We start from the raw sequence: 60,948 nt of genomic DNA, 5'->3' as shown, positions 1-60,948 counted from the left end.
TTCATCTGTGTGTATTACAGTGATAATTACCGTAAAAACTAACATAAACTCAAACTATTTCCATATCAAATTTCATCTACATCGGTTCAGCTGTTTACGCATTACGCGTAAAGAGGTAACAGGTAGAATTACTTTTATATTTATTATGTTACATAAGGAAATTAGTAGTAGTAGTAAACTCTTTATTGTACAAAAACACATAATAAAAGGAACTTACAATTAGGAAAAGCTAAGTACAAAGGCGAACTTATCCCTTCAAGGGATCTCTTCCAGTTAACCTTTGAGTAGATGAGAGGAGAGAGTGAGAAGAGGGTGACAAATGCAGCAACATGTACAACAAGGTACCAGAAAGTAGAGGGTACAAATACATACAAAATTTATAGGATAAATATACATTTATTACATAAAAAAGTAATAGAGAAATTACGGGATAGTTCCTGACGTTAACAACAAATATTTTAGAAACTATTTCTTTATTCTCAGATTCGGCCGCAGTCGAGCCATAATTTCGTCAGCTTGCCTCGTGGTGGTCCTCATGTTTGGTTCCAGCTTCGCACCCGACTATTGGACGTTCTGCGCCCTGCGGTTCTTCATGGGGGTGGCCACAGGCGGGCAGATGATTGTTGCCGTTGTGATCGTGCTCGAGGTGGTCGGGGCTCGACATCGAGAGCTTGCAGGTTTCATTCTTCATAATTATTCACACATACCTACGAAGAAAATACTAAAATTTTCGATTTGAAGCGTTGAACAATCTTTATTTATTTATTTATAAGTACTGATCTTTCAAATCTAAGAATGAAGTTTTTGATTGATTGTAGTTTTGAATATTTCTTGATTTTGATATTCCTAGACCAAACTTTTGGGAAAACTAAATCACTATTTTTTTAAACTTATTAGGCTGAAGTAGTAAAATGAAGTTCTGCTTTTCATTAGTCTTTTCAAACTTTAAGTAATGTAATAGTAAATTAATTAAACGAACAATTTTCTCGTCCTACAGGTGCCTGTATATCATTGCCCGACGGTATCGCCGAAGCTTCCCTGGTCGCTTTCGCCAACTTCTCTCCGACCTGGAGGATTTACCTGCTGTCCATCAGCACGGTGTCAACTCTTTTGATGCTTATCCAGATATTGTTGCCGGAATCCCCAAGATGGCTTATGTCGACGGGACAAGTTGATAAGGCAAGGATGATTATGACGAAGGCTGTTACGTGGTAATGAAATTCTCCATGTGATGGTAATATTAGTCAAACACATTGCAGAAAAAGGTCCCTTCTATGAACAAAACAACAAAGATTAACGGCACAGGCACATAAATATGTGTTTATTATTTGAGGCCAAGATAGAAAAAATGCGTAAAAATTTGCTTTATATTCTCGTAACTTTGAGATGAAAAACGCAAAAGAGTTAAGCATACAATGTGGAACATGTTGAATGTATTGTAAAACGGCTTGTATTCGATTGTATTAATTAATTAAATTATGTCTTTCAGTAACAATTTGAACACTGCTGCTGTAGAAGAAAATATTAACAGCAAAACTCCAACCGATCCAAAGGAGAAACACAATACTACGTATTTAGATCTGTTCAAGTCAAAGAAAATATCGATTAGAACACTTGCAGTAATTTTCATATGGATCACCCACGGAATGTGCTTCTTCGGTATCAACCAGTACTGTACGTTTTTGGGCTCGAATGTGTTTCTCTCTGTGATAGTTATGGGCTTGATTCAGGTAATTATATTAGCACAATGAAATAGTGGCGATGACGCCTGAGAAGATTTTATTTGGTCCTATGATAGTGTTTTTGCACATTTAAGCACATATGCCAATAATGTGTGCGTATGTCATGGATAGTCAAATAAAGTGTCAGAGATTAATTTCAAAATTTGATTTATCGGAATGTTAATCACGCAATCCTTTGTCCTTTTAGGCCCACTTGCACCATCCCACTAACCCGGGGTTAAGCTGTTAAACGTTAACTTAGTTTCAAATTGCACTGATAATCATGGTAAATCCAAGTTTAACCGGTCAACCCCGGCTTAGCGGAATGGTGCAAGTGGCCCTTATTGATGTAAATGTCTCATTGTATTCAAAATATTTTTTCTTACATGTTTTGTCAATTTTTGTTGGCATTTTTGTGGTGAAACCGCATAGAATAGCGAAATCATTTCTTTTTGTTTATATCGGTGAAATTCGATGGCTTTCAACGTTTGTTGTCAAAAAGTCTCCTTACCAGTAAATAAATTAGAACTGAAATCCGCAGTATGATGAAGGCCAATTAAAATCTTGCCAGGATATATATAACACAGTGGAGATTTTCTAGTTGTGAAAGAAGTAAAAACTTTATTTTCATTTCAGCTACCTGCATGCTTCGTCGCAACATGGCTGAACAAAGTTTATGGAAGAAAAGCAACTATGATAAGCAATTTAGGGATTACTGGTCTAACTATGTTACTGCTGATTTTTACTAAGAAAGACAACTGGGCTGCTTTGACGTTGGGAATCATTGGACTATGGGCAGTCAATATTACTTGTAACGTCGCTTACGTATGGGTCTCAGAATTGTTCCCTACTCAATTAAGGAACATGGCTTATGGTATGGGGTCTTCGGGAGCTAAGGTCGGAGCTATGATTGCGCCTTTCGTAGCAAATCTCGGGCCTCATTGGATGCCATCTTTAATATTCTCCATAATATCATTCTTAGGTATAGGCGCTAGTTATGTTTTGCCAGAGACTAAGGGGAAAAATTTAGAAGACGATATTAGTCATACAGATTAACTGAAATGTAATCAGATTCCTCAAAAGTATATTTAATGTCTCATAACTAAATTTAAATCACTAATAAAATATTCTACTATAATCAATGGAATGACAATAAAATGTAAGATCAATATTAACAAACTTCAATATAAGGGTAAAAATATAACCTACGACGGACGGACGGACGGGTGGACGACTGGTTTGGCCTAGTGGGTAGTGATCCTGCTTACGAAGCCGATGGTCTCGGGTTCAAATCCTGGTAAGGGCATTTATTCTTGAGCATGGATGTTTGTTCCTGAGTCATGGGTGTTTTCTATGTATTGAATTACTTATACATATTTATATATTATATATATCGTTATCTAAGTACCCTCAACACAAGCCTTATTGAGCTTACTGTGGGACTTAGTCAATTTGTGTAATAATGTCCTATAATATTTATTTATTTATTTATGGTGCAGTATGCGTAAATGGCCAATAAGGAAAATGAATATTAAATAAATTTTACACATATATTTCTAATCAAGATGTTCTCATAGTAGATCGTTCATTGGTCAAAAGTCTTCTAGAAATCTATTTTTTGAACTGCTCTAGATTGAATACGATTGACTGCATTATTCTTAAATACATACCATGGATTTTGAATATAATTGTATCTATATAATGTCTAAAAATAATAAACTAGAAATAAAAAAAAATAAAAGAAGTACAATAATTTGCATACTTAACAAATAAATAAAAAAACATGACATCCGCGATATTCGAGAACGGGCCAGACCCATGCGTAGTTAAATAGCCCGTGGATCCGGATACACTGGTAATGGTTAAACGGAGCCTAATTATAGGTTCCGAACGGGTCACAAATCCGGACCCGGAAAAACGGGGCCCCGGTGACGGATATACGAAACCCGGACACGACCGCGAGCCCTAGTCCCGAGCACGTACATTCATCTCGCTCATGCTTACGGTCAGTGAGAGTGAGAGAAGAACAGGAATCTACGGGGCCATAATATATTTACTTGTGTCAACTGGTTTACTTTTTGCAATCCTATTTTTGTCATCTTTCTGCTCAGTTTTGAAAACAAAAAATACCAGTTCAATAAATGACTTAATGATTTTATTTATGTTTACTTCATTATAAACTTCCTTGCCTTGGCCAAAACCGGCATTTCGATAATAGCTCCGCATAGTAATAACATGTCGAAGTGATACGAAGTCATAAGGTACAAAAGACCGAATTAGGCTCTGGCCTTGGCTTCACAAACGTTGCGTACGAAACGAATGCGAGCAGCTGTTATCTTTATTTTAACTCTAACCAACGAAGGTGAAACATCCCATTTAATCGCATCTAACCGGTATCAGATATTAAACATGGAGTTAGAAAATACGCCGAAAAAGAGCAGAGAATGTGATATTAATGAGGATTATATTGAGAAAACAATTGGTGCGTTCGGTGTGTGGCAGGCGAAAGTGTGCGTTCTTGCGTCCTTGACCAGATTCTTGGCTATGTGGAACATGTTAAATATAATGTTCCTGACCTACGACAGCAGCTTTACTTGTGTTAGATTCAACAGGTCTCAACCAGGGAATGTGACCCCTTCAACGTGCTACGAAAACTGTGTTAAGTACGAGTTCGGGGAAGGCCTGTTTCTCAAAGGTTTTGTGGAAGAGTTCGCACTGATTTGCGATAGAGCCTGGATGACTAGTTTTGCACAGACCATACTGATGTTTGGTTTGCTCTTCGGAGTTTCTTTGTTTGGATGGATCTCAGACAGGTAAATGTGAATGAACATTATTTGGTTTATAATTATAAATTATACTACCTGCTTTTCGTTCTTAGTTTATTTGTTTTTTTTTATCTATTAAAGGAAACGATCTGATCTGATGCAAAAGTATTTAATAAAAACATAAACTAATACCCTGATCAAAAATAAATTTTGATGACACCTTTTCTTTCATTTTGATATTACCATTCGGAAATTTAGACCGTTTAGTTACAAATAAAGATTGTCAAGCTCTCTATGTTTACCACCGGTCTAGAATGTAAGCGTTTGCGTATTCTAAAAGCAGGATTCCGCCAGTGTGCAGCATTGTGCGGCACAAGCATTTTTGTACTGAACATGCTTGTGCCGCATAGTGCTGCACACTGGTTGAATCCCGCCATAAATCTGTGATATAGTTAAGTAAAACAGATTTTTTATTACTCAGATTTGGCCGCAGCAAAGCGATGTTTTATTCCGCTTTCCTGGTGGTGGTTTTCATGTTAGGTTCCTGTTTCGCGCCGGACTATTGGACGTTCTGCGGTCTACGGTTCCTTATTGGAGTCGCCACTGGTGGGCAGATGATCGTAGCCGTTGTTCTCGTATTGGAGGTGGTTGGATCCCGACATCGAGAGATTACTGGTAAGTAGTTCACTTTTATCTTTCGCTGCTTGCCATTATGACCTCCATTGATGAACAGCTGATGCCCAGATTTATTAATATGGAGACTTTTCAAATTTGTATACCTTATATCTTGTTCTTCTCTGTCTATTTGCTCTACATATGGGATTAATAATGGAAGTTTTTCTTCACTCCATTGGACTTGGTTCACCTAATATTTGTTTGTAACAAAATGTATATTTAAATCATTTTCCTTTTACGTATACTTTAACCTTTCATGTTATCATTTTCATCCTATGTTATTGGCAAGTAGCTCCACTACTTATTATAAATGATAAATAATGGACATTTGTAGTAATTTTTACACAAATTGACTAAGCCCAGTAAGCTCAAGAAGGCTTGTGTTGTGTGTACTCAGACAATGTTAAAAATAATATATAAATACTTAAATACATAGAAAAACACCCATGACTCGGGAACAAATATCGGTGCTCATCCATCACACAAATAAATGCCCTTACCGGGATTCGAACCCAGGACCATCGGCTTCACAGGCAGAGTCACTACCCACTAGGCCAGACCGGTCAATTTTTTTTCTTTCTCTCAACAGGTGCCTGTATATCCTTGCCCGATGGTATCGCCGAGGCAACCTTAGTTGCCTTCGCTCATTTTGCCCCTACCTGGAGGGTATACTTGCTGTCAATGTGCACTGTGTCAGCTCTGTTGATGGTCTTCCAAATATTGCTGCCCGAATCCCCGCGGTGGTTGATGTCTAGGGGACAAGAGGAAAAAGCAAGGAAGATTTTGACAAAGGCTATTATTTGGTAAGGACTGTTTCATATTAAATAATGGGGACTATGTTTACAGAATTATAAGTTTTCGGTGGGTTATTTAATAAAGGTCTCTCTAACTAGGTATATATTTACTTGTAGTTCGCCCCGAACTGAGAACTCGCGCTTCGCCAAAAATTCTACAGAGTAGATTCATAGAAATCTATTTAAGGGCACTTCACAACAAAAGTCGAAATCATCTAAAATTGATAATATTCCTCGATGAAATTCAGGACTTTACGCTCATTATTAGAAACAAAGAGTACTTGTTCCAGTAAGAGCGTCTACAATCTTAATATAGGTTTAAATATTCGAAAAATAACTTATTTAATTAGTGATGATTTATTTTCCTATGGTTGTTTACGAAAAACTGCATAAACCATTCCGTATTTGGGCTCGTTTGATTCGTCTCAACAAGATCTTTGACACAAGATAGTTCACCAGTACCAATCAATCATGTAACTTAACCACGTCGATAACGTCATTTAAAGCGCCCAGTTTTGGACATAAGGCAGATAAAACTCCACTCCATTCATTTACACCTATCAATCTGCTAAGTTGTTTTTTATCTTGTTTACAGATTTAATAAAGATTTAACAAATTCTAAAAACAATTAACGCACAGTAATATAAATGAAACTTCTGAAACTCTTATAGTATTTATAGTAAAGTAAAAAGAAAATGTTCATTTTACAGTAACAATTTGAGTACAACTGCTGTGGATGAACATTTCAAAAGCCCAATTCCAACTGAATCCAAGAAGAAAAACAAAGCGACGTATTTCAATCTGTTCAATTCAAGGAAGTTAGCTGTCAGGAGTTTGGCCACTGTCTCCGTTTGGATCGTGAACGGAGTCTGCTTCTTTGGCATCAACCAATATTGCACGTTTTTGGGCACGAATGTTTATCTTTCTGTTGTTGTCATGGGACTCATGCAGGTCTGTATAATAGATAATCAAACGAACTTACCTGTAAGTGATGTTCGATGACTATTAAACGATGTGATTCGCCCGAGTGATTACATTATACTTTACTCGTACTTTTTCTTTGTTAGTGAAATAATTGTGTTTTAGCAAGTTTGTAATAGTGTTTAGTGTTTTGGTAAAAATGGGAAAACGCAAACATCGTGAGGAAGATGAGGAAGATTACTTGGAAAGGAAAATCCGAAGCCTAGAGAGGAAAAAATCGAAGATTCGGCGTAGGACGACGAACTTATTACAAACTTGCTAAAACACAATTATTTCAGTATAATGTAATCACGAAGGGCGAATCACAGAAGTTTAATAAGAGAAATCGGTTTAGTTTGTAGCTCACTTGATTTGAAAATATCACACTTTATAGGGTTCCGTGCCAAAAAGGTACAAAAGGAACCCTTATGGTGCGACTCTGTCCGTCCGGCCGTCCGTCTGTCACATTACTAAATATCTCGAGAAGTACTTAAGCTATCGGTTTGAAATTTGGAACAGTAATGAACAGCGTTAACCCAGACATATTGGAAGTGTATTTTTTATTTTTATTTATATTAATTATGGAAATGCCCAATATAAAGAGGGGGCAAAATTTCAAAGTCTAGTTACTAGGTCAAGTGGGATATCATTTGAAAGAGCTCAAATTGAACATTACAAAATCAGACCTCTATCTTGATAACTTTTTTTTAATTAACAAAAAACATTTTTATTTTGCAATTTAATACCGTTTATTAAAGTTCAAATATAACATTTCAAAAATGATTAAAATCGGTTCACATGATAAAGAATAATCCCTGAAAAACCAACATACATACAGATCGTACAAATTAGTTAGCCAATTTGCCCATAGCGCTGCACACAATTATGCTAATAGTATACTTCTGGTCAAAAGTCTTTCGTGATTATAGGTACATGAGAAAATTCAAAGTTTGTATGGTATGGAACCCTTGGTGCGCGAGGTAAACGAACTCGCACTTGACCGTTTTTTTTTTATTTCAGATACCAGCTTGCTTCGTCGCAACATGGCTGAACAAAGTATTTGGTAGAAAAGCAACTATGATAAGCAATTTCGGCATTATTGGCCTGACCATGTTACTACTGATATTTACTCCAAAAGATCATTGGAGTGCTTTAACTTTGGGAATCATCGGATTGTGGGCAGTTAATATTACTTGCAACGTTCTCTACGTTTGGGTCGCAGAATTGTTCCCTACTCCATTAAGGAACATGGCTTACGGTATGGGTTCTTCGGGAGCTAAGGTCGGAGCTATGGTTGCCCCTTTCATTGCGAATCTCGGTCCTCATTGGATGCCGTCGTTAATATTCTCAACAATATCATTCTTAGGTGTTATCACTTGTTACATTTTGCCAGAAACAAAAGGGAAGAAATTAGAAGACGACTTAGATCATGCAAATCAACCAAATTAGAATATTAAAGCTTTTTTGAATTAACTAAAAGCTTAATCTGACGATTTAAATTGCTAAAGAAGTTGTTATGTAAAGAAACGAACTGGCTCAAATATTCACAAAGATCACATTGACATTTCAAGATGGAAAACCAGGCTCTTATCTATGGAGTGTGGAATTAAGAGGAGTGACATCTCATTGTTGGTTGGCAGAGCCTTTATCAGACATAGCAATCAGCGTATACCACTTTATTGATCTCTCCCTTACGTAGGGAGCTATGAAAGCACCCATGAGGCGGACATGTGCACCTAGAGTGTCCAAAGCCTCAATAAAAATCAGATTAAAAAAAAAATCTCTTATGGTAGAACTGTTGCAAAAGTGTCCAGCTGTTAGCTATAAATCTCTCCAGAGTAGCGCTAGAGTAGCTAAGAACCTAGGCGCTATAGACGGAGTGAAGTGCGCTGTCTATGATTTGATTTTTTTGTTCAAGTATTCTAGGTATTGTAGCGCCACCTATTTAAGGTTTTTTGATGACACTTTTTGGCACATGGAGATTTATTTTCTTACCTCCACCTTCCGTACTCTTATCTTTGGTCTGGTAGCATAGTCGAACAGTTATCGATCAGCCTGTGATGATGCCATATCTCTCAAGAAAATTAAAAGGACATGACATCTAGCCTGCTACTACGCCGCCAAATATTTTCACCGCGATACGTTAAATCTTCATCAGCGATGAGAGTATTTCCAGAACTTATGTTAAACAACACAATACATACTTCCTTAAATATATAATAAAGATTATTTTATCCGTATTGATCTTTTCCATTTTTTTTCTTTCTAATTTCGTGACTTGTTTAATAAACTATAGTTATTTACTGTGAGCGTCAGGATGGCGGATGGACCGTAGCGAATTTCAACTATATATTTTTAAATATATTGTACCTTCTGTGTGCCTTTAATTATAAAATACAATTAACTGAAAATATCAATGCAAACTAAAGTACAGTCACGTCTGAAAACATCGACCAGATCGAAGTGCCAAAAATATGTATACACGACTTTATGGCCCATATATTAGGGTAGTGTATACATATTTTTGACACTTTATCAGTGTCGATATTATCAGACGTGACCGTACTATTATTACTTAGAGATGTATAAAGTCTGTTAATGTCGAAAAACTATTACTTATACATATATACAATCTTTACCTGCGTTAGGGGTAGCCCATTAAGTAAGAAATATTTTTTAAATAATAATACAGCGTTTAAGCTTTAAGTACCTGGGCGACCGAGCTTTGCTCGGTTATAACTATTTATTGTAATATGGTGGTGTATAGGTGATAATCTTAACTAAATTTTTTTACTAAAGTAAACTTGTCTAAAACAATAAAAACTAAAAAATTATATATAAACTTGAACATATTAAAAAAAACAAAAGTTAGTCACCGGGCGAGATTCGAACCCGTAACACTCGTTTCTAGCCGTCCACGTCTTAATCCGCTGGACCAGACGGACAGTGGCTGGCAACACGAAATTAGCGACCATATTCTGCTTCGAAAGAAAAACGCATGAAAACTCGAAAACACGGGTTTTCCCAAACATAAGACTAATCTAGATCGATTGTATAACCCCAAAAACCCCCATATACCAAATTTCAGCGAAATCGTTAGAGCCGTTTCCGAGATCACAGAAATATATATACAAGAATTGCTCGTTTAAAGGTATAAGATTTAAGGCCAGGCCACACCGGTTGCGTGTGCGTAGACGTGCACGTGCGCGTGCGCGTCCCGTTGCGTTGTAAACTAAGAATTCTCATAAGATATGACACACCGCTTGCGTGACGTGCGCGTGACGTACGCGTGCGCGTGAGCTGCACGCATTGCAGCTCCGACGAGACAAACCGGCTGCGTGCTGCGTGCACGCATGCACGCAGCGGAGCGGCAACGTCGCTTCGTTGCGTGCAGTGATGACGTTGTATTTACCGGCGTTCCCTATGAGAGGGCGAACCGAGCAGGTTCGGACACGCACAGCTCAGTGCTGCATCGGTCCCTTGTATTTATTTACAAGTCGGCCGGTGCCTGTGGTGGATTTTATAATGGATTAAGAAAGAATGGTCGCATTAAGAATGTTTGCAGTGCAAAACCTTCGTCGCCGATCAAAATATCTTTTTCCATTGATTTCGTGAACTCGCACCCTTTTAGATTTCGCAGTAGTATTTTGTGATAAAAAGTAAGAGGAGTGCTTCCTCTTCATCCGACTAACTACTATCGAACATTGTTAGTTGTCTAGAGGCTAGGGCATCATAGTACGCAAATGGCGGCGGATCTGCACGCAGAGCTGCAGCGTGCGCTTGCGTGACGTGTACAGCACCCTGCGTGGCGTGCGCTGCGTGACGTGCGCGTTACCCGGTGTGACAGGGGTGCTGTGCACGTCTACGCTTACGTCGACGCACACGTGCTGCGCACGCAAGCGGTGTGGCTCGGCCTTTAAAGGTATAAGATAACATTAAATAAATGTAATTTGGGTCGTGCGATTCGTTTTCAAATTGTCGAGAAAATTTCACCCGAAGAAAAACAAAAGACGAGCGAAAAGGGCATATTTTTTCATTACCGGCCAGTGCGCGCGGTGACTGCACCATGCAGGTTTGCCATGTTACGGCTTATCGCAAGTTCTACAGATCACAGAGCCAGAAGTGTATCTTATCTTTTGGGTAACCTACATAGATTGAACTAGTCCTACCTAAGCAAAGTTTATAGTATAGGTCCTAGGCGACGATAATCGTAATTATTTATATGGTACTTACTTAAATATATACATACATAAAAAACATGAGTTGCTTAAAGGTTAGCTGGAAGTGATCCCTTAAAGAGATAAGTTCGCCTTTGTACACATTTATTGTATTCGCTATTTGGTATGTACTTGTTTTGTGCAATAAAGTGTTTTACTACTACTACTACATCAGATCACTTACTCGTTGTTCGAAAAGAAATGTTCGTACTCATCACATCACACACAAATTCTCCTACCAGAATTCGAACCCAGGACTACTAGCGTTCTAGTTAATGTATACTGATCTGCAGCTACGGACCACGCTAAGGAAGGGTCCTTATGAGCAATTCCTAGATAAGCGACTTTTCAAATCTTGAATTTTTCTGTTTCGCGGCGGGAGTGCGTGCGTGTGATAAGGACAGCTGCAGCTCGGACTAAAATTCCCACGCAAAAAACTCAAAAATCGAGGTTTCGCTCTCGACTGATTCCTCTTCCAAAACTAAATTTTGGAAACTGCAAGAGGAAGAAATAATCTATGCCGCCATTTTTTGATTTTTTGGATATTTGTTGTTGTATTTGTATACTGCACCTTTTTTTGCAGCCCATTCAATTGAGCCGTTTTGCGATTTTCGAGGCGCTGTAAGTTTCTTCAAAATAAAATAATCCAAAAAAAACAAAACATAGCGGCACAGATATTGATGATATTGATCTTATTTAAAAATAATTGCTTTAGGTTAAAAATCCAGGGAGGAAACAGTCGAGAGCGTTTGTATGGAAAAATCGCAAATAAGAATTCCTCTTATGCGTGGTCTGAAGTCCGACGCACTTGGCCAATTTTTTTTATAGATAAGTACACTTCGGTCCATCAACCCGTATTGTTTGTGTGAAGATATCGATTAAGTATAAACATTCATTAATTTTATGACACAGTTGAGTTTTTACTTATGCGGGTCCAGCCGCATCTAGTTATTTTATACTAGACATTGACACGACTATAAAATATTTCAGTCGATTTGAAATGCTAAGTTCATTATCAAGTGAAAGATAAATTGAAACAAATGACTATGCAAATTACGCATCGGCGGTAAAACAAAAGTGTTAATTTGTGTTTCAATGCTGTGAATCGCGCTTTCCTGATCGATATTGTTTATAATTATAATAAATATCTGCAAGTACGTACGTAATTTCAAGGGTGCATTCCAGAGCTGAAATTAAGTTGATTTCTCAAAGACTCCACAGTATTCTAATTAACTCCATCTTGAAGATAATTAATAATTTTATTTTATTTCGAGTTCATACGTTTGTTGCTACACGAAAGTACTTGGAATGTTTGAAATGACGTCATAGTTTTCAATTATTTAGTCGTATTTGCTTGTTTGTTTCCCAAAGGTTTCAATAAATAAATAAAATGTAATGCCTTTGTTACAACAACGCTATATGCATCATATATTTTTTTGTTTGAAAGTAAAAAAAAACAAGGCGACGAAAATTACGAGTACCAATGTCATTTAGTTTCGTTAAGCGTATTTAAAGCCCAACCAGAAATATATGATCATTGTCAAGGGGGCGCTGTTATTCTCTTGTATAGGGTGACAGTTCAGTTTAGTATGAAAAATTTAGTTCCAGTGAAATTACGCAATATGGCGCGTGATCATATATTACTGGTCAGGCTTTAGCTGAATATACGCCGAAGTTAACGGAACTTAATAAAAACACCGTGTATACATATAGGTGAGACAGTGAATAAAGCTTATTCCGTATCAGGATAAGCGTAAACCATGGAGGTTGACAAGCTATGTAATGAAGAACGTGAAACTATAGCCACTGAAGACGATGAAGACTACCTAGTGAAAACAATAGGTGCTTTTGGCGCGTGGCAAGCCAAAGTATGCATTCTCGCCACAATGACAAGATTTCTGGCTATGTGGAACATGTTGAACATCATGTTCCTGACCTATGACAACAAGTTCATTTGTGTGAAATTCAACGGGACACGTCTTAACGTATCAACATCAACATGTTACGATAACTGCGTCGAGTACGCATTTGATGAAGGTATTTTTGTCAAAAGTTTTGTGGCGGATTTTGAACTGATCTGTGAAAAGGCCTGGATGGCTAGTTTTACGCAATCGATATTGATGTTCGGTTTGCTGTTTGGAGTTTATTTATTTGGATGGCTTTCTGACAGGTAAATTATTCAAATGTTGATAAAATATGTGCAATAGATAGAGCATGAAAAAATTGACCTGTGCAACAGTTTCGCATTGCGATTGTTTCTTGTGTAACATTTTTTGTTCGTTTCTCATATATATCTTTTTACCTTCGTTTTTAAGTTTATTTTAGTACGTTAAAACTTTATTTTATGTTAATCGTTGGCTATCTACTTACTTACATCATTTTTATCTTTACATGATTAACTTTTTTACCACATTTCAGATTTGGACGTCGCAAAGCGATCTTTTCCTCTGCGTTTCTCGTGGTGGTTCTGATGGTGGCTTCCAGCTTCGCCCCCGATTACTGGACATTCTGTACTCTTCGGTTCTTTACCGGTGTTTCTACGGGCGGAGTGCTCATCGTAAGCATCGTCATGGTACTTGAGGTGGTGGGCCCACAACATAGGGAGGCCGCAGGTTTGTGTTTTGACAAAGCAAATAAAAACGGGTATATCTTGTTTTAAATTCTCAAGTGCCATGAAAGCAATCAAGGTTCTTACAAATATTTAAACATGTTTTTTTGGCAAGGCATAGATTTAAAATTTTTGTGAATATTTTATTTTCATTGCTCATGTTTTTATTATAGGACATCATTGCACAATTGACTACCTCCCACAGTAAGCTGTTTTCATTCTTCTCTTTAAATTCTTAAATTCAAAGAAAACACCCATGATTCAGGAATAAATATCCGTGCTCATGACTCAAATAATGCCCTTACCAGGAGTTGAACCCGGGACCATCGGCTTCACAGGCAGGGTCACTACCCACTAGGCCAGGCAGGTCTTGTTTTGCTATACAAGAATGTTTCGATAAAAAACTATCTATTTCTATTCCCGAGTATTCCGATATAATTGACGTCATTATTCTATAGGACAATAAAATTAGCTTATCCAAATCTCGCTTGGTTTTATCACTCAGTGACTTAGAATAAGCGTGGAGCTGTTAGCAGATGAAGTTGGCCTACGCTTTGCTGGACGTTTGATAAATTTTTACAACGTGGTATAAATTGAAACGGATTCAAGTTATCATGATTGGCTTATCTGGGTCATACCTACAAAGCAATTAGGTTCATATATCTTGTGAACATACCCAAAGTTTAGGACTACTAAACCTTATTTTCTGATTTAACCCTTAGTGTTGTCTTTTTGCCGGTGAGTAAGGTTGCCAGAGCTCAACGAGGGTGCGGAGTGTTAGGGTCGGCTACGCGCATGTAACTCCTCTGGAGGAGTGCTTACCATCAGGCGGGCCGTATGCGTGTTGGTGGTGTTGCCACGTAGTATAAAAAATCCTGCATGAAGGGGTACTCCGGTTCTTTGAACTTTTGTGATCATTTTGACAAAAAAAAATACTGTTACCTATAGGAGAATCTATACTTAATCATAGTATTGCATCTTTATATTCTATTCTTTTTATCTTTAGGTTGCGGAATCAACTTACCAGATGGTCTCGCAGAAGCCTCTCTGGTCTCCTTCGTCCAGTTCTCGCCGACCTGGAGAATATACCTCCTCACCATGAGCGGTGCGTCTGCCCTCATCGTGGCGTTTCTGGTCTTGCTGCCTGAATCTCCGCGGTGGCTGATAGCTAGAGGACGATTGGATGAGGCGAAGGCATTGATGACGAAGGCGGCTAAATGGTGAGGTTTGTGAGGAAAGTGATGGAAATTTCCTTAAATGTTGTACAAACATTGATCTAAAGATTGAGATAGGATAGGGCTCCAATCTAATAAGAGTAATAAATCAGGCTAATTAATAATATATCAAAATGAAAGCGATAATACCTTAGCTACTAATTACAAATTTACAATGGAATTTATAACTAAATTGAGATAACGAATATGACCAGTGTTGATAACGGGTTTCTGGATTTTTATATTCAAAAATATTTTTGAGAGGTAAAATTGTAGGTAAAAAATTAGTCATTTTCTTTATTAAATTGTTTTGTTCTAGTAATAACCTGGATCTTACGACCACAGAAGACAACATAAACAGCATTTATTCAAGAGAATCCAAAGAAATTAAAACCACAACATACTGCGACCTGTTCAAAACGAAGAAGCTGTTCACTAGAACATTGTGTTCTACGCTGGTGTGGATGATATCTGGAATGGAGTACTTCGGCATCACGCAATACTGCACGTTCTTGGGGACGAATGTGTTCGTCTCAGTCGTCATTATGGGGTTGATGCAGGTCAGAGTGTGAAATATTAATTTTCACCACACCAACTGGTATAGGCTCTCTTGATTGTCCAAAAACTAATGAGAAAATTGCATTTTATCCACATGTGGGGCAAAGTAATCAGATGCAAATGTTGAGTTGTTTCCTTATGTATCTTGAATGATACATTTTTTATTACGTTCATTTTTGATTTGGTTTGATTTGTTAGTTATTTCATACCTAGTTAGTAATTTCCCTCGCGTTAGTGTGGTGAATTTTTTTTAGTTTCCCTCTTGTGAAACAAATAGCTATTATTAAACTTTATTGCATGATACAATATTGTACAAAATGGGATTTAATGTTCAAATATAAAAGTTTTTGACGACCGATCTGGCCTAGTGGGTAGTGACCCTGCCTATGAAGCTGATGATACTAGGTTCGAATCCCGGTAAGAGCATTTATTCGTATGATGAGCACGAATATTTGCTCCTGAGTCATGGGTATTTTCTATGTATTTAAGTATTTATATATTATATTTATCGTTATCTGAGTACCCGCAACACAAGCCCTATTGAGCTTACTGTGGGGCTTAGTCAATTTGTGTAAGTATAGTATGTCCAATATTTATTCATTTTTTTTATTTTACTGACTTTATTGGGTACACTTAACAGAAATCGTACAATATCATGTAACATACAATTGCATATCATGACTTGGAATCTGGCACGAGATCCAAAACATGAGTACACAGCATACTAGTAGGCGCAAATGTTACAGATTAATTTAACACTATATCAACAAAAAAAATAACTATCTAAACATTACACTATAACAGAGTATTTATATTGGTGGCATATTCTCGTAATTGGATTATAGATTTATTATTATACTTATAAAACTATGTACGCAGTTCTATGATGGAGGTCTAAGAAGGAAAAAAAAAAGAATTTAAATGCATTTGCTTAGCATTATTATCATTGATGATCGAGAGGATGCTTAGCATAGTTGGTACTTGGTGGTGGTGACTATCACAAATTCGGATTTCTGTAAAGATGTCGTTTGTTCCTGACTTATGAATGTTTTCTAAGCATCTAAGTATTCTAATAAGATCGTCGTTAAGTGCCCACAACATTGCTAAATGCTTTGTCCATTATATTTATTTCAGATACCTGCTGCTTTCATAGCAACCTGGCTGAACAAAGTTTACGGCAGAAAAGCAACTATTATAAGCAATCTATCCATCACAGGCCTCACCATGTTACTTCTCATCTTCACATCTCCTGACCACTGGGCCGCTCTGACGTTAGGAATCGTCGGCCTCTGGGCTGTGACCATAACTTTCAACGTCCTTTATATATACGTGTCTGAATTATTTCCTACTCCTTTAAGGAATATGGGCTATGGTGTGAGCTCTTCAGGGGCTAAGATTGGAGCAATGGTAGCTCCTTTTATAGCAAATCTTAGCCCTCATTGGATACCGTCGTTAATATTTTCTGTATTAGCCTTTTTGGGGGCAGGCGTTTGTTGCGCATTACCGGAAACTAAAGGACGAGCGTTGGAAGATGAATTAGGTCATGCGGATTGACAATTAATTAAGACCAAATTGTATTAGCTCAATATGTAGTACTTTTAAACCGAAATACGTCATAAATTGGTGACAAAGTCCACAGGTGGCGGCCGAATACAAACCAGCCTCTTGCAGTAAACGCCATAACCGGCATCAATTTATTGAGATATCTATATTCAAAAGGATGGGTACCTCTGACTAAACTCTAAGGGCGAGTAAGACAAAAAATCAAATTTTGATAAAATAATTTGTGTTTTCCTGAGTTGTATTTTTTACTTGTTGTGACTGAAATGTCACTTGTTTTTATAAGTTATACTTTAAATGAGCAAATATACCGGGTGTTTCTTGTAACACGAGCAAATAATTAAACCATATATTGTACTCCTAAAACGATATAACTTTTGATTAACAACTTTCAAAAATTATGAAATCTTTAGATTTTATCTTTTTCATAAAAATTTAATATTATGTTTAATGTACGCTGCCGGTGTGTTTGACGTAGGGAATGCAAAAACCGGAGGTTTTTCAAAACCGGTTTTTTCTTCGGTTTTACCAACAAAAAAACCGAAACCGGTTAAAACCGGTTTCGGTTCTAAGGACCAATAATTCTTAAATTCATCGCCATGGAATAAAGAAAAGATTGCTTCACGTGTAAAAACGAATGCAAGTATAGTATATACACGATTTTATCACGAAATTAAAGATAGAATATCTGACTATTTTATTGTATTGTATGGGAATTGTCAAATGACTTAATGTTATTTGTAACTAGGAGTAGGAACACACCAATTTAATTTAATTATTTTTTTGGTTTGTTGGTTAGACACCGATGGGATAGGTCATTTTTTTCTTAAATATATGACAATAACTTATCTAAAGCATTTGACGTAATAAGTCACACAATGCTCCTGGATATGTTAAAATGTTATGGCGTAACGGGTGAGGCGCATCGCTTAATTGCTTCATTTTTGTCGGGCCGAAGACAACAGGTTAAACTGTCCTCAAATGGCAAACGATTCCAGTCTGACATTGGCCATATCAAGTTAGGCATTCCCCAAGGATCAGCCCTTGGAAACACTCTGTTTCTAGCCTACGTCAATGATCTCCCATCTGCCATCACAACCGGGCTGTCAGTACTATTTGCAGATGACACTACGGTCATAATCAGCGCGCAAACATACAAACAGCTTGGCGAGAATATCAATGAGGCATGTAGGCAGTTAAAACGGTGGTTTACTGCAAATGGGTTACTTTACTTCTTAACGTCAGCAAGTCTAACGTCATGTTATTCTCAGAACGGACGACTACTGCGCCCCCATGTGTAGTGGACTGCCCTATGCCAATGTGCAGTGAAACGAAGTTCCTTGGCTTTATGTTGGATTCGAATCTGAACTGGAAGTGCCATGTTGACCAGCTATGCAATAGATTGAGTAGTGCAGTCTTTGCGTTACGGAAGTTGAAACCCCTTGTTTCGTATGTTACATTAAAATCGATTTACTACGCTCACTTCCACTCACTAATGACGTATGGTGTACTCATTTGGGGAAACTCTACGCATGCTAACCGAGTGTTTATCATGCAAAAACAGGCAATAAGAACACTAGCAGGTGCGAAGCCTAGACATTCATGCAGGGGCCTTTTTGTAACGCACAAAATAATGACGCACTACTCGTTATATTTGTTCGAAATCCTTATGTATGTTAGAAATAACCTATCTTTGTTTAAACGCGTTGAGGTAGCTGGTATAAACATTAGAACTACAGGTCGATTACGAACAGTTCCACGTCGCATGGCACTTGCAGCTAAGAACCCGCGTGTCATCGGTCCGACTTATTATGAGCGATTACCTGCAAAAATAAGGACGGACACATCCGATACAACATTCAAGCGTCTATTGAGAAACTTTTTACTGGACAACCCATTATATTCAATAAGTGAATTTTTTGACATAACTGAATAATTTATAATTGAATAATGATTTGACATTGTGTTTGCTTATTCTTGATATTATTTGACTATCCTTTTGAGGTGAAAATTGCCATATATATATATATATTATTATTGAAATTAATTTATTTGGATTATCTTGTTATTATTTAAGTTTATTTCTGACGATCACAATATAGATTCTTATAAATTGACATTGATGTAATTTGTACTGTAATCATATGTTGTGAAATAAATAAATCTAAATCTAAATCTATATTTAATAATAATCTATATCAATTTATAATTTAATGTTATTTGTCTTAAATCAAATGGCCCAATCCGAAATCTTGCTCTAAGTTTTTCGCTGTCTTCTAGTATATATTCAAGTAGTTAATTCGTTTACTGTTACTACCTTCCTTTATAAAATATTTGCTAAGTTATTATGGATTTGTAAAGTAGGAAATAAATGAAACAAGCTTTGTTTTTACTCCATAATCAACTTTAATTAGTATTTGTACTATTAATCTCAAAAAAAGGTTCTCGGTAAGTCGTTATCACCGAACCAACAAAAGACTCTAAAGCTGCCATTGATATAATTGATTACGTGAAATTTTTCTACAGTGCATCGCATAATAAAATTATAAATTATAAGTAAGACCTTTTATACCCATTTTTATTAAAAAGTACTACTATACAATTCGTACACCAGCACGGATGTCCTGCCACTGCCAGTACTTTATATTATTTAAATCTTTCGTATTTGTGTATTTTGTACCGTAAAAATTCATTTAGCGTTACAAATGATCAAACTAACACAACACCACATTATTTGATTTGATGTCGATTCAACCGGTTTAGGACCGATTTATACCCTTATAATGAATAAAACATGCAACTTAGGTAAATAAAAAAAACCGAATAAAACCGAAACCGGTTTTTTCAAATTCTAAAAACCCGGTTTTGGGTTTCCGTCAAAAAACCGGTTTTAACCGGTTTTTTCGGTTTCGGTTAAAACCGGTTTGCATTCCCTAGTTTGACGTTGCTTGTCACGCTTGTAACAAAATTCGCAATACATTGCGTCTTAGAATTTGTTTTTTTTTAATACCACGTCGGTGGCAAACAACCATTCGGCCCGCCTGATGGTAAGCAGTCACCGTAGCCTATGGACGCCTGCAACTCCAGAGGTGTTACATGCGCGTTGCCGACCCTTTAAAAACCTGTACACTCCTTTTTTGAAGAACCCCATACTGTATACCCTCGGGAAAACCTCGGCAGGGAGCTCATTCCACAGCCGGAGGAAGTAACTTCAATGTGTAATAAAACATAAAACATAAGTTATTTTTAAAAGTTACTGAACAAATGTTGGTGAGTTTGAGGAGTACAGCCTACAGTTTAATTTATTGCTTCTGTTACAGAAAACACCCGGTATAAGCACGCTCTCATTATTAGGTCATTGATGTCTAGCACGGAGCGCATCAAGAGATTGTATCAATATAAATAACTTAATTTGGGGTTAAACACATTTTAGGACATTCACCCATTTTGGACGATATAATAAAAATTAACGACTCTTGTACATAATCCCGTTTTTCTTATTTGAGTCTCAAGACTGAAAAAAATGTATCCCGCCTGTAAGGCTGCAGGTCAAAAATTAGCTTTAAATTCCCTTAACTTTGCGATGTATACATGAAACATGCGAATTTGATTTTCGTTTTGATTTTTTGAATGAGTTAAGCATAAGTACCTTACTTGCCTACTTTAAAATGTGTATTAACAATTTACCTACTCAAATAGAATCAATATACGAAAACAAAAAGGGACCACTAAACAAAACTTCTAGTATTTTTTTATTGGCCAATAACGACTAGATCCGTTCACGAAAAAATAACGCGAATTTAACGACGAAAATTTAAGTTTGCATCAGAAATGAGAATAACATATAAAATGGTGACGCGCATTACTCTTGCCGACCCAACTGATGAATGTAAAGTATTTACATATTGTAATTGTAACGAAGGCCTGGTTTTTAAGCTTACCTGCTTTCAAAATTTCATACTTTTATAAGTGTGAATGGGTTGAAATTTTGCGGCCATCTTAACTAGTAGGTAATAAGTTCATATTTACTATAAGAAAAACATTGGCACTTAATTCTTTTGTGCAGACACCATACTGGTGTTATAAACACGTGGTTATCTTTGATTTGGACTTATTTATTATGCTATGTATTATTATTGAAATAAATACTCAAGTTATGATGCAAGTCAAGGGCACTAATCTCTGCGTTATCTGTATGACCTGACTCAGTACAATTGCTACTACAGATAGCCGAGTTTTGTCTACAGAAATGAGTTATTGATCTCACTGGGCCAAAAATATGTGAGCTGACTTTTTTATTGCGGAATATTGCTGATAAAATTATTGACGGCGTTTGTGTATGAAAGCTATGGAAAAATATACTTACGTTTTGTTTTAGTTAAATGATTGTAGTTTATTGTTTACTGACATTTTGTTAAATATGTTAAGAAAAATATTCCTATATTTATTTTTAACGTATTTTTGGACCAACCTTTAGAAGAGATGTAATAAATCTAATCGAAATAAATACTTAAATCCAAAAATACTTTTGTAGATGTATTTTTTAAACTTGTTCTTCTTCTTCCTAGCGTTTGTCCCGGCTTTTTGCCACGGCTCATGGAAGCCTGGGGTCCGCTTGGCAACTAATCCCGAGAATTGGCGTAGGCACTAGTTTTTACGAAAGCGACTGCCATCTGACCTTTCAACCCAGAGGGGAAATTAGGACTTATTGGGATTAGTCCGGTTTTCTCACGATGTTTTCCTTCACTGAAAAGCGACTGGTTTTTACCCGACTGCCAAAGGGAGGAGGGTAATGTTTTCAAGTGTATGTATACTGTATGTATGTCTGTTTCTTTGTGGCCTCCTGTCGCCTAAACGGCTTGATGGATTTTGATGTATGAGGTATCGTTAGATTCGTCTTGATGTGTCATATGATGTTTTTTGGGGGTAAATAAAAAATTATTAGGTAAAAAAAAAAAATATTACAAAAAAAAACCCCGACTGCACACTGAAAAAGAGGAAAACAAGCCCCACAAGAATATTGTTGTTGATGGTAAGTATCGCAGGCGGGGACCAACAACCAAAATGACTGTAAGTAATCCTCTGTTGGTCCCCGCCTTCGATACTTACCATAAACAACAATATTCTTCTTAGTGTGCAGTCGGGTTTTTTGTTTTTTTTTTTTTTTAATTTTTTTTAAACTTGTTTTTAAACATTTAATTCTAGGAAAAGACGGCTTTTGTGTTCCCTTGTGCCGTGATTTTGGTAGGAACAGCTGGTGTTTATATCGCAGGTTGTAGTTGTTTATGTCCGACAATTTAAGACGCGGTTAGGTTAGGTTAGGTTAGGTTAGGTTAGGTTCCCCCCGCGGGTTGCCCACCTTGTCGTGGTGGAGGGGCTTAGTAGCCGTGGCTTGGTCACCCACGGTGAAGCGAAGAGGCAGCCAGGGCCGGCCTGTTTGAGGTGCGGGCTGGCCCGAGGAGGACGCTCCAAGTGGGCTTGGTGAGCCCGCTTGTGACGCGTTGGAGGTGGACCGTCGAGGAAGAGGAGTGTCGGTATTGCGGTGAGCCGTTCTCCCTATCCTCGACGGCCGAGGTGGGATCGCAGGGGAAGAGGCGTGATGGTATCACGATGCGCCACTCTCCCTATCCCCTGCGACCTTGGCGGGGCCGTTCCGCGGTAGCGGCGTTGGTGGGGCTGCAGAGGAAGAGGAGTGTCGGTGTTACGGTGTGCCGTTCTCCCTGTCCTCTGCAGCCGAGTTGTGGTTTGCGGCAGAACCATGGACCTCATCTGCCGCCGGGCGCTGGGAGTTTTCTGGCGCCCGTGGCCTCCTTGTGGCGGGCTCGGGGGGGTCCGCTACACTGCAGGATGGAGGCCGAGGAGGAAGGCGCGTCGAACCATCTGGCGCGCCTAGCGTGAAGGGCCTTCGGGCATTTGCGAAGGAGCCGCTCGCGGGCGGCTGCCGCCGGTGGGGTCGCGGATGAGTGCGCGAGCGTTCCTGTAACCCCACCAATAAGGCGGCAAGATGGCATATGGGGGGTTTTTAGTGGGTATACCGTCGGCCTCATTAGCCTAGACGGGAGTCCCACATAACCACTCGGGTCACCCCCCGCACCCGGGTGGTATGCGGAATGCATTTTCCCCCCTAGAGAAAAAAAAAAAAAAAAGGTTAGGTTAGGTTAGCCTTTTCATGTTTTTCTAAATAAAGTACCTATATAAATAATGATATCACAGTCATTATATAAAGTGAGGTTTGGCCGCCTCGCGCTAATTGACTTCACACGTAATTCTTCAAGAGCGTTTCTGAAGCAGTAATTAGTAATTAGGAACATGGAGAACCTTTGACGTGCCGATTTCGCCGCAATAGAGGCCTACCTAATGAGACGACAGCTACGATGGTGCGGTCACGTCTCCCGGATGTCCCAGGACCGAGTCGCGAAACGCATCTTCTACCGCGAACTGCAAAATGGTAAGCGAAAGCAAGGCGGCCAGTCTACGGTTCAAAGATGTGTTGACTGTTGAAGCAGCATTTGAAGAGAGCTCATGGCCAGCAAACAACATGGGAGACTTGCTGGTGACCGTCCACAGTGGAGGCATATTGTGCAGACGCAGGCGAATTCGAAACCAGGCGACGCACAGGGGGCCAACCGCGAAAACCGAAATTCGCAAATTGCGGGGATCTTTCTCTTTTACTCACACTAAGACGTAATTAGAGTGACAGAGAAAAATGCCCGCAATTGACGATCTTCGGTTTTCGCGGTTAAAGACCAGAGCTCGACGAGAAGGCCAGACCACCTATGGCCATGACATATACTTAATTACATCGGATGGGTGCTGACTTGTTCGCTGCTAAGATTGGCTACGTCAGTCACCGGAGAGCGCACCAGCGATGCTCAGCGGTAGAAAGCAGTCGTGTCGTTTCTGAATGTATTTACTTTTTTTTTTGTAAGACCTAATTTTTGCAAAAGTTCTTTGTTACTTTTTAACATCTATCAATAAGGATATTTCGACTACATCCAATAAGGGCATCATTGCCATCAAATAGGCATTTTCTACAGTTACAATAAGATTTTTTTTTAATTGGTATTGTTATTATATATACTGTTAAAATATTTCGGTTTCTTCAACACCGTGTATACCATCTTCAGTTCGTCATAGTTATTTAGATAACGATATGCTCAACGCCTAACATTTGTCAAAAATTACACTTGAACTGAAATGAGATTACATCACGCCATTATCAGGCTATTTAGATAGACGAAGGTCAAGGGACAGAGAATTTATGGCGAGAAATATTGATAGATAAGACATAACCGCCGCCGATCTAGATAAGTATCACGGAAACAGTAAATATTAAGAGGCAACAGGAGTGGTCATTTCTCCATACAAACGTAAAGTAAAGTATTTATTCATTGTTAACTGTTACATAAGATGTCATATATAGGAGATATCGAACCAACAGTTGCCCGTTTCGAGCATACAATATATGTGATCTTAAAACTACTAACTATACTAGCTTACTGACTAACTTATTATTATCAAACTGGCAATTCCAGAAAAAACTCATTAAGGTTGTAAAATACATTTTCAGTCAACCAGTTTTTTTACTTAAATTTAAAACGATTCCCCTCTAACATTTTTATTTCAACTGGCAGGGCGTTAAAAATACGTATTGCAGTATAGAATGTACTTCTGTAAAACATTGGTTATTTGATTTTGGACATACAAGATTAAATTTGTACTGCTCTCTGAGATTATATCTCTGCGAGGATTTTTTTCTAAAATAGGCGTAATTATTTTTTATAAAGAGGCAAAGTTCTAGAATGTATATTCCAGTAAGAGTAAGAAATCGCTTTTCTCTAAACACATTACGTAAGGATTGTTCAGTATGCATGCGGTATATTGTACGCAAACATCGTTTTTGGAGGATAAATGTACTGTGAATGTCTACCGAGTTACCCCAGAAAATAACACCGTATGTTAGCAGCGGAAACACATACGTACTTGACTGTTTCCTTCGTGGTTTTTGAAGCTAGAGCAATGAATTTTTCAACACAGATTATTGTTATTAATATCTGTGTCGGACTGTTTTGCTTTTTTGATATTTTTGTTTCTTAAGACGCTAATGCACTTCAAATTTTCGCAAAAACGGTCTATTAAACTAGGCCGCAAAGAAAAGCATGGTATTCAAAACTGATATCAATTAGCCTAAAAAGCAAAACAGCCCGACATAGATAATTTCATTGCCATTTAGACCTCAAAATTTCGTTACATTTGGTTAAGTTTCGTTTTTTGACATTTTTACGCAGGATTTTTCGCCTAACCTATATTTGTACTTATCGCACTAGTTTTAGAAGCCTTTACGTTAGCGAGACGGATATATTCACCTAAAATATTTAAATTTCAGCTCCCGTATCCTCTTAAGAGGATAGTCGACGACGGCTTTTCCACACAAATGTTGTCCCCATTTTCCTTCTTGGATATTGACTTTATGGAAAATATTTCTATGAGTAAGTACTATTTAATTTACTCAGGAAAAAAAATTAGCTGAACTCATTCAATCATTAAATAAATAACCATATACTCGCACTAAGGAAATATTTTTTTCTCAATATCCTACAACCGATTTTGTAAACGGTAACACATAGTTCGCAAGTCCCATATTTTGTGTTAGTAGTAACAATAATACATTGTGCAACGATGGGGGCAAGTGAAAATTTGCAAACGAGGTCTTTAGATGCACGACAGCCGCAAGCCTCGAGTTTGCAATATTCTCACCCCCCGGAGTTACACACAATGTTCTTCATCACACTTGCGAAGAAAAAACAAAATTTTAAGCGAAATAATTCTTGAAGACATTTCAAATATTCGTCCGCCATGTTGTCATTCTTTGACAGGCAATCAAAGGCACAGACCTATCCGGCATTCAGCCACGACTGAAAACTCTGTAAAAATATTTTAAACGGCTAGTAATAAATCTAATTAAATATATTTTAACATAAACAATAAAGATAAATTATAAACGTTAGTATTTTAAACGTAAAACTCATTTATACCTATTTGGTTCGTATGAATTAGTGACAGAGTTAAAAAAAATAATAACTTCCTCGGGAGTTATAGCTGTTTTTCCCAATCCATAACTCCCGCGGAAACGATACATGCCTTTGTCCTTCAGTATACTTCATAAAATAAGATCTTTTTCGAACAAGTGTGATGAAGAATATTTTGTGAGTGTTGTGCAAATATTTGATATAGACCTCTCTTCCTTTAATTTTTTTAGATTTTTTATAAGCAACTAACTGTCATAAAAATTAAAAATGCGACAAAAAATCAAACTAAGGGGCATACCTATGCTTAATGTACATCAAATCACGTGAAAATATATGGTATTATGTTAATATCCAGAGAAAAAAATAAGAACTACGTTTATATGTCCCCTTTCCTCTTAAGGAAAGTCTTTATCGTAAACATTTAGATAACAAACATAAATCGTGAAATAAAAGTTAAACCCATAAAGATAACACGATATAAATCATACACCATCAGTTGACTTTTGACCCTTCTCCAGAAAAGTTATCGAATATTGACAACTAACTTCTGCCGGCGACTTTGTCTGCGTTGTATTTTTTTAAATTAGGCACACAAAACAATTATAGCACGAAATATTGTTTTTTTGGTTGTGAATGCTATCCAAAGTATGTAAGCATAACATGAAAAGCATATTTAAACAGCTAAAAGTATAAATACTAATAAATAGGTTAACTAAATTTACATTTAATTTCAAAATAAATGCGATTAAACAGTTTTAGGCATAAATCATTCGCACAAAGAAGAGGGGAAATAAAGTAGAAAACTATAATACACAAAAAGAAAATGAGTCTGAACACACACACATATAAGAGAATGGTGTCAACGTAATGATATCGATAGCAAAGAACTTCCATAACCTGAGGGCCTACCGCGAACCACGTTCGACGTGTTGCCTCTCTGTCCCACTCGTAAATTCGTACGTAAGTGTGACAGGGAGGCAACACGTCGAACGTGGTTCGCGGTAGCCCCTCTGTTTTCGAAAGATTGCAAACCTTGAGTTGAAATTGTTGAAAATATCGATATGACTATGCTTGGAATGGTATGATGAATCATCGATCGTCATCATCAGATGAAGACGATTGATAAAAAACTATCATAGGCAAGACTCGGAAACCGGTTAAATTTCCAAACCGTCATCATGTTACTTGGCGCAAAACATTTTAATTTCGGTTTAGGTCTAAAAACCGTTATTTTTATACCGGTTTTCACGATAACAGTTTTGTCAAATTAACCGGTTTAAACAATAAAAACCGGTTTCTTCCTATGTCGGCATCTATGTTTACGTGGCACGTCATCAGGCCGTTGCGTCGCGCGTCCAATAAACCGGTTTGTTTAGGTTACAATAAAGTTCTTAAAACGTTAGCTTTCTAATAAAAGTTAGGGAAACAGAAATAAACCGGTATTTATTTTAAAAACCGGTTCTGAGCCTTCATCATAGGTATGTCTTTCCTCAGACCCTTAAACTATTTCCATTCATCTAAATCGATTAAGCGGTTTAAGCATGAAGAGGTAACAGAGTTATCTAAATGCCCATTCACTATGATGTAGTATATTCTACGGGCAAAATGTACAGAAAATGTAACCTGCCCTGTTAGTATGTATGTACCTATTTGTGGGAGTCAAATTTTGGAAACAAAATTTGGTCCACTTTCCGCTTTCCGATTGACTTGAAATTTTGCATCGATATGTCAATCGGATGCCAATGTAATATTATGCATGGAGCTGATGATGGACAGAAGGTGGCCATGGGAACTCTGTGCTAAAACAACGCTAACTAATTGTTTTTGGGATTGTCACGATGAGTATTAGTTGCCTGTGGAAAGAAAAGTACAGTCAGCGATAAAAGCTTGGACTAAAAAATTTTTTTTTGCCATAAAAATATTTTAGTCTCAACTCTTCCCATGTCTATCATCTCCCATCATATTACTCTGTTGAAGAGACATGTGGCATTCAATCAATATGTGTAGCACATCCTGATTGGCTGTAATCTTGCGATCAAAAAGGCCGCGCCCCTCGACGTGTCAATTGCGTCAAACGGACCGCCGTTTATTATATTTGTGGAGACAAATTGAGGCTGGTCACTTACTACGTTCCAGTAAAGTAATATAAAAAAAATTGGTAACTGGTAGCGTATTCTGTTAAATTCAATCTAGATTTGTTTTGGAAGAGTGGCATTAGACGCTGATAGATCCTTATCACCTGTTATTACAATTAGATAACGCCTCCTGGGGTTCCGTTAGTCAAGAAAGAACCCTTGTAGTTCCCATATCCGTCTGTCCACTGCTTTGTGAAGATATGGTTACTCATGTACCTACTTACTACAAACAACCATCTCGTTAACCTTTTGAACGCGAACAACAGCGCGAAGGACACTTATATAAAAAAAACGTACTACACATTAAATGATTTTTTTTTTAACGATAATATTGGCGAATAACGTTACCGGCACCAATAAGACATACAGATATATGATACACCAGCCCTTTCTAATTGGCTTATGCCCATGATGCATGTTATTTTATAAGTTAGTTTTAAGAATGTTGCTATACCCTTACAGGGTTCATGTGGAACTGTATTAAGTAGTTTTAAAGATCTGTACACTAACATGAGTGCAATAAACAATTCTGATTCTGATAGGTGTTAATACTTATATTTAGTTTGTTTACTTTTCCTTGTCTTGATTAATTAATTTACCTATTCTTATAAAATATCCTATATAGGTCTAGCTTCCAAGATCAAGTTTTATAAAATCTTGTAAAAACTCAAGCATCAGAAAAACACATTTACATATCTAGAGCTGGATACCCTCCGTTTAGCCGCAAGCCTTAGGGGTAGAGGTCTGCGCTCCCCACAGATGCCCCTGCAGCGCAACCGTCGACGTGCTTGGACACCACGGCCTTTGTTGTCAATTAAGTGCCGGTCGCCTCTCCAGGCACGCTGCCCTAAACGATATCATCCGCCGATCTCTTGCTACCGTCAGCGCGCCGGCTATCCTTGAACCAAACGGCGTTTCGAGGGACGATGGCAATAAGAGATCGGACGGTATGACCCTGGTCCCATGGAAGATGGGTCGAGTGCTAGTCTGGGACGCCACATGCGTCGATACACTGGCACCGTCCCATCTACCAAGAACTTCGGCCAAGGCCGAGCCAAGCCAAGCTGCCGAGGCGGTTGAAACCAAAGAGGTTTCCAAATATCGAAGTGTCGGCCCCCAATACCACTTTGTGGCATTTGGAGTCGAGACACTAGGGCCGTGGGGTCCAAGCGCCAAGATACTATTTAAGAGTCCTTATTCCTACAGACGAGCGTATTTTGTAAAATGCTTCCTTTTTCATTCAAGATTACGACGTAACTATTAGTATTTATTCAAAAACTGATAACGTACTTAAATAATCGTTTCCTAAACTAGGGGCTCCAACAGTTCAAATTTTCATTTTCTCTTTTAAACCTCTTTTTTAATGAGGTTTTTTGGGAGTCTTTTCCAAATGTTGACCAGGAGCTGGCAGTTTTCTCTCGCAGCGCATAAGTATTGCCATTCAGCGAGGGAATGCTGCCAGCATCTTTGGCACAATGCCGCGGGGGCTCTATTTAGATATATTTTAATTTAGATTAGTTTTTACCTTATTGTTTTATTATGTGCTGTATGTTTCCCAATAAATTTAGTAATTTTTACAATAAAATAAAGTGTTTATTTACAAAGAAACAACTTGATATACATAATAAATAGTTTGTATTCAAAATACTATGGACGCCTTATAAAGAAATGTGTCGGAGAACTTTCCCGAGAATATTCTTCGGAGTAATGAGAAATTTGCTCTATTAAGTTTAAAATATTGTTTCGAGACCAGGTCGCTTTACTAATATCAATAAAACACGCATACTAAATTTATTTGAGCAAAAAAAGAAACATTATCCCGATAAATTAGTACGTTTCCTTCACTAAACGGACAAAGAACGTGCCGAGAAATTGCTCGAGAAAGTTCTCGCGAGAACATTCCCGATAATATGCTCAGAAATTTCCCGAGACTGTAGAGAGTCACCTTTATAATATAGTGTTGCATTTGAATGTTTGCAGATGTCTGTCAATTACTTAAATAATGATAAACGAATACTAAAATTTGAACGTTTTTGCAAATTTTTATAACTTTCTCGGTAATTCTCATTCAAGAGAACATTCTCGAGAAAGTGCGGAAATTTCCAAGAGAAGGAATTTCCGAGAGCGAGAATGTTCTCGCTGGCACAACTCTAGCCCTACAATACTGCTGAAGTAATGCTGCCGACTGCATTACTGCAGGAAATATCAAAAAGATCACTTCCATCAAGAAGTTTAATATTAATTTTGACGACCGGTGAGTAGTGACCCTGCTTATGAAGCCGATGGTTCCTGGTTCGAATCCCGCCAAGGGCTTTTATTCGTGTGATGAGCACGGATATTTGTTCCTGAGTCATGGGTGTTTTCTATGTATTTCAGTATTTATATATTATATTTATCGTTATCTTAGTACCTACAACACAAGCCTTCTTGAGCTCACTGTGGGGCTTAATAAATTTGTGTAAGAACGTCAAATTTCAGCATTGCAGCGCGATATTGCTGACTTATGAAAAAGGGAATAATGTATTTCGGCCGTGTATATTCAATAAATAGTAATATATAATTCGCATTACTGCAGAAATAATACAGGAACGCTGGCGTAGTCTTAATTACTCTAAGGCAGTTCTTACCTGAGCGAATAACTCGCGAACGCGAAGCGACGCGGCGCGGGTGAATTCAATCCTTTGATACCTATGGAAGTGTTCTACGGGGGCGATCTCCGAACGCCGTTGGGCCGCCGCGCCGCGCCGCGTCGCGTCGCATTCGCGAGTCATCGCCCACACAAGCCACCACGTAAATGTAAACGGTGCCTATAGGGTTTGCACGACGGATCTGAAATGTATTGGAAGATCCGCGGATCCCGATCTAGATCTGGATATTTTCATACACTTTGAATCCGAATTACAAACCCTAGGGTTTGCAATGGATCCGAAATGAAATTTACCTACCTTATTGATTTCGGCGTAACAACGTCGCGTGAGGCCGAATCACATTACCCCCTTTTTCGTAACCTACGCCTTAAACTGTCAACAAGCAGGCATAATAATCGCTTTATATGCGCCACGCTGTTTTATAGTCCTCGATAGAATTAAATTGGCCGCAGGGGCCATAAATAACTGGCTAGGAAAAGTTTTGGACGTTTATAGCTAATTCTTGATTCGATTGTTGTCGATCGTGGAGTTATTGGGCTCTACGCACTAATGGAAGGCGCACAGTTTTTTTTATGTGATAGTCGGCAACCAAGCCGCCTGATGGGAAGGCATGCCATGGGCATAAGCAACATCGGAGGCGCCATCTATGTATCGCTAACCCTTGAGAACCCTGGGTATTGTTCTTGAAGAACGTGTCATAACGTAATAGTTATTTTTGCAACAAGAGAGGAAAGTTGTTTTTTCTTGCGAGTGTTGATTTTGAGTTCCAAGTAAGCGAAAGATTCTAAGTTACAATCTTGAGCGTAGCGAGGTACTCAAAAACACGAGATGACTTTTCTCTCGTGTGACGCATGCAACTTTTCACCTCAGTAGTGAGAACATATTAAAGGTTTAAAAAATTCAACATCAAATGAATTTAACCACATTTTGACGACCGGTTTGGCCTAGTGGGCCCTGCCTACGAAGCTGATGGTCCCGGGTACAAATCCTGGTAAGGGCATTTATTCGTGTCATGATCATGGATATTTGTTCCTGAGTCATTGGTGTTTTCTATGTATTTAAGTATTTATAAATATTTATATATTATATATATCGTTGTCTAAGTACCCTCAACACAAGCCTTATTGAACTTACTGTGGGACTTAGTCAATTTGTGTAATAATGTCCTATAATATTTATTTATATTTTTATTTATTTACATTTATTTACATTCATGAATGAAAGGCATCATCATTATGACGAAAGTTTCTAGAAAGATTCCTATATTCATGGTCTTCACTAAATTAAAAAGCTACCTTGTCTCACTACCTGGAGTGACGAAAGTCGCACTTTCCTCACTCCCTGAAGTGACGAAAGTAGGCTTGTTCGAGCCGCTGAGGTGAAAAATAAAATGTTAGAATATGTATAATGTATAGAGCATTTCCAGTAGTACCTTGTTCTTTAATTCCTCGTTTAAACCGGCGATATGAGAGCCTCGCACGTAGCCACGGGAACAATAATGTAATTTGTACTTTATTTATGTCGCATGTGGTAGTTTGAATACGGTCTACCGTATGTCGGCATAACATGGTTAGTTACGCTTAACAACGTAGGGTAACATATATTGCGACATTTTAAATATCGATTTTATAATGCAATATTCACATTTTATAGCAAGCATTGACATTATACTCGTATCTAAGGACAAAAATGATGCTATTCGAATGTGCAGTGGTGTCACTCACGAATTCGAGCCAATCGTGCAGTCTAACGCAACTAGTTGCGACCAATCGCGCGTGTTATGCGAGCTCATCATCCAATCGCGTCATGGCGCTAGACTGCACGATTGGCTCGAAATTCGTGTGCGTGCAACCGCTGTACTGGCCCCATTCTTATTGCCCGTAAGGCCCGTCCTTGGATATATGTCAAGTATTTATAAATACTTCGTAAAGACGGGCCTTGCAGGCACTACCTACGAAGTGAGCTAGTTCGCAAATCACGTTTGTGCACGATACCTACCCTAGTTCACACTACTAATTACAGTTAAAATTTTGCTGTAATTAGTACCATAGTGCACAAACATAAGGTCTTTATTACAACCAATTTTTCCGCGTTATAAGTATGAGTGGAACTAGGGTATATATATGTATTTTTTTTATTTTATTTTTTTATTTATTTACCAAAAAAAATACAATATTTTAAGTACCTTAATCTAATTTTTCGCCAAACTGTGAAACAGTTTGTTGGCGGTGCGCTCTAAAATAATCTTAAACTAAATAGGTACACTAAACATTGAGTAATACGGTAAGTAGAAGTATGAGCATAGTAACATACCTATAATCTAGTGAGATTTGAGGTGCCATTTCACAACATGTTCGTTGGTGTGCATGTTCGCTCGGCATTATATGAACGGACCTATTTTCAGTTTTGAAATCTTTGACCACAGCCAGAACCTAAGATAAAATGCCGCAGAGGGATTCACTATAGGTACAGTGGATAAAAATAACCACAATTTGATTCTCTTCTGAAAACTACACCGGAGCTGATTTTGGACATTATTAAGTCATAATCAGATATTCAGTATCCCTAACTTTCAGGTACACGAGTGGTATTTTAAACTTTATTTCTGTTTATGGGTAGTCATACACCTAAGTACTTGGCAAAAAGCAACATGATATAAAATAATAAGTAGAGGCTCGTACAGCATAATGTGGTGACCACAGGCCGTACCTCGTAAAAGTAATTCGCTAGAGCGTGGTTAAAAACACGCCACTTAGGTTTGCCATTGCAATTGCTTCTCAAGAACCAACGAGTGAAAGACTCAGCGGGGAACAATATAAATATATAATGCATTCAGAATACGCAAATAGATTGTGCCAGTAGCAATTTAAAGAAAACCAGCAATGATAACGATTAACGAAATGAAATACGAAAGGTTAAAATAAAAAGAGACGAATAGATTTTCTTCAATGAATACCACTAAATATTCGATATAAGACGTATTATATATAAGTGAATTGCTTGTTATATAATTGTAAGTAAAAGTTTTACAGTAGGGCTAAGATGGTCGGCTCTTTATCATTTGTCACCATGCCTGTCACGGTCTAACAAGTATGTAAGTGCGAAAGTGACAGGCATAGTGACAAGTGATAAAAATGCGACCGTGCTACAGCCGCAGGTATACAAAAAGTAATAGCCAAACTCACTATAAACATAATTCAATGTGTAATCACCAGTATGATAAGGAAAATGGAACTTTTTTTTTTTTTTTTTTAATCTTTATTAAATAAAGGGGGTTTTATCATGTTTGATGATGTCACCCCCATTGTTACAAATCAAAATCACAATTTTACCGTCGCTTAATTCCTAAATTGACAAGTTTGTACAAATCTTTAGCTTTTTTAGACAAAGGGTGTGCTAAAATATCGTTACATGTACCCACATTGAATATATTGATTTTATGCTTAATTATAAAAGCTTGCCTGTCAGCTTCGTTTCGGATACATTCCATCATAATGTGAGTAGCATCTTCTCTTGTCCCACATTCCGTACAGTTTTGTGAATGACTCTTGCGCATCAAAAAAGCAAAGCAGTTAAGTGGAATGTGTCCAGATCGAAGTCTGAGGGCTGTTACAATGTCTAACCTACCCATACCAGATCCTCTAAACCGTTGCTATGAATATGATAAGCTACAAAAAACATTAGAAAACTCAGGGATTCAGATCGAAGGTCATTGGCGTTAGGGACCCCCTTAATGAAGTACTTGTGAATTAATAAGATCTGTAGGGCTAAGATGGTCGGCTCTATATCATTTGTCACCATGCTTGTCTCGTTCTAACAAGTATATAAGCGCGAAAGTGACGGGCATAGTGACAGGTGATAAAAATGAAACCATGCTGCCACCGCAGGTCACATTACGCTGGTTGGTGATAGGATCTTAAGATGAGGTTGCCTTAAAACTTGTTCGAAGGGAACATGGTAGGGTCCGCCACGTAAGCGCTGCAATTTGTCCGACGGCGGACCATCGCTGCTCGATGAAGCCACAAATCCGAATAGATCGCCCGATAACTGCACCCGCTAGCACGGCGCAAAGTATAAGTATAGTATATGGACGTAACTTCAATAGAGGGCTCTCAAAATATTTCAACACTAGGTACTGCCCACTGCTGCCAAACGACTGATGCTTCTTATTAACTCTTATTTGCCAGAATTATATTACTCTCTCGGGTAAAGAAATAAAAATACTTACTTACTCCTCTGGCGCAGCGACCCAAAGTGTGTCTTGGCCTCCAACACCACTGCTCGCTGATCCCGCCGCTAGGTACCGGGCTACATTAGTACTGGAGAGGCGCGATAGATGGCGCTACTGGTGGATAAATTCACTTAGGGCTGAGTTACAAGGGTGTTATCTCATAGGGGTTCAAACGGAGGTAAGGACACCTAAATATATAAATAATAAAGAAAGGTTTTTAATAAAAGTATAGTCTATGACCTTTAAGGCCTACTCGCACGAAAATAAGAAATGAATTTTGGTACACTGAAAAAAATAAATAGCCGAACTGGTTTTGTAACTTTACTAAATAACTAAACTACGGTTATAAGAAAATAAACTTTGCATAAATTTACAAAACTTATTTGTAGTGTCTACCCAGCCACTGAACACTGATAGCCAAACACGGTTTTGTAACATATAACACATAGTTCGCAAGTCCCAATTTTTGTGTAAACAGTAACCAAAATGTTTGTTACAGTTATGCAAACATTTCTTTCAGTGTATATTTTCAAATGTTATCATCACAGTTGGTTGCTTATAGTAGGCTGGCAAATCTGGTTTTAGGTTACTTTCCGTTCATGTCATCTCGGATATGGGTGAATATGGTATCCATGCATTCAGTTTGATTCTTGAATACAAATATGAGAAGACAAGCGCGAAAATGGTGGGGGTAGTTATTGACGATGACATGTTATTTTATTACCTCTTCTTATTTACGTAGGTAGCTCCTCAGAGAAAGATGAGTCTTAACGCCCGGTTGCGCTGTAAAGGAGCTCGAAGTCCGCTCCCAACAAGTGGCACTGACCTTCCAACTTGCTTTCAACCGAGAAGCAAAACTAGGCTTCACTTTGTAGTGAGATAATGCACGTAGCATTACTCGGCCCTTTAAATGATCATACGTGATCATGCTAGAACCACCGAGAAATCTGCGACGACGAGAAATGACGGGGATTAGACACGTGTGACCACGGCCCCTGGGCCGAGCCTTGAGATCTAAGACTCGAGACTCTTTAGATACAGACTGGACAACATTGCTACTAATACTAAAGAAATGACGCTTAGTTGTACGAGGAATTTCGTACGCTGAACCGCCTACGCCTGTTCCTATCTCTATGTTGCTGTTCCGGTCGCACAGTATCATTCAGCGCCGGCAGCATTGGCATGTACCATAGGACAATTTTTCACAAATCGACCTAGCCCTACAGTAGGCTCGACAAAGCTTGTGTATTGGGTACTAGACAATGATATATGTCAGAGACAAATATCGATAAATGATTGTTTTTTTTTGCCACTTTTTATTAGACCTTTGTTGCCACTTTTGGGTTATTTCTAGTTAGGATCGCGAGCCTTTTTCATTCTCATAGGTGAAAAAGTGTCCCAAAATTTCCATACATTTTTCAAACATTCCTTATTGTTATCGCCATACAAAGTATATGGGGAAATGGTAACACAATAGGAAAAAAACTTTGGGACATTTTTTATCCCCTTAGGATCGAAAGAGCTCGTGATTCTAAGTAGAAAAAACACAAAATTTATGAAAGTGGCTTTAAATACAAAACGCGCAAATACACAGAAAACATCCATGGATAACTCAGGAAGAAATATTTGTCATTAACACAAAACTAAATGCCTTTACCAGGATTTGAATCCGGGACCTCCTGCTTCATACGATGGGATACTACCGACTAGTTACTCGGCTTTGTGTATTTCATGACTATGAAACAAAATTTTATAGAAAACAGTCCATAGTTATGTTATGCCATGGCATGTCTATCGCAAACCATCAGTATTCTCCGGCGATAGCCAATCACTATGATTGATACCTCGTCTTATAGGCCGACAATTCATCCTATCTTCCATGGTATCGGCATCTGGTATATAATTGGCATGCTACGGGTACCCAGTGTTTTAGCCGCTTCGCGATTGGTCGGTGATTACGATAGGTATGAATTACAGAAGGTACTTGAGATGAGTTATGATAGATGGATGGTTGAAGTAATTTCATAGGTAAGGTGAAAGGTTAAATTGGTGAAGGAAAGAATAATAACAAAAATCTTACCTTACGAAGCTGGATGACATCGTAAAGTGTGTGTAGGCAAAGTCTGGATTTATCCTGAGGGTCGCAAAGTTGGAATCTCGACACAATGTAAATTTTTATTTGTTTATAGTGAGTGTTCCGACTGAACGCAACTCTAGTGGCCTTCACCCAGGCGGAGTTTTGGCCGAAGGGTGTCAAGTTCCGGCGGTTCCGCGGCCGGCTCCCTGACAATACGGGGTTGCGTGTTTAGTTTTAAAATATATTTTTTATAATATGTATGCTAGTTTTGGTTTTGGGCCACTAGTTGCCTGAAATAAATATTTTCATTCGTTCATTCATTCAAAAACTTGATTTTGTTGTCAAAATAATTAAGAACTTTATGGTTGCCAAGTTCTAGTTCACTTGGGATGTAATCAACGTTCAGGATTTGACTTGGCAGTTTTTATACCAACAAACCCGGCCTAGGTAAAAAAAGAAATTTTAAACTTGACTTACGTACAAAAATAATTAGCACTTTCCACAACTGCGTTCTTAATCTTTCTCTTTAGGAGTAGCAAGAAAACTGTACCCAAATACCTAATATTTATAACTTCTTCGCAGCGTCCATCACATCAAACAACTCTCAATGAGGTCGGACATGATAATGTCTATAATCGTGATGATGTCTTCCGCCATCAAAACAAACCACTGCCATGTACATAACATCTTCGTAGTGGACTTCATGGACATAACACGTGCGCTACCTCGCGACGCCCGGTGGTCTCTAGGTGTGCCTGTATACTTCAGTAACTTTATACATTAGCGTTTGCGTCAAATCCGGGAGTTCTGATTTTTTGTAGACTTGTTTATAATGTTGGGCAAATGAATAATCCAAGTTTGAGACCTCGAGCGCTGAACCTCGAGTTCAAAAAATTATAAAATTTGAAAGGCTTTATCTCGGAAACGATTAGGTTTGTAAAGACAATTCTAGTCTGATATTGTAGCAAATTTAGTCCACTTTCTAAATGCCCTGAAAAAGTATTACTACCAGTTATTTAGGGTTATGTTCGTCCAAACCAAAAAAATACAGAAATTTTCGCGGTTTTTTGTTTCATTTTCTTAACAAGGTTACGTTCGGTGCTCGGGGTCACAAGCTTGGATTATTAATTTAGCCAACATCATATAACAGGTCTGCAAAAAATTAGAACTACCGGATTTGACGCAAATGAACCCCATTACAAAAGGCGTTACAGTAACTTGTTTAGTAAATCTGCGTTTAGGGATGAGATGAAAACTGTTAATAATGATTTCATCAGCATCTATCAAAATAAGTGAATAACATAACATAACGTTTCTAATAACACTCGTTCTTTAGAATGCAAAACTGTGTTCGACATCGAGAATCTCATGTTAAATAAATAAATAAATATTATAGGACATTATTACACAAATTGACTAAGTCCCACAGTAAGCTCAATAAAGCTTGTGTTGAGGGTACTTAGACAACGATATATATAATATATAAATATTTATAAATACTTAAATACATAGAAAACACCCACGACTCAGGAACAAATATCCATGCTCATCACACGAATAAGTGCCCTTAGCAGGATTTGAACCCGGGACCATCAGCTTCGTAGGCAGGGTCACTACCCACTAGGCCAAACCGGTCGTCAATTTATTATAAATATAATAACCTCAGTGGGACGGACGAAACCCTTGTGATAACTTCTATAGCCATCAAAACAAGTAAATAACCTCGATAGAATGGACATAATAAAGAGATATAACCAGTACTGCGACATAACACCTACTACTTTTGTATGCGAACAGCGCGCGCCGCCCGGTGGTCTCATCTGTATGCGCGTGCGACCACGCATGCCTCGTTAGTGAGCTTGTTTAGTTTTGATTTTAGGCTTTGCTGTTTCCTATGCGTCGTCACTTGTTCCTAGAGGTCTGCCGCTTCGAGGCCTCGGTTCAAGAGACGACATACAATTTTTTTTATTTATTATCAAAAGCACGTAACTTCGTGGTAATTTTAAGTGTTTCGAAATCAAGCATGTAGAATGTTACAATTTTTTTGCTATTTGGAAAACATCAATAATATTTATTTACAATAACAATATACATAATGGATATATACAGATGATTACTATAACTAGCTTATATCTAAAATAGGCCCTTGAGGCATTGTACCAAGGATGCTGGCGGCATTTCCTCGTTGTATCGCAATACTGATACGTTGTGCGAGGAAGTCGCCAGCTCTTCAGTCACCAGTTACGTCAACCAGACGTTTCGCGATTTCTCCAAAAAACTTGTGCGCGCTGGGACCCCATGGACATAGAGTTTCAACGCCAAATGGTACAAAATAGTACTCTGTACCGAGGCTCTTATATTTATTAAGTTTCAAAATTTCGGCGCTTTCCGCCGCTGCGTCCGCTTTTACATTAGTCCGTTGGAGGTGGGACGGTGCCAGTGTCATGTCTGTCTACGCAGGTTTCATCCCATCAGGGCTCTTGCCATCATCCCTGATAATGCCAGTCGGCTGAAGAAGAGCAGACACATTGATGGTGGCAAGAGATCGACGGATTATAATAATAAATACCAATTATCCGCAGGGCAGCTTGTGGCGAGCTGTTGGGGAGTAACGTAGAGTACTTAAACAAAGATATATATAATATGTAAATATTTATAAATACTTAAATACATAGAATAGATATATACTCTTACTTATAGCACAAGCACAGTACAAACATTTGTATACGAGTTTATGCGCCGAAAGCCAATGGGCTTTACGGAAATTAATGTGACAATTTACGACGCAGTTTACGAGTGACCTAATGGGGAGGTTATTCAGGCTCAGTCGTAAATCTCACCATTTATATTATTGGTATTAAGTTATGATTGTTAGACATGTTTTATTAAAATAGATGATGAGCTGGGCGGATGAGACGACAGGGTCTCAGAGCAGACCACCGTTAAGAGGCCGTTATCGATTTTAGTCGCAAAATTATCAAATTGATAGATTTAGTCGATGAAATTGTACACCTTTTGTTAACTATTAAACATAACAAGTACTGGTTTCTGTTAGCACATCTTGTTATTCTTCATTTTAAAGTTTTTTTTTTTAAACAGTCTCACTTAATTAGTAATGATTTTTTTTTAAGGGCGTTTAGTTAATCGCGCGTAAATGATTTTAAAGCTCTTATTTGTAAATTTCGTACAGTTTGGACTGCTAAAAATGGTAATTTTGTATTACACATATCCTGTAGGTACTTCAACTTTAATAAATTATATTTTTGTTATTATAAATTTGAAGTAGTGTAAATGAAAGTGTGACGAAATCAATTTTCTCCAGATATTACTTCAAAACTAGTGACAATTTCTCTGAAAATCGACTTAATTTCAACGTAATTTTGATACTTAAGCAATCTACAATATTTGCTGAAACTGTACTTAAACATAATTTTGTATAATTTTACCACCATAACTTTTTGATAATTTTTTAAAAACTGTCCAGTCTCGTCACATATTACACTTGCGACCTCATTATTAAAAGGCAAGATGAGAAAACGTGCTAATAGAAACCAATACTTGTTATTTAGATATTACGTAACAAAAGGTGTACTATTTCAACGACTAAATCTATCAATTTTACTTTTTTGCTCTAAAATCGTCACCGCGCTCTTAAAGTAAATAGTAACGAGACACAACCATACAAAAAATCAAAATAAAGGAAAAGGGGAAAAACTCACTGTACCCGGTGAGACTCAAATTCGCGACCCAGGGATACTAGCCCACACCTCTACTCATTCAGCTACCGAGACTTACTCGTACACTATAATAGCGAAAAAATCTTATTTTTTATCCGACTATGGAGGCAAAAGGAGGGTTATGATTTATATTTCTTTTCTTCCTTTATTTTTAAGTATCGTTTGCAGTGGTTTTTGATTAATACATTTAATAATTACACATTTAAAGCAATTGAAATTACATTAACTTTTAATGCTTAAACAGTTCCATAGGAGCCTATTGAACAAAACAGTAAATTTTACTGTTCCGAAAAGACAGTAAATTGTACTGTTTTGAGTAGCTAAAATAACTGTTCGTTTAATTTTATCGTTTTTTCAATACTTAGAAATGTTAAAACAATTAATATTACTGTTTTGTATTTTACTGTTTTTCGAACATTTGTTGATATTGTATAAAGCAAATAATCTTAATGAAAATCATTTAATGTGTACTCGATAGATTTTTTTTTCAGTGTAAATTTGTAATAGGTACTGACCTAGTTTGTCTTATGGCCTCGCTTCACTCGATCGTTGAAATGTTCATCTAATGGTCCTGTTTAGTATTTTCTTCTAGACCTCCACATGTTAAACATGCCTGTAAAGGTACTTTCACACGACCACGCGCTACTATGTCGTATAATTTTCTCATTGAGGTCTACCCTTGCTACGTTATTCATAGTGCATTCAGTCTTGGCAGTCCTTGAGGTATACCCTACGATGAAAAGAAAGTACAGTCAAAAGATTTAATTTGAGACCCATTTCGTACCTTGTCACAGATGACAACAGTATGAGTTAATTTAGAGCAAGCATGAAATACGGCTAAAAGTACACCAAAAATCTCCAAATTCAAATACTTAGGTATTCACAAGAAAGTTTAAATGGTTTGATTCGTTAGTCTCCGATCTTAAATTCCGAATAATGTCAATTATCATTCTCCCTTCGGCATTTGAAAGCTATTCTGGCTTCTAAAATTGCTGTCGATAAATCTAACGTCTTTTTGCCTTCAAATGTGTTTTCGTCAAACAAAATGATGGTCCTTTGCATGCACTGCGTACCCCATTGTGGAATAGCGGAAAACGCACCCACAAATCACGATGCTATAAACATGGTGATAGTGATGTACTGATTCATGGAAGTATTGCCAATGTTGCTGGAAATATTGCTAAGACCGTTTGCAGTCCTAAAAGTAGATCGTCTGTAAGCTATACTATGCTTGCTATCTTAGGTATCTAGTTTTTGCATGAAACTTTTCTAAAACATTGTACAGTTTATTTCTTGTGTGTTTGGAAACTTACGCGCAACAAATAGCGTACCGTAAGTTACGGTTAATCGTTCAATTTGTAATGGTTAACGGTCAATTGCAATTAACTTTCGGCCAACACTGGTGTCAAGAGCAGTTGAAACTTGAAAGTCTTGAAACGGTGCATTTCCGCTTATACACGTCTATCGCTGCATGACAATTCTTGCCGCATAAGTCACGATGTTAATATTAGATTCTTAACCAAGGGAGAAAATGGTGCCTTTCACCCGAGTTAAAAACTCTACTTTTCATTTCGAATGGTAGGAAAGTAAAATTCATGTGCATTTAAAAAATCACGGCTAAGTATAAACATCAGTAGTATTTCCTGAGGGTACTTACAATTATCAAATTAGGCAATAATATCGTTATGTATGGAAGGGTAGTTAATTATCAGAATGGAAATTGTACAACGAATCCATTTAAAACTGATATTTTAACTGCTTATCGTAAAAAAGAAAAAAAACATACTTAGAAAGTACAGTGCTCTAGAGCAGACACGTTTTATTTTCTGCACACTTTTTAGAACAACAACGACCCACTTTCAAAGCATGAGAAATGAAAAAGTAATAATATTACTTACATTTGACCGCCACCACCAACAAACTGCTTCACAGTTTGGCGAAACATTAGACACTTACAACTTAGAACCTTTCGGACCCGGGTACGTCCTTAAGCTACGTCCAAAAGAGAGGTATGGGCATTGTGAATTTCATCTCGCTTTGTGTGGTAGGGCACAGCCAGTGGATGTCATTCCAGATCTAGAGCAGAGCCCAACTGGAGAAGTACCTCCACCTTACAGAAAACCGCAGCCAAATAACACTAGACCCTACTCATAGCGTTGTGTTCCTGCCGGTAAGTAAGGTTGCCAGAGCTCAACGAGGGGTGGGGCGGGGTTAGGGTTGGCAACGCGCATGTAACTCCTCTGGAGTTGCAGGCGTACATAGGCTACGGAGACTGCTTACCATCAGGCGGGCCGTATGCTTGTTTGCCACCGACGTAGTATAAAAAAAAAGAAGGTATTTACAATATTGTACTTTTTGTTAATTTTTTCATTAAAAAAAATATGAGCAGTCGTATAACAACTCAGGTTTTCCACCGTCAAAACAATCCCTGGCAATATTTCCAGTAGCAATATTCCCAAGAATGAGGTCTTCACTAGAAACCACTAAGCAGCAGATTTGCTTGCGCCAGCGCACCGCGCCACTCGCATTTATTTCTTTATTTATCGGCGGCCAATAAGGCCTACATTCAAATAGTTCATTAGGGGCCAAGTTGTATGCCAGCACGTAATGGTGGGCCTTTCAAATGGCTTTGTTTTTAAATGAGGAATTTGATACTTGACAGCACTGTTTAATTAATGAGGTCTCATGAATTTAAGGGTAAGTACATGAGTGTGATATTTCATTAGATTTCGAGAATAAATTATAATTATTTAGTATTGAGATATGTTAAAGTAATGGCATTCAGTAGGTAATGATTAAAATGTGATTTGTGTTTACCCGAATATTTGTTAATTATCTGTCGGTAGTCGGGAAAATGACCCTCCTCTCCTACCCGCCAATTCAAATCATGATATAGTATAAAAATAACGTACCATGGTGTGGAATATTCATTCTCGCTGTGGCGCTTGAACCAGTAACATTTAGTACGAAGGCTACTATTGTTAAGTTAAGATTGTTTAAGAGTGTTGAAGTAAGAACTTGAAGTAGAATAAAAGTTATTGATTTTACCAAGGACTTTGATTTATCACACGAGTAGGTACTTTAATATGTAATTTTGTTTATATTGCCGAGAAATTTCATAATTTTAGAAAAAGAGGAGATCGCTTAGATCGAAAAGACCGCCTGTTGCTACCTTTATTTAGAATTGCTTTAATTATCAGTATAAAAGTACTATCATTTATGTGGTAAGATACAATATTCATTTATTGAGTTATCGTACACAAACATAAACAATTTATATTACATTGAAAATTACAATTATTTAAAATTAAAAAGTTTATATCTCAGAAAAATCAACTTCCATCCATAATTTCAACGACTATACTCTACTGGCTTCAATGACATTGTAACAGTTTTTCGATCAGGTCACGTGTCCGTCTTACGAATTTTCAATCTGTCTAATCTGTCGGTCACGAGATCTGACGCGAGTTTAATATTTTTTCACAGTGCACGCTAAAGAAGTTTTCACTTCAAAAATTGTACGATGGCATATAGTAAGAAAAGTCGCGTGACTATTTCTATTCATTGTCATCTTGGCTATGGCCTCTAGCGAGCGATAAAAAGTAACACACACTTGATATAACGTAATTCAACTAATATTTTACACGAAACAGATCCTGCAGCCAAACACATGGTCGGAGATTCGTTAGCCGTGAGTAGTTGCGGGTGTCGGCGTTAAAAATAATGTCAGTAAATCGCGAGATCAAAGAGTGCCGTGGATGCGGCACTTGACAGGCCGAAAGTGTAAGTGACAATATGCCTTAGACCTGCAGCCCGAGTCAGATGCGGTACATGCGGAATGGAGTGAAAATTGTGAGTAAGATGCAAGACGATCAGCAAGGTCGCATCAAAACTAGTTTAAAACCATACAAAATTGGTAAATTAGAATCGACCTCAGCTAGACTTATAACACTGTGATTTGCACATTAAATAAATAAATTAATAAATAAATATTATAGGACATTATTACACAAATTGACTAACTCCCACAGTAAGCTCAACAAGGCTTGTGCTGAGGGTACTTAGACAACGATATATATGTTACTGTAAAAGCCCGAAGTACGGTAAAACCTAGGATATGCCGGTAAGACCTAGGTTTTACCGATGCCGATCGGTAAAAGCCCGAAAAGTGATATAATTATTGTTCACTTCGGGCTTTTAAAAATAAAATAAAATAAAATAAAATAAAAATCATTTATTTCAGACCGATAGGATCCATAAATTTTGTTAGTAACAGCAAAAAAAATCTTACACCCTACGTTAGTACCAATTAATTTACATAAAACTAAATTAAAACTAAATCATCCAGCTCATTTAGCCTTGCCTATCAACACGTCTACCCAGTAGCTCGTGAGATGGCAATCAAGGCGTTCAGCCAACGTCCTTAGGAGGCTGTTGCTACTGCCGCGCACGCGTGTCAGCAGAGACGCTATTCTTTTGCGCCTGATGGCATAAAAGTCATCCGTTCGCGCCTCCGCGAACATACCGGATGCGCTACAGTACCTCGGCAGCTTCAACAGCATCCTCAGGACGTTATTATACTGAACCCTTAGTGTATTGTAGGCTCGCTGCGTAAATGTTGCCCACAGACTGCACGTGTAAAAAGTTTGGCAGTATGCTTTAAAAAGTGTTAACTTTACTTGTTTGTTACATCGTGCAAATCTGCGGGCAACCATATTGCCCCTTATAGCCATGGCTCTCCTTTCTCTTTCTAGATCCAAATCATCTTTCATATCTCCAGTGAGCACATGCCCCAGATACTTAAAACTCTCCACCACTTTGAGGGGTACCCCTCCCAGCATGATCCTAGGCATAGTTGAATCTAAATTGTACTTTCGAGCCTTAAAAATGAGTATTTCACTTTTGGTTGCATTATACCTAAGACCATGCTGCTCGGCGTAGCCCTCGCATATGGTGATTAGCTTTTTTATCGAGCTGACTGAGGGGCCCAACAGCGCCATGTCATCCGCGTAGCTTATGTTATTGAAACAAGTTCCTAAAATATGACATCCAACACGCGCGCTGCTGAGCCTCCCAATCAGTTCATCTACATAAAGGTTAAACAAGGTGGGAGATGTTAGCCCTCCCTGTCTAACCCCGCATTGTAGTCTATACTCGTCTGAGTACTCCCCATCCCATCTCACTTGATTGACCTGATTGTTATACCAGTATTTTAACAAGCCTACGCACTCTTTAGGTATTCCGGTTTTAGCCAGCTTGTCCCACAATACAGGGTAAACAACCAGGTCAAAGGCCTTTGACAGGTCCAGGAAACACGCGTACACAGGCGTGTTCCTGTCCCTGTAATACCTGACAGCCTGCTTAAGGCACAAAATTGCGGTTTCTGTTGACAGTCCAGGTCTAAACCCGAATTGCGCGTCGTTCAGCTTTATATGTTTCTGCAAATGTGCATTAAGCAAGCCATCAAGCACTTTTGCCATAATAGTTGCAAGTGAGATGGGTCTGTAGTTCCCTAATTCAGACAAGTCACCCGTTTTATTCTTAGCGAGCGGCACTACCACAGTACGCATTAGCTGGTCAGGAAGATAACCGTGCCTTAGACATAAGGTGTAGAACATTGCCAGAACACGAGGCATGTGTATCCCAGCGTGCCTGAGATGCTCAATACTGAGACCATCATGACCTGGAGATTTCCCCCTCTGCATGCTATTTATGATGGCCTTAACATCTTTAGCCATAAACATTACAGTTGTTCCTCCCATGATAGTCTCAGCACCCAGCATCCCATGCGCAGTCGCACTCAGCGGACTCACTGCAAAAACACTCTTGAAGTTATTGGCAATAGACTTTTTATTGGATTCCCCGCCAACGCTCACAGGTACACTCGGACGCGCACTGAACTTATTAGTGTTTTTCCCGACATGGATTTGGTAAATCCTAGGTCTTACCACGTCGACCGGTAAAGGTTGAATCATGCACTGGTTCTTGACATTATTAAATGAAAATCTTGTATCAGTGTAAGGGGCGTTACATGTAGCGCCATTTAAAGTGATGCTTCGTATTGTTTCGGCTATTTTACTAGTCATATAGATCTAGGTCTTTCGGTTTTGCTGAAGGTGAGAGTGAACTCTACTCACTGCAAATTCGAACGCCGTGAACAGGGATGTAGAAGTCCTGAGAGCAGAGTAATGTACAGTGTGTCACATACCCTTTGTAAGCAATATGCCCAGTTGGTGGGAATTTTCGGGCTGTAGCTAGCCGCTGTAATGGGTAACAGAAACGCGTTCCATATGTGCTTCGCTTTCCAGATGACTAGGGTGCACTGCATAATGCAGAGATTATCATATCGCGAACGATTGGCATCTTGACTAGGTACCAAAATGGTATAGTTTACAGTAAAAACAAATTAGGTATCTATTAATAGTTCTCGCCTGTTGAAGCGACTATGGCTGGGTAATCAAATGACACCCAAATGCTTTCAATTAAATAATTTTATTTTAAGTAAAAAACCTTTTGCCAAGCATGGGTCATGGTAGTGGTTCGTAAGGGAGAAAAATAAGCCTGTCTGGTTCCGTGGTATGTTGGTACTCCCCTGTCATGCTAGTTGGTCGTACCGAGGGCCGTTCCTGGTTAGCCAGGAACGTCTTTAAGCGCCGCGCACGTCTTTAAGCACGCGTGGACAGCTGATGTGGAGGCCTCTGTGTCCCTAGGAACTATTGGTACGATTACTATAGGTATCTGCGATTTTGTGTCTTAAGCAAGCTGTCAGGTAGGTACTACAAGGACAGGAACATGCCGATCTATGCGTGCTTTCTGGACTTGTCAAAGGCGTTTCACCTGGTTGTGTACGACAAGCTATGGTACAAGCTTACAAAAACGGGAGATTCCATTGAATATGTCGCGTTGCTTAAACATTGGTACAACAGCCAGGTCAACCGACTGAGATGGGCGAGAGACGAGTCTGACGAGTACAAACTACAATGTGGAGTGAGACAGGGAGGGCTAACATCCCCTCTCCTTTTCAACCTCTACAATCTCAACGAGTTGATCGAGGCACTCAGCAGGGCACATGTCGGTTGCCATACAAGTGATGTGTGTTTTAATAATATAAGTTAGGCTGACGACATGGCGTTGCTGGGGCCTTCGGCTGACGCGGTACGACAGCTCATCAATATTTGTGAGGAATACGCCGGGCAGCATGGTCTAAAATACAATACGGCCCAAAGTCAGCTTGTTATAAGTAAGTATAACTCGTCTACAGAGCCGAGGATCATGTTGTGTGGCGTACCCCTAAAAGTTGTAGATCGCTTTAAGTATCTGGAGCATATGCTTACAACTGAATTGAATGACGATCTGGATCTGGAAAGGGAGAAAAGAGCGATGGCAGTGAGAGGCAATATGCTTGCCCGCAGGTTCGCACGGTGTAACACATCAGTAAAATTGACGCTCTTTAGAGTTCACTGTCAGACTTTCTACACGTGCAGCCTGTGGGTGAAGTTTACACAACGAGCCTATAGCGCATTGCGCGTTCAATATAATAACATCTTGAGGATGCTGTTGCGGCTGCCGAAGCACTGCAGCGCGTCCGGCATGTTCGCTGAGGCGCAAGTAGATGACTTTTTGCCACCAGGCGGAAAAGAATCGCCTCCATGCTGAGACGGGTGCGCGGCAGCAGCAACAGTTTACTCAAGGTGTTGGTTGAGCACCTCGACTGCCCCGTTATAAAGTTTTGGGTGGAGGTGGCAATTGGGAGAGCGAAATAGAGTATGGCAACTTGCGCCGTTACTCTCCACACATCTTAAGAGAGTTCTTATTTTTATTTTTCTCTTTAACTCTGATCTGAGAGAGAGCTGATTTAATTGAAAGCGTCTGGGTGTCATTTGATCGCTTTAACAAGCGAGAACTATTAATAGATACCTAATTTGTTTTTACTGTAAACTATACCTAAACCTTGGTACCTAGTTAAGATGCAAATCGTTCGCGATACGATAATCTCTGCATTATTATATATTATTATGCATTATGTTACCCATTACAGCGGCTAGCTACAGCCCGAAAATTCTCTCGCGGTTCGCTCTGTAAGCAATATGCCACCAACTGGGCATATTGCTTACAGAGCGTATGTAACACACTGTACATTACTCTACTCTCAGGACTTCTACATCCCTGCTCACGGCATTCGAATTTGCAGTGAGTAAAGTTCACTCTCACCTTCAGCAAAACCGAAAGACCTAGATCTATATGACTAGTAAAATAGCCGCAACAATACGAAGCATCACTCTAAATGGCGCTACATGTAACGCCCCTTACACTGATACAAGATTTTCATCTAATTATGTCAAGAACCAGTGCATGATTCAACCTTTACCGGTCGCCGTGGTAAGACCTAGTATTTACCAAATCCATGTCGGTAAAAGCCCGAAGTGAACAATAATTATATCACATTTCGGGCTTTTACCGATCGGCATCGGTAAAACCTAGGTCTTACCGGTATATCCTAGGTTTTACCGCACTTCGGGCTTTTACAGTAACATATATAATATATAAATATTTATAAATACTTAAATACATAGAAAACACCCATGACTCAGGAACAAATATCCATGCTCGTCACACGAATAAATGCCCTTACCAGGATTTGAACCCGGGACCATCGGCTTCATAGGCAGGGTCACTACCCACTAGGCTAGACCGGTCGTCAAACCGGTCGACATTGTTTTAAATGCGCACATTTTGGTCAATCATGGTACAAAACTTGTTCGTACCATCATCGTTTGTTGATATATTGTACTTGACAGCGAGAAAATAGGTTGATACGACAACTTTATATTCCTTACCCGAATGTTCGAAGTCCAAAAGGAAGAGTTGTAATTTTAGCAGTCCAAGTTAATTAACGTCGAGTTGAACGTACTGAGCTGTTTTTTTTTTACGACAGCGTCAGTTCCAAATCTTTTCGCACGTCGCGCGCGTGATTTACTCAAGGGGAGACCGGGGCGCGGGGGATCGACTAATAAAAAACACCCCGACGCCCTGACTGATGCGACAATTAATTTAATCCCATTTCTCTGCGTCTTCCGCGCTAGGGTTACCGATCGCGTGATATCTGCATTTATTGTGAGAACTTTTAAAAATATTTCGAATAATAAATAAATATTTACGGACAATCACGCACACCGTACACCACAGTTACTTAGGTATAAATTTAAAATGCATGGGTTACTTCTTAACAGTAATCTTGAACCCAGAAACGTGTATAATAAACACAAATATTTTGTTCGTGAATCAAATTTTTTTCTATACAAATATTGATGTCTTGTGTATTATTAAGTATAAGATTAGTATTATACTTGGGCGTACATGGATTGCCATTCTACTGAGGTGGAGAAAACGGAGATCGGTGTATTACGCGTGGGAATCAACCAATAACATTGATTCTCTTCTCCGCTCCGCTGTATTACGAACAAACCTATTGGTCGATATACGCACGTCTCCTTTCATCACCGCTAATCTCCGCTTAAGTGGAACAGTAGTCCAAGTACGGGGTATAAGAAGATATAACGTAACTGGTGACCGAAGAGCTGGCGGCTTCGCACAACGTATCAGTATTGCGATACAACGAGGAAATGCCGCCAGCATCCTTGGTACAATGCCTCGAGGGCCTATTTTAGATATAAGCTAGTCATAGTAATCATCTGTATATATCCATAATGTATATTGTTATTGTCAATAAATATATATAAAAAAAGAAGATATTATATAAGTTCGTTCTCAAGGAGTTCTGTATAAAAATATCCCATCTACCAGTATCTACAAAATATTTATCACGACTGCAATTCATCTTACTCACTACGCGACAACCCTGCCCGGGCGCAGACATCAGCGCGGCAGGCGGCTATTAAACAAGACTAATTGAGCGATAAATTCTCGCCGATAAAAACGAGAAAAATCCTAGATGAAGGAATATTGAAAGCGGGCCGGAATTGATCGCTCCAATTACCCCTGACACCCGTCCGCGCCAGATGCACCCTATTAGTGGCTGTTGTCCAAATATATTTGTGTTTTGGCGGTTCCTTAAGGTTGTAGGTTATTTATACCACGACGGTGGCAAACAAGCATACGGCCCGCCTGATGGTAAACAGTCACCGCAGCCTATGGACGCCTGCAACTCCAGAGGTGTTACATACGCGTTGCCGACCCTTTAAAAACCTGTACACTCCTTTTTTGAAGAACCCCATACTGTAGACCCTCGGAAAAACCTCGGAAGGGAGCTCATTCCACAGCCGGAGCGTCCGCGGGAGGAAATTCCTCTTGAACCGCACAGTACGCGACCATTTAGGTTCTAAGGTGTGAGCATGAACTCCCTGCCGACGGCGAGCGGTGTGGTGATAGAAAGTGGCCGTTGGCATCATGTCAAACAATTCCTCAGAGCACAGCCCATTGTACAAGCGGTAGAACACACACAAGGAGGCAAAGTCTCTCCTTAAAGGTTCAATACCGCTTAACATCTTAAGGTTATGGTTGTGTTCATGGTATTCTATTAGTGGCCTTGTAGTCAATATAGGGATGTGAGTGTGTTGAAGGTTTGTCTCAAAGGCATGGGATATTTATAAAGCATTTTCACCACACCAACTGGTAAAGGTCCTCTTGATTGTTCAAAAACTAATGAGAAAGTTGCATTTTATCCATTTGTGGGGCAAAGTAATCAGATGCAAATTTTGAGTTGTTTTCTTATGTTAGCTGGTAGAATTGACTTTTAAATGATGATTTTGAATGTTAAATTTTTATTGCGTTCATTTGAATTTTTCATTTGGGTTGATGTTTTTGGTATTTCATAGTTAGTATTTTCCTCGCGTTGGTGTTTTATACTACGTCGGTGGCAAACAAGCATACGGCCCGCCTGATGGTAAGCAGTCTCCGTAGCCTATGTACGCCTGCAACTCCAGAGGAGTGAAAAAAAAATTGTGTTTCACTCGGAGGCAAAGTTTGTTTAACCCTCTTGCCTTGAAACCCGAAATTCTCCCAGAAAACTACGAGTATAAGCCGTATATACCTACTTCTGACATTGGAAACTTCATAATCGAGATACTAATTGATCGCTCTACGACAGCAGGAGTCTCTTCTATCTCACCTACACATTAGTTAGGATTGCGACTTTATGACAAATAACTACTTGCCAAGTGCCCTCAATGTGCACGGGGGATCAACTCGAACATCGGCTCCGTCAGCGATCTTCGGGCGCATGAGCGCCGAGCTAGCTAGGAGTCGAAGTGGTCACCATGGTCGAAATCACCCGGAATGATCACTTGCCAAGAGACACTTAACATTTACTACAACTAAAAATGGTGAATTGTGTTGATCCATGTTATTTTAAGTCCATCACATTGTACCTGACCATGATTCTAGCAAATAAAAACTTTGAACTTTGAATTTCTAAAATGAAGTGTGTTCCAAAGATCTTTTCCTTACATAACTATTAACTTTCACTTGATTTGGAATATAACCAGGATCTTCAATGGTTTCTTCGGTGTCTCCACAGGGCCTACCGCGAACACTGAATTCGCAAATTACGGGCATCTTTCTCTTTAACTACAATTAAGCCGTAATTAGTATGACGCAAAAAGATGCCCGCAATTTGAGAACTTAGTAGGCCCACAGTTTCCATCTTCCCTATATGCCGCCTAGCGCAGTCGAGCATCCGCAGGTACCCGTTGGAGAGACGAAGTGCAAAAAGACCTTAGCGAACTCGGCGCCGTTGATTGGACAGAAACGGTTTTGGACAGAGAAGCATGGGCTTTGGTGTCAGAGGCCAAGATCCACTTCGGGTCGCTGCGCCACAGCAGTAAGTAAGGAAGTTAGAACAAAACGCTCATTAGTTGAGATCATAGCGATGGTATACATTTACAAAATACACTTTGCATGTCACCAAAACATTCTTAAGTGAAAAAATTACTGGCCTGGACCTGCAAGGGCAGTAATTTTTTCTCTTTCAAATTTATTCTTAGCTTAATATCATTGCTCGTAGACGTGGCTGCTTGTTAGAATTAAACCCGTATCCATGGCCGCTTTTCCTCGCTCCATTTTCGAATAAAACCGTCGTTTTTTGTATGTTTTTAGACCATATTATTGAGTTATCAATTAATAAATTTAAGAATCATGTAAAGCGCAAACTTATTTCTAAAGCTTATTATACCACACAAGACTACATGAATGATAAAACAACGTGGGATTAATTGTGATTCGAAATGATTAATTATTTCATTAGTATTATATATGGAATAATATTTACAACATCAATAAATTGCTCTGATAATTAGATTAAGATAATTATATGTAATACTGTCTTACTATTCATAAGTGCTTGTTGCTAGGCCTACATGAATAAAGTATATTTAAATTGAATTGAATTGAATTATGACATGTCGACGATGGAGTACATTTACACGCCGGTACGCCGGTGCATCCAATACCGTTTTTGCTTCTCATAATTTTCACTTATTTAGGAACAAAATTATCGTCAGCGATGTAACATAGCGACGAAATACATTCATAAGTTACATCTGACTCATCACCAAAACATAATAAAATTCAATATTCCCGTTTCCATTGCTGCTTTTCTTCAGGTAACTTTAACTAGGTTTCAAGCAAAACAGTCCTTGGTTGCGTAACATATCGATAGAGTAGGGTGACAAAGTTACCGGGAGCCGTTCCGATTAATATCGTTTACAAGATAAAAGCCGTTGAGTTAGTCGTGGTGCCAGAAATAAAAAGCAGCTTCATCCGATAACTCAGGCGGGGTTACTTATGGACTGAGGGTGACCATGATTCATGGTTTCTTTAAGATAATATTTCACGTGCTCTCTGTGATGAAATACGTAGTAGTGCGTAGGTAGTGAAATGGTAACGCAAAAATAATGTGTAACTATGTACGTGTCTTTCATCTCCAAGTTCAGTCGCCATCAGAAATATCGGAGCGGCCACGGTGCTCACTAATATCTGAACACGCCTCTATTGACAAGGCGTTATAGTGCGCGGTCGGATATTTTTGAGCACCGCTCCGATATATCTGATAACGACTGTCCGACAATAGGTAGTGCAGTGATGTTGACACACCGTCACCATGAATGAGTCCACCAGCTGCAAGTGGATAGCCACTTTATGAATGAATTTCATCCATACTGTGTCCATATAATTTTGCAGCTCGCTGTACGTCAGCTAATAAAATATTTCATGGGAACTATCAAAGTTCAGTGCGTCAGGAATATTTAATTAGTTATTACCGTATCGCTAATATTGTTGTAATTTTGTAAGTATGGCGCGATTAATTTATTACGTAAGACGATTTAGGGGGGAAAAGGGGTTGAATATGTCTTATTTTTTCTTACAAGGGGGTCCTCATAATTCTTACGTAAGATCAAAAATATGCAAAAAAAAAAAAAATTCTATGAAATTATGACGTGGACGTAAACAAATACTGCCACACTCTATGCTATTGGTACAGGGCTAGTTAGGTAGCTTAGGAGTACCTTTGTACGTACAAATAAACGTTCCAAAAATGTTTTTTCTTTTTAAATAAAAACTAAGACAAACCAAACGTGTATTAATTTTTCCTTTAGATTATTACGTAATACAGGTATGTATAGAGCCCTATGTATAGAGAGGGTCAAAAACTGGCAAAAATCGTCTTACATAATAAATAAATGGCGCCAATGAAATAAAATGGTGATAACTATGGTGGTGGTGGCAAGTGGTATGATATAAAGACAGGACAAAAATTGCATAGGAAAAAAATATTTAAGTATAATGTTCTTCACATGTGAAAGAATGTCCATCCTAATGAAACGAAAATGATATTCTAAGGATCACATAAGTAAATACTTCACAACATCGAGCTTGTTGGTCATATGTCACTAATAGTGTATTAGATTGGATTAAATAAAACTAACGAAATACATTCAATTTTGAAGCTCACTAAATATTTACAGGACTATCCTATCTTAGCCTAAATGATGGTCACCGTAGTAAAATACCCTGCGTGCAACTAATAGGCGAGATGCTAAGAAACACATGAATTGAAGTTGACGGCCGTCTTCACATAGATATTGTGTATATTTTCTGATCCTTCAGCGTCATCGAAAGAGATAAGGATGACTTTAGGGGCGGATAAATAAATGGGACGCTCTATAATTACATTCGAAAAAGAATAAGCTAGTTTATGTATGTGTTATTAATTTATTCCGAAATCAAATACAATATATGTAAATATGAATAAGTGTTCTGCGTCATATAGAAGCTTGAAACCATGTTATACCAAAAATAATCTTATAGATCTCATGATTACAAAGATTTCTTTTTCCTTATTTACTTTTTGAAATATATTTTAGATTTGTTTCATGAAAGGTTAGGCCAACATTTTTAGAGCTTTTATATTTGTATGCGTGTGTCACACGTAACATCAAATAATGGCATACTCGTATCTTAGTGTAACTTATGTGCTCTGTATAAACTAATAAACGTTACTTATTTTTGAATTCCGTAAAACCAACCAATCATAGTCCAATACTACAAGTATGATGCATAACTTCAACACTTAATTAAGTACTAGTGTTTTTTAAAAATAACTATAATGTTTGGTTGGATTCCCCCATTTAAGAAATTGTTGCCTCAGGTGTATGGTGGTATTTTATTTTTTATCATAGATTTAGTTTGTAAATCCATGCTACATATCCTCTGTAGCTATTCGTATGCCATTTGGCGATGCATAGTGATACTTTATACATTTAAGACCTACTGTTGTAAATACCTATGTTTAACAAATAAATAATTTGAAATTTGGAATTTGAATTTGGAATTCCACTCAGAATATAGTTGGAAGATTTTGCTTTACGATTTAAAAAAATCTAATCAGGATAATCCCACAAAGTCTCAAAGCATATTCACCCTACATCCACGGCGTGCGACTAATAGGTGGGCTGCTAAGGAGCACATAAATTAGTCCCGACGGCCATCTGTTTGTCGATATGTCACCGCCGGCGGCTTTTGATATTTTAATGCTTTTGAGAACATATTGTTATGACGACACGTTGAGATGTTATGGCGATTTTGAGTTATTCTTTTGGAAACTTTGATAATTTGTGCGAGATGATTGGTGATAAGAAAAAAAATCATAGTCACACACAATTTTTCTAAAAGCTTGTGCTTTTGCTAGTTCTTATAGGTTAAGTTGCCGAGCAGACCCTAGATAACAGGCTTCCTTAGTTATGATTTGACAGCCAACATACCATATCTATTATAAATTGAAATGTTACCTATTTCAAAATTGTTGGTCCTTCGAACCGGATTCATTCCAGTTCAAATATAGATTCGAAGTTTTCTTTTACAATCCTCTTACACTAATTTATTTAATAGTTAAGGCGTGACAAACATTCATGTTTATGGTATCGAAAGATCTCGGGAGCCATTCAGAGTTGGAATGAAAAGGGCGTCCATAATGGCCTTATATTGTACGGGCGCGACAAACATCTGTCTATCGATATGTCATGTCTTTATCGGTGGATAAAGGGCTTAAGTCAGTTGCTACGAAATGATAATTTACCATTTTGGGTTTGAAGATGTTATGGTTGTGTGATAATATTTTGTGTTGTAATGTGGTTGAGGATAGATATTGCTTGTAGTAGAGGATGTTGACATGAGTTTATTGAAGTGGTTCATAAAAGTGTAATCTGTTAAGAGTAATAACGTTGAAGTACATAGATGGGTTATATTTTAATTATCTTGTCTTTTAACTACCATGAAATAGTGAGTAACACATTTTTACTTAGGTAATTGATAAATAAGGGAGCTGGAAGGGGTAGACCTCGGCGGACTTTCTCTGATCAAACCAGGGAAATCCTGAAGAAAGGCCAGGTCAAGAGCACCCTAAACCGACGAGCGTGTATGAGGAATGTCATGAAAGTGAAGGAAGCGACAGAGGTATGTCAGGATCGTAGCAAGTGGAAATCCGTGGTCTCTGCCTACCCCTTCGGGAAATAGGCGTGATTATATGTATGTATGTAATTGATAAATTGACAAAGTAGGGTGTGTATTTGTCTAATAAGTTTCGAGTACGAGTATATGTAATCAGGATCATCTTTACTAGTATTTTATTAAATTTAAACTATAAATTTCTAAAACATCGATAAAAAGAACTATTCTGGGATCAAATCCCGGAAGATTATTTATGTGAAGAGCTCGAATATAATAGTTCTTAAATTATGTCTGTTTTCTTTATTTATTCATATTTTTTTGTCGTCTTCTATAAACATCGACGCCAAGTGCGTATAATACATGCCTTATAATAAGCTCACTGTCATTTTGTGTAATCGACTAAGTTGTTTTGTGTATTTATATTTTACAAAATAGTTTTTGATAGTTCATTTTGTATCGAGAAAAAAAAAATTACTGTCTTCTAAACGAACAATATAAAAAAAAAAATTTATATACCTGAAACATTTGTCCCAACTTTGCTACCTAAGTCAGAGCTAACCTCTGATCCCACATTACACAGCTGTAAAAACTCTCGTAAGTCGCGTGAAGAGATCGTTTTAGCCCGAAGCCCCCGCGACGCCTCCCGAGCACGCCCGACAGTTTTTTGGGCCGTTAATTGTACCGCATTTATCTTGGGACAGAAGCCGAACTATTTAGGAACGAGAAACGGTTGCTCACACAAATTGATTGCCATCAAAACAAAAAAGGGAATATGATTTATACAGTAGTGTTTCTGCTTGAAATAAACATAAATTAAAATATTTTCTGAAAGTAATTTAATTTGTTCTAATACTTCTAATAGTAAAAAAGGGAACGTTTGTCCTTTGCCCCCCTCAAATTAAAACTTGCGAAGACAAATGTAATATTGATTTATCAAATTTTATTTACAAAGTGTGGAAATCTCATCAGAAATGTCAAGTACTGTTCTCTCAAAGTCGGTGCGGTAAGGGAGCTTAATTCGTTCTATAATATCTATAGTGATTTTTAGTTAAAATAATTCGGTGCGAGCGATAAATGCACTGACAGTGTTTTTTTTTTAGTTTATTTATTCACTATTAATTTTTGAAACCAGGTTTAACACAATAAGCCACAATTAAAAACCTCTAGGGTTTATGTAATAGTTGGCGATATCGCGCGGACCGATCCGCGTTTGCTTAATACTATTATTACATACTTAGTTGTATTATATCGATGTCCATTTCACAAAATAATTAAAGAAAAATGTTGTAGTCATCAAAAAACGATTGGTGTTTGCAGTCAGTATAATACCCCAATCAAATCATAATACGTCCATACGTTCACGAGTAAGTTTGGCAAGACATAATTATGGGACAAAACAATAGCAATAATTCAACATACGAAAAATTTCCGGAAATTTTCTAGAGCAAAGTTCAAAACACATAAATCCCACGAAACTAATAATAAAGCACATTCTACGGCCGCCGGCCGCGTCTCTGACACGACACCGATTAAAATAATAGTCGGAAAGCTTGAAAAATAGTCGCTCGTGGCGATAAAATGGCTGCTTTATGTCGCGCGCGATAAATAAACCCCGGCGACATGTGTTGTTGTCACATATTTCAGCTAACGACTCATTTAATACCACCATTTGTTCGCGTCTTCATCTCGGGTTAGGTTTTTATTTAAGTTTCGTTATGTAAAGCCGTAATTAATAACAATAGTTATATTTTGTCACATATACGAGTCGTTTATTGCGGTAATTTGTTTTTGTCGAGCGTTACGTGTATCCCGGGATTTTATAATGGTTTTTGAAAATAGATTTAATTGGTGTTACGTATAGCATTTGTTATAATTATTTCTGAGGTTTCTAAGACAAGTGAGTTTGTTTGTATTCAAATAAATAAAACTGTATCTTACGTATAAATAAAATATTATACGAGTATATACCTATAAAGATTATTTGTCCAACAATAATTATTATGTAAGTTATCGCTACTGCATTATAACATTAGTTATTAAGTAGGTTTACAAAAAGTTATATTAGTACGATAGGACCTGATCAAAGCAGGATTTTTGTAGTAGTAAAATTCTAGATGTGGAGTAATGGTACCTAGAAGTATCTAGAAGTGGCAGATGTACAGCTATTCACGATTCGACCAATTTCTTACAGTGCAGATTTTATTAGCATATGAAAAAATATACCATCATCCCATTAACTCACAAAACTATCAGATAAATAAACCATCTTTATGTCTGAACCAACCGGAAACATAAGATTCACACAACAATTTACTATCGACGCCATACTTTCACAATTAGTGGCCATAAATCACGCATCCATTAGACATCCCGCGGGACTGTCCCGAGTCCCGGGGGCGCGTGGTCGCCCTACGGCTGTGAAAAATGTACGTGTTTGATGTTGACTGTGAAATATTCTGGTCATTATGGTGGGGGATCAGTCCTTAGGCTTTGGTGTGGCTTAGCTCAGTACTTAATTAAATTTAGGTGCTGTCATATGCCTAAGGCTGATATCGTCCGGCAAACTCGTAATCAGTGGGCCCATTTACGGGAAAAGGTCGAAGAGACCGTTCAGAGCCGGTAACCGCAACCAATTTTTAGTATGTTGTTAGACGTGGTATTGGGACCCTAATAAGCCTGGAGACAGTGGCACATGCTATCTTAAAGCCTAGCGGTTACCGACTCTGAACTATGCTACGCCCAAGGGAGAGGACTTTAAAGGAAGCGCTGGTGACCTAGCGGTGAGAGCGCAATCCGGAGGTCGCTGGTTCAAACCCAGCTCATACCAATGAGTTTTTCCGAACTTATGTATGAAATATCATTTGATATTTACCAGTCGCTTTTCGGTGAAGGAAAACATCGTGAGGAGACCGGACTAATCCCAACCAGGCCTAGTTTACCTTCTGGGTTGGAAGGTCAGATGGCAGTCGATTTCGTAGAAACTAGTACCTACGCCAAATCTTGGGATTACTTGTCAAGCGGACCCCAGGCTCCCATGAGACGTGGCAAAATGCCGGGTCAACGCGAGGAAGAAGAAGGAGAAGGGAGAGCTTAAAGGGCTAAAGCGATGAGGTGTCACATATCTATTTTGAGTTATTTATCTTCATTTTTTTGTTGTTTTTATTCTGTAAAAATACAGGGTGAAATTTACACTACCAGCCACACTCTGCGTAGTAACTTCGTATAGGGACCGTGCGTGTTGGAGGGTCTGCCATCTTGTGGCCTGAATCGGAACCATAAACATGCACATGTACACGTAACGTGTTTTCTTGTGCATAGTAGGTTCTGCCATCTTGTAGGCTACATCGGAACAAAAAACATCACATTTACGCCACGCGCCAAAAATCTGACGGCTCCTGTGCTGCCTCCTACAGTTCATGCACGCTCCCTATAGTTCATACTAAACAACTTTTATTAAGGGCCCAATGTCGAAATCGCGAAAAAAAATTTATCTGTTTGATACATTCCGGCTACAGATTTCTATGGGACAGCCAAATTTTTTCCCATGGTAAAAGTTGCTCATTATGACTTATAAAGGCACAGCGCCGAGTTAGTTGAAATTTCAACCTGTATTCACAGAGCGTATGTGGGGCACCCGGGTGGAAAACGTCCGTCTGGGCGCCCCAGATACCGCTGGAGTGACGAAGCCCTAAAAGACCTGTCCGCGCTCGGAATACCCAACTGGCGTGAAGTGGCGCGGGATAGGGCAGAGTAGCGCTCTCTTGTGTCAGAGGCCAAGATCCTGTTTGGGTCACTGAGCCAGTGACGTAAGTAAGGAAGTATAGCATAGAACATATAACTATAGTCTGTATCTTTAGGTATTTAAAAAAAGGTAAACAAAATCTACCCTCAAATGGCTCCTTAAGGCAGCTGATGGTAGATGAAAACATTACATGATCAAATAATGTAAGTTTAAAGTCAGGTCGTTCAGTGACAGTTCCAGGTGGTTTTGTATCTGGTTGGTTAACCAATAAATATTAAAACTACCCGAAAATGTACAAATTATTTGTTTACCTT

General features: G+C 38.3%; 3 protein-coding genes and 1 long non-coding RNA gene across 4 annotated transcripts; 3 read left to right on the top strand and 1 right to left on the bottom strand.

The window, feature by feature from the left end:
• Positions 1-535: 535 nt before the first annotated feature.
• Positions 536-3,018, top strand: LOC133520361 (solute carrier family 22 member 3-like). Its single transcript, XM_061854738.1, has 4 exons — positions 536-677; positions 998-1,211; positions 1,490-1,730; positions 2,358-3,018. The coding sequence occupies exons 1-4, from the start codon at positions 536-538 to the stop codon at positions 2,775-2,777; spliced, it is 1,017 nt and encodes a 338-aa protein (XP_061710722.1). The 3' UTR covers positions 2,778-3,018.
• On the bottom strand, positions 618-31,399 carry LOC133520362 (uncharacterized). The gene is made up of 3 exons (XR_009799751.1): positions 31,182-31,399; positions 5,821-5,912; positions 618-707 (listed from the first exon to the last, which is right to left on the bottom strand). It is a non-coding gene; the product is annotated as an uncharacterized LOC133520362 (long non-coding RNA).
• LOC133520359 (organic cation transporter protein-like) lies at positions 3,498-8,738 on the top strand. The gene is made up of 5 exons (XM_061854736.1): positions 3,498-4,534; positions 4,968-5,161; positions 5,751-5,964; positions 6,666-6,906; positions 7,936-8,738. Exons 1-5 carry the CDS (start codon positions 4,041-4,043, stop codon positions 8,362-8,364), a joined length of 1,572 nt encoding a protein of 523 aa, XP_061710720.1. The 5' UTR covers positions 3,498-4,040; the 3' UTR covers positions 8,365-8,738.
• Positions 12,367-17,540, top strand: LOC133520360 (organic cation transporter protein-like). Its single transcript, XM_061854737.1, has 5 exons — positions 12,367-13,302; positions 13,551-13,744; positions 14,747-14,960; positions 15,274-15,514; positions 16,647-17,540. Exons 1-5 carry the CDS (start codon positions 12,893-12,895, stop codon positions 17,064-17,066), a joined length of 1,479 nt encoding a protein of 492 aa, XP_061710721.1. The 5' UTR covers positions 12,367-12,892; the 3' UTR covers positions 17,067-17,540.
• Positions 31,400-60,948: the final 29,549 nt, after the last annotated feature.

Source organism: Cydia pomonella, chromosome 8 (genome assembly GCF_033807575.1).
Source record: "Cydia pomonella isolate Wapato2018A chromosome 8, ilCydPomo1, whole genome shotgun sequence".
Lineage (NCBI taxonomy): Eukaryota > Metazoa > Arthropoda > Insecta > Lepidoptera > Tortricidae > Cydia > Cydia pomonella.
This window is presented reverse-complemented; position numbering and strand designations above follow the sequence as displayed.

Coding starts and splice junctions, on each gene's coding strand:
- LOC133520361 (XM_061854738.1), top strand. CDS start 536: ATGTTTGGTTCCAGCTTCGCACCCGACTATTGGACGTTCTGCGCCCTG. Junction 678..997: donor TCGACATCGAGAGCTTGCAG/GTTTCATTCTTC, acceptor CTCGTCCTACAG/GTGCCTGTATATCATTGCCC. Junction 1,731..2,357: donor TAGTTATGGGCTTGATTCAG/GTAATTATATTA, acceptor TTTTCATTTCAG/CTACCTGCATGCTTCGTCGC.
- LOC133520359 (XM_061854736.1), top strand. CDS start 4,041: ATGCGAGCAGCTGTTATCTTTATTTTAACTCTAACCAACGAAGGTGAA. Junction 5,162..5,750: donor CCGACATCGAGAGATTACTG/GTAAGTAGTTCA, acceptor TTCTCTCAACAG/GTGCCTGTATATCCTTGCCC. Junction 5,965..6,665: donor TTGACAAAGGCTATTATTTG/GTAAGGACTGTT, acceptor TTCATTTTACAG/TAACAATTTGAGTACAACTG.
- LOC133520360 (XM_061854737.1), top strand. CDS start 12,893: ATGGAGGTTGACAAGCTATGTAATGAAGAACGTGAAACTATAGCCACT. Junction 13,745..14,746: donor ACAACATAGGGAGGCCGCAG/GTTTGTGTTTTG, acceptor TTTTATCTTTAG/GTTGCGGAATCAACTTACCA. Junction 15,515..16,646: donor TCATTATGGGGTTGATGCAG/GTCAGAGTGTGA, acceptor TATTTATTTCAG/ATACCTGCTGCTTTCATAGC.